Below are 72,089 nucleotides of genomic sequence, written 5' to 3'. Positions count from 1 at the left end.
GAAGTTTTATACGCAATAGGCCTTGTGCGAGCAGGGTACGTATATTTGGGGGGTACGCGGGGAGTGTCACACGCAATAGGCCTTGTACGAACGGGGTACGTGTATTTGGGGGGTGCACGGCAAGTGTCACACGTGATAGGCCTTGTACGAGCGGGGTAAATGTATTTGGGTGGTAGCGGGGAGTGTCACACATGATAGGCCTTGTGCGAGCGGGGTACATGTATTTGGGGGGTGCGCAGGATGTTTCACATGCGATAGGCCTTGTGCGAGCAGGGTACGTGTATTTCGGGGGTGCGCGGGAAGTTTTACACTTGATTTGGCATTGTGGGCCATCCCGGGTGTGCCATTTCCCCCCTCTCCATGCCCTGTAGGCAGCCCACACCACTATTCTACAACCCTCACCATGCCCTGCAGGCAGGCCACATGACACCATGCACTTGGGAGCGCACTTGTGAGCCCCCACTCATGTCCCCCACCCAAACACCCACCCACCATTGATGGGCACCTGCAAGCAGGCCCTGACTCATGTCCCCCTGCACTACCACCCACCCTGCAGTGACGGGCACCTGCCAGCAGGCCCGACTCATGTCCCCCTGCACCCCCACCCACCCTGCAGTGACGGGCACCTGCCAGCAGGCCCCGACTCATGTCCCCCTGCATCCCCACCCACCCAGAAGTGGACATGCACCTGCCAGCAGGCCCCCACTCATGTCCCCCCACCCGGCACATCATCACACTCCAGACCCATGGCCCTTATGGCCACCCAAATCCCACCTCAGGGCACCCCAGTCCAAACACCCCACATTGAATTCACAAAGTCATGATAGAAAATACATAACCAGCATGCCCATGAATACATGTCCCTCAGACCCACACAATGGTGAGACATGACTGTGAAAAACAACATTGTGACATGCACAAAACAAATGATAGAAGACCACACAAGTAAAGCATATAAAAACGTGTATTGAAGAATCAATGAAATGAATAAAACAAAATCACACAATAATGAAAAGAAATAATCCATGTCCAGAACTCCAACAATGATTTTAAAAAAAATGCTTCAACCAATAAAATCCAAAGTAAAATGGCTCCTATGGGTCTGTCCATGTCATGATGCCTACCCCCGGGGACCCAGACCAAGTCCAGCAACCCCGGAAGCAGGCATCAAGTTATCCTAAGCAAGCCCAACAACCCCTGCTAGGGGCTATTTGGGTCCAGTCCTGGCGCCTATGGCGCCAGGCTCATATGCAGAGTCAGTCCTGGCGCCATAGGCGCCAGGCTCATAGATTAAAATTTACCTGATGCAGACCATGCTGCAAACTTACCTGATGCAGACCATGCTGCAAGAGCTCCAAGCCAAAAGAGGCTTGGAAGGGACTACTTTACTTAGGGACTATTTTTTACTCGGGCGGGGCTGGGGAGGAATACTTACCTGGGACTACTTTGGAGGGCTATTTAAACCACGCCCGAAGAGCAGCACACGCTTCGCGTTATTCTGCATCCAGCAGCGTAACGCTCACCGTGCCTGCAAGTCTGCATCCAGCCTTCTGCCACGTCCGCCTCGAGTTTGGAACTCCTAGAAAAAGGGAGAAAGAAGGAGAAAAGGTTAGAACAAGAGAAATACCTTTGATCCTTACCTGAATTCCCGATCCATCGCGCCTGCGAGCTGGAAGAAAGAAGTTATTTTATAGGCGTCGCCTCGCCTGCTGCAGCGCCGCGCTGAACTCACTGGCCTTCGCAGCATCTTCACATTCCACCGCATCCTCCTGCATGTTCCTGCCGCACTCCGGCACCTAAGGAGAAGACAAGAAGAGCAAGGTGAGCCAAGGGAATACACAGAGGAATATTAGTTACCCCCATAGACTTACTTGATTTTACCACCGGGGGTACTATTCCTCTTCACGGGTCGGCGCAGCTTCCACTGCATCTTCGCCGAACCCCGGCCCCTGAGGGGAAACAAAAGGACAGCAAGGTGAAACAAAGGGACTAACAAGGGGAATCCTCCTCACCACAATAGACTTACCTGATTTTACTGCCGGAGGTATTATTCCCCAAGACTTCATACTTTCTCTCAGCGCCTGAATAAAGGAGAAGGCAACAGGTTACATATTGACATTATTTTATCGAACTGTGTTGGAAAATACAAATCCTTACCAGAATACTACCGGTTGCCGTGAGGAACTTTTCATTAGGGTCAAGCTGCAACCTGCAAGGAATCGGACAAGAGTGAAAGTCAGGCATTTGAACTCTTACGAACTTTATACTTACGGCGTCTTGCCGGCCGGGAATCTCGGAGTCAATATTGTTCTGGAACTCACCAATTCCTTCGAGCCAGTGAAGCAACTGGTTATCAACGCGCCCCTGCGCTCAATGCAGGATGGAGAGCTCATCTTTTCAAACCATCAGGTGAAACTATAAGAGGGGACATCAAAGGGGATCTGTGGGGAGAACAGCGGGGGTGGGGGGATTTACGCTCAACTCCACGGGTGGTTAATGCCCTTTCTCCATTTGCAGAAGAATATTCCTACGGGCCAAGCAAACGAAGCTAGGTGGGCCAGTCCAGACCGTCATCTCGGCCCTACGCGTCACATTGGTGGAGACCGCAGCTGTCCAGTTCCAATCGACGCCTCTGTGGGAGCCAGATGAGTGTTACAGAACGCGAATCCTACCCACAAATTCCCACCCGGGCATTATGGATACCTCAGAGACTGACCAATTGGCCCAATACTAGGGGAACTGAGGGCTTAAGTGCATTCCACCCGTCAAGAAACCAATGCTCTTAGGAGAGAACTGATTTTGTCAAAGGAGCGAACTGATGCCCTTGCTTGGCAACTATTGCAAACCCAGGCTGGACAAGCACCCCTACCTGGTTCCGGGGGAAATCCAGCTCCTGTGTTATCGAGTAACCCTTTGCAAATAAACCTACCAGGAAATATTCCATTAGCTCCACCCGAACGCTTTGCCGGAGATCCCAAAAGGTTCGCCGTGTTTATGAACCAATGCCGTTTGCACTTTTTATGCAGACCTGGAGTCTTCCCAAACGATCAAGCCAAGGTAGCCTTTGTATTGTCATATCTCAGCGGCAGTGCAGCTGATTGGTCAATTCCACTAGTTACTCAGGATGACCCAATTCTTCGGGATTTTCAGGGCTTTCAAACGAGCATGGAAAGACTATTTGCCCGACACTCCCAAGGACAGGCCCTGGATAACGTACTTTTGTCCCTACGACAGGGTAACCAGGACATTCTATCCTACATCGCAACCTTTAATAGGTTGGTAGTGGAAACTGGATGGCCTGAGGTAAAACGAATCACATTATTTCATCGAGGGCTTCGAGGAGAACTCAAGGACGTCTTGGCTCAAGTCGTGAACCCACCTCAAGACTGCGCTGAATATATAGACTTAGTGGTCCAGTTAGATCACAGACTTCAGAACAGAAAGGCTGATCGAGCCAAGTTTGAGAATCGGGTGTTGGTCAAAACCCACGCTAACCCCAAAGGAGCAGATGCTTCAGAACCCATGCAAATCAGAGGGGTTAAAGGATCCTTAACCCAGAAGGAAAGAGAAAGGAGACAGCAAATGCAATTGTGTTTATATTGTGGAACTTCTGGGCATTTTCTACAGGAGTGCCCTGTAAAACCACCCAAGAAGGTGGTAGGAGCTGCTGATAAAAGCCATATGGAGTCAGACTCGGGAAACGACCAGACCCGACAAGCGTAGAGGTCCGCTTGCCAAGCTTGAAGAAGGATACTCACCTCGCATTTCATCATACCAATGGTCCTCGTAGATCCAGGGCAGCCATCGCGTATGCATGCAGTAAGGGCATACATTGATAGCGGGGCCATAGGAAACTATGTGGACTATGAATTGGCTTCCAGGATGAATCTACCTCTCTGCCGAAAAACCACCTCAGATGTCATCACCACAGTCAATGGAACTGAAATTGCCTCTGGCCTGTAACTCATTCCACCGCAGAGATGAAACTATTGGGTCAGGATGGGCATCGAGAGACTATTGTGTTTGATCTAATTAAAGCCCCACAGTTCCAAATAATACTGGGGATACCTTAGTTAGAAACACATAATCCTTGTATTGATTGGCGAGAGAAGAGAATAACCTTCCGGGATTTTGCACAAACCTGTTACCCAAAGGAAAGTCAGAACGCAGGCCTGGCCACAGTAACCACAGCAGTCATGCAACTACCTCCAGAATACCAAGAATTCCAGGATGTCTTCCAAAAAGAACAGGCAAACACCTTACCTCCTCACAGATCGTACGATTGTCAAATCGATCTCATACCCGGTACACAACCCCCTTGTAGCAGGATCTATGCCCTTACGGAACCTGAGAACCTTCACCTACGACAATACTTAGACCAGTACCTTGCCAATGGCTTTATTCGCCCATCCAAGTCCCCTGCATCTTCAGCTTTATTCTTTGTGCCCAAAAAGGAAGGTGACCTCAGAACGTGCATAGACTACCGCGCATTGAACCAGATAACTGTTAAGAACCGATACCCATTGCCTCTGATCCCTGAACTACTGAAGAATATTCCTACGGGCCAAGCAAACGAAGCTAGGTGGGCCAGTCCAGTCCGTCATCTCGGCCCTACGCGTCACATTGGTGGATACCGCAGCTGTCCAGTTCCGATCGATGCCTCTGTGGGAGCCAGGTGAGCGTAACAGTCCATAAAAAAACCTCAGAGTTAAAAAAAAGCAAAGTATTCTACCATGGGTCCAAGAAAATGAAATCCACATCGAAAACTATTTACAAAAGAACATCCAAGGGTCCATGAGCCCAACAATCCAAAGGAAACCTACAAAAAACTCTACCTAATAAATAACTATATACAAAAAGGTGGGGCATAGTCCATGTGGCCCAAATGAATAAAAATAGAAAGGAAACTTACACTAATGAACTATATACAATGGTGGCGGGCAAGTCCAACGGCTCACTTGTTGATGTCCCGGGCCAGGGCATCTTCGAACTCCACTTCAACGTCCTGGAGGAGGGCCTCTCTCTGGCCCCGAGGTCTCACAGGGATAAAGCCATGTTCATCTCCAACTCCCTGTAAATTTCCTCGAGGCACTCAGCCTGCCTCAACGCCCTGCGCATGGAGTTCTCCACCCTGACCATAGTGAGCCGTGCCTCTTCTGCCCGCCACCGCTCCGCATCTATTTGCCGGCCCAACCGCTGCCACAGGAAGACACTCCCAATCCAGGGTCCTCCTGCCCTCTGGCCGATGCCTGCCTCTGTGATGTTGATGGCCCCAAGCCAACATCGCTCCCACCTTGAGCCTGCTGCTGCTGTGCACGTGCCCTGCCTGTCGATGCCTGCACGTCCTCCTCCTGCTATGGTCCAGTTATTGTGGTGGCCACCCCTGCTGGACCTCCGACTCCCGACTGTGGCAGGGATGTGTCCTCCACCAGCCTGGCCGCTGGGTCAGAGGCAGGTCCTCAGGGTGGCCAGGTGATACGTGGGCAGGAAGATGGCACGGAGGATGACTGGCGCATAGGGGGGTTCAGTTGAGGAGGGGGTCGGCATAAAGTCCAGCACACAGAGGAACCCAGCACCGGTGATCCCTCCTAGCCAGTCGACGCGGTCAACGAGGCATCTGAAATAACGAGCAGCGTCCTCACGAGAACCCTGCACGTTATCCCGGATGCCAAGTTGATGCAACGCCACCCCAGCCAGGACAGGCTCAACACAGTCCCGGATTGCCACATCCGCAGGGAGAGCAAGGCCAGTTGTTGTTAGCGGATCCCCTCCCTGAAAACGCGTCTGGACAAAGGCATCCCTGCTGGTGCGGCAGGATGCAGTCACAGGATCGGGGACAGGATTACACACAGGCGCCTCTGCGGCCACCTGTGATGCCTCCTGTCCCTGGACTGCACCACTAGCAAGTGGAATCCCCCCTCCAGACCCTGTGTGTGGCCCTTCCACGGCCTCCTCCTGAACCAAACCCTCCACCAACCTGGATGACTCCGTGCCATCTTCCTCCATAGGCTCCTGTGGGGTCTCAGCTTCCCTTCTGCTGCCTAGGAGTCTACCTCTGACCTCCGCCTCTTGGACCTACCCTCGGCAGCTGTGGCCGCGGCACCAGACCACTCACTCCCTGACGAATTGATAACATGGGAGGGATCTGGGCCTTGCGTCTCCGGCTGGCGGTAGGATCCCTGCTGCTGTGCTCCACAGTACTGTCTCTGCCCTCTTCATCAGTTGACGCTGCAGACAGGGAGAGACAGAACACAGGCATCAGGGCACTGTACAATGGTCTGATACACACATGACAGTTGCTCATGAGTGGCAGTGTCAAACTTCACACATGTCATCACAATCCCCAACACACCTAACATTTGAATCCACACACATGCGCAAATTAACAGGAATGTTGCAGCAGGGAGCACCATCCATACACACACAGCAGCATGAGCATCCGAAGGTTAGCCTGACATCACATGCAACATGGGGAGTGCCAAACACATGGACACAGGCCACCAGACATACATGCATCTGTACATCTCCAACACCTGTCGCAGTTAAATCATCGGCATCCATGTCACATCTGCCAATCAGCCTGCTACATGTCGGTATCACATACATCCATGGTGTATCACAGTGGCACACATGTCAAATACACACACACGCGCATGTACATTGTGCACATACATGAAGGTGGAACCAGCATCCATGTGTCACACCACAACCATTCCACAGTACATGCACATAATTATACACATGTGTGCACCGACACATGCATTTGGGAACCATTCATTTCAACATATACACCATTGATGTGCCTCACACATGACTGGACTGGCATGCGGCAGGCTCATGTCCCTGTACATACACATCCATACATGGCCCTTCCAAGACATATGTGCAACCTGCACACTCCTGCCACACCTCAACATGCACAGCATCCAATCAGTACACATGGACACTTACCGCTCGACTCTGGACGGGTCTGCCTCTGAAGGATCTGGAGGTGGAGCGCTGGGTGTATGCATTCCAGGACCCTCATCTGGATGTTGGTAAGGTGGACCCGGCACCTCTCTGCATGCTTTGCCTTCAAGAGGCGCTGGGCATTGATGAGGGTCGTGGACCTGAAGTCCTCCCAGCGCTTCCGGACGTATTGCATGTCGTGGGCTGCCACCCACTCCACGTTGATGGCAGCCACGATGTCCTTCCAGATCCTCTTCCGTCCTTCATTGTTGGCGCGTGAACTTCCAAAGAGGGCATCATAATGCCCCAGGACTTGCTCCACCAGGATGCCAACTTCATTGGCAGTGAAGCTGGCAGCCCTCTGCCTCCCTGCTGGGGGGTTGCCACTGGTGCCAGATGGTGTTGTGTTGGACATGGCAATCCCTGAGGCAGGTGTGGGTGGGCACCTGGGTCCTGGTGCTGGGCTGTGGAGCGATGGAATGCCAGTCGGAAGTCTTTTGTTCCAGCAGGAGTGGTCACAGCAACTGGACTCCTGCAGATGGCTGATGTGCAGGCACCAAACAGCAGGGCACGTGGCCAGCAGGCAGGCAGGTAGTAGCAGATGCCAGGTGGGAGTGGGTTCGAGGCTCTGGGGGGAGGAAAACGGCCTTCTGGGCAGGAGTGTGGTCTTCTGTGTGTTGTTGCGTGCCCAGCTTGATACGGAGTGATTTGGCACATGAAAAACTGCCCGTCAGCATGTCATTCGAGGAAAGGCCCTTAGTTCATAAGCGCGTCTGTGAAGTAACACGCACGGGTGTTTCTCTCAACACGGGTGCATGTTGATTGTACACATGCAAAAACTGCACGTCCGGGTGTCACTGCGTGTAATTGGAGGAAGGGCCCTTAGCGCGTACGCGTGTAAGTGACATTGCACGTGTGGGCTGGGTTAAAAGGTACGGATAGGACACCATTTTCTTGTACGTGCTTTTTGTGGAGAACGAGCGGGTGATTCTTGTACTTCTTGTCAGTTCACATGCGATTACTTCACAACGGTTCCAGTTTGTACTCCTTGTATATTCAGATAGCGTTCAATTCTTCTTTTGGCGGGGGTGTTTCCAATGCGCACACGCATGTCTTTTTCACGTTCTTTTTCCAGGCAGATGGTGAGTCGCGCGCGTATTTTTCAACTGTGGTTGCCCCCGTGTGTCGCGTACCCATTCAGAGGTCATTGTAGCCTGCGTGTACCACCCGTACGCTACTTTTTGTGTTTCTGGGTTCCACAGCATAGTGCAGGTTCTTTATTCCACGCACGTGGGCTACCAGGGGTCGCGTGCATGTTAAAATTTGTTTTCAGGGTGCCTGAGCATTGCGTGACCCGTCAACTTCCCCCAGGGGTCACAGACAGCCTTGCTAGAGCACTAGGGTATGTATTCCATCTAGCACCCTGCCCCTTTCACCCCAATTGCCCAGGACAATTGTTTACTGCACCTCCCATTCGCACAGTAACATCAGTGGCATGGTTGGGAGGCAACCAAGCGGTAAGGAAGGCAAAGGTGGCCGTCCTCCAAGAGGTGGGTGCAGTAGGGGACGTGGCCAGGATGTGCAGGGTGGCCCAAGAGGCTAGTCTGTGGAGGACCAATCAGGGAGACCTATGCCCTCCACCAATGGGTCGGGAGATGCAGCTGACACCATCTCAACTCAGTAATACAAAGAAACTAGTACTGCTACTGGGAAAGGTTCATCTTGATTGTTTGTCATTGAGTAAAGCATGACCAATTTGTGAAATCAAGGAACCTTCACTGGTTTTACTAATAGAATGTATCTTGAAAGAAATTTTAAGCCAAAAGAACAAGTCCAGAAGGAAAACCCACATACACACGAGGGGTTGTGAAAATAGATAACTTGTATTGAACACACACACTTACGATATTGTGCAAAACATTTAACATTGATTACAAATAAAACCAAACCATAATGTTTTCAAATAAGACAATAATACAACTTGAACATAGTGTTGTAAAGAAAAATTCTAAAATTAGACATAGAGCAGAAAAATCGATACTGATCAACAACTTGTACTCTTCATGAGTGTTTGTGTTGAAACAAATTCCTGAGTTATTCCATTAGTCTTAGAGCTATCTATCTGGGTAAGTTCAGTCTAATTCCCAATGGTTAGATGTCTATGCTGGAAAGTTCTATTGGGACAAAGTGATCCCAACTGGTTATGTGCCAGAAGATTCCAACTGGTTGTATGCCAACTGGTTATATGCCATCCCAGCTCAGGCCTTGTTAACCCGGCCGATGTTGTCAACCGAACCGGCACAGGATGACTCCCAGGCTGACTTCCGTGTCACCAAGTCGAAGCCACGTGTGGTGGTGAAAGTTGCTGTCACCAGGCCACGTGGATCTGGAGCAGCAATGTCATCTACTGCCCCAAGGAGCCAGTGTTAGGAGGCTGCAGGGGCAGCTGCAGCTCAATCCAGCCCAGCTCTGAGTCTCCCAGCCGGGACAGTGTTGGTCCAAGTCCATCACACCGAGGGTGGTCCTGCCAACATCACCCAGCAGCCAATGCCTGCAGTGAGACCTTTGGTCATCGTGGTTTTGGCTACTTACAGTGCCCAGTCCACCTGCGCTTCAGCCCCTACCAACCAGAGCGGCGTAAGCCACTCAGGGTCTGCACCACCTCCCAAGAGGAAGAAGGGTGCTCTTGCGGTACAGGCTGGGACCCCAGATACGGCTCCCCCCTCCGGCACATCAAGGAGACGTAGTTTCAATGATGCAGAATTAGACGCACTTGTGGGCTACATGTCGGCCCATGGCTGAAAAATGCTGGTTACTGCAGGGTGCAAGACTACGACTGCTCAACATAGGGCCCACTGGCAGTGGATCGCGGACCAAATTAGTGCCCTTGGATTTGTCAAGCGCACAGCTGATGACTGATCTAAGCGGTGAAATGACCTCAAACACAGAGCAATGAACAAGCTGGCTTCCAATCATGCATCTACTCTGGTGACTGGCAGTGGGTCTCCACCAGAGGAGGAAGTACTCACAGAACATGAGTCTATCGCTGGAGGCTTCATCACAGAGGATCAGATCCAAGGCGTGGGAGACCTACCATATTTTGAGGCAAAGTCCGGTGAGTGGCCATGCATGTGTGTGCAAACCATGTCTATGTTGCTTGGGTGATGTGTTCTGATTGAGTGCCAGGTGAGGCTGTGTAATCATGACTGCTATGGATCACCCATGTGGTGCCTCAAAACCATACCCCAGCCTTGGGTTGGGGTTTTCAAGTATCCCTTCTGACCGCAGTTGACAATTTGCACCTGATTACTGCACTTGCCCTTCAACTGCCATCTTGCCACTACATTGTTCACACTGTTTTCCTGTTCATTCTGCCTGATTGATGAAATCCTTTGCATGTTTACCACACATTTGTGTGCCGTTCTGCACCTAATGTAACATACTTCAGACATAGATTACACCCAATAATGGTCCAAATATATTTCCTTACTATTGGAATGATTTCATCAATCAGGCTGGGTAACACTCCACTATATTTGCTCCTGTTCCTGGGCCAGCAGATCAAAGGAGGAATGCAGTGCTGCAGCCTCAGGCAGTGCCAGCACAGGAAGGTGCACATCACCTTGGCCCAAACAGGTGTGGAGCCCGCCAACGTGGTGGCCATGTGCCACCAGGCAATACTCTGTGGGAGAACTCCATATATACTATTGCAGCACAACAGGGAGCATCATGTGAGATGATGGCTCAGGCTATGGATAGGGTGGCCACTTCCATTCTCCCCCCTCAAAGGCAGGTGGACCTCCAGCAGCAGGCAACAGAGTCCATGTGCCCCTCACCAGGGAGGACATGTTGGCGTCCAACAGGGATTGACGGGCTGGACTGGAAAATCTGTGCACAGCCATATCTGCAGAGTCACAGGCCCAAAGGGATGCCCTGAGGTTAGAACACAGGTCCCTCAGAGATACTCTGGGTGCACTTGAGGTGTCCCAGAGTACAAGTTCAGAACAGCAGCTGGAGCAGCTGACACGCACACTCTCAGCTGAGCTCCAGGCAACCCGCGAGGAGATCCGGGCACCACGCGAGGCCTTGCAGGCAGAAATGTGTGCTACCCATGAGGTGCTGCATGGGGATCTCCGTAACATCATCCTGCAGAACCAAACCTTTCAACCCGCATACATGCTGCCATGGAGGAGCATGCCAGGGCTTTGCGTGGTCTGCCTCCCATACCACGCAACCTTCTAATGTACCACCGGAGGGTGATGACAGTGACTGCAGTTCTCCCACTGTAGGGTAGCCGTGCAGGCCATGAGCCCATGGAGGTTTTTTTTTTGTTTTCTCAACATCCACTCATGTGGGTGTTGGCGTGCACCCTGTACCTCCTCCCTCCTGGGTGGCCTCCCCCTCCCCCGGTCGACACATGGCCATTTCTGTTTTTTTTATTTTGCTTTTTTCAAATTTCATTCCAAATTGCAAAATAAAATTAGTATTTAAATCATTTATTATATTTTAAACTCTTTTTTCTATTTATTATTTTAATTTTGTTTTCTTTTGTAATTTGTTATTTTAATTTTCATGATTTTTCTTTGTTGATTTGTATTATGATTTTTCATTTATTCTTTTATTTATTTGCTTTACTTTACATTTTCTTTTCCTTTATTTAATTTGCTTTAACTTTTTAGTTCATAACCATTTTCTTTCAGATTGTGAATTAATGTTACAGTGTGTTGCTTTGTGTGGCTCCCGTAGGCATCCACTGTGTATTCCAGCTGGGCACATGCAGGCTTGTCCTGTCTTTGGGTTAGAAACTTGGGTTCCTGATACACACACCCCTCCTGCTTCCCCTTTCCATGGGCTTGCAAAGGGTGTGACCAAGTGACAGTAACTTACAAAGAGGCAGTGGGCTCCCATAAATTGTGTGGGCAGTCTGTAGTCCAAACTGTGTATACATCCATAGTGGGGATTGGTGTTCATTTCTCAACTGCATGGTGGATTTTTATATGGTTTTACATACAGGACTTTTTGCATATATACATGTGACTTCTTCGTATCTTAACAAGCCCGTCTCCATTGCAGATGCAGTTCATGTTGTATGCAGTACACTGGCACATTTGGCTACCAGCAACACACTGTCGTTGGAAGGGGTCAATGTGCTGCCTTTGTCAGGTTGTGATACTTGCACTACTTTTATTTTTTACTGTCATATGTTGGCACTGTTGGATCCTGTACTGATGCTTTGTCTTGCTGGTAAGTATTTGTTCATGTGTGTTGTTCCCTTTCACCTCCCATGCGCAGCGGCCGTGCATGTGGTTGGGGATGTGGGGGCACCACCATGTCCACCGGCACACCCCGCCGGGTTGCGACGTTGTGCAGGTCACATGCTGCCACTATGATCCTGCGCACTACTGGGGGCGCATATAGCAGCTGCCCACCAGAGCGGTCAAGGGAGCGAAAGCGTGACTTCAGCACTCTGAATGTGCGCTCCACTATGCCTTGGGTTGCAATATGGGCTGTGTTGTATCTTACCTCGGGTGGTGTGGTGGGGTTCCGTATTGGCGACATCATGTAGGTACTCAGAGGGTAGGCACTGTCCCCTGGGGAGGTGATAATGGTTGTCATTAGTTGGGTTTTCCCATTTCTCAGTGTCTGTCATGCATGTATGTGCAGAGGCATTTGTACTCACCAATTAGCATTGTGTCGCCATGTCTCCCAGCTTCCAGGTCCCAGTTTAGGGGTGACATTCGGAATTTGAAACTATCATGGCTGGACCTCGGATAGTTGGCATATACTGAGGTGATGATTCCCTTGGCATCACATACAACCTGCATGTTGATGGAATGCTAGTGCTTGCGGTTTCGATAGATGTGCTCAGTGGCCCTGGGAGGACGTAGAGCCACATTGGTGCAATCAATGGCACCGAGCACTTTGGGGAAGTGTGCCACCCCGTAAAAGTCCTGGACGACAGCCTGCCTTTCTGCAGGTGTTCTGGGCATGTATATGTGCCTGCGGACTGAGGGGCGTGCAGTCATGATCGCCAACACCTGGTGTAGGCAGCGTGACTGCGTGGCCTGTGAGATACCCCCAACTACGGGACTCTGAAATGACCCAGTAGCCAAGATGTGCAGTACCTTGAGCACCTTTTCCAAGGGGCTCAGTGCTTGGGAGCACAGGGTGGGTGATGTGAGGTCATCCTCCCACTCCCTGACCAGTTCTAGGATTATTAGTGGTGGAAACCTGTACCTCCCATACACCTGGTCATCAGGCATCCCAAAAAGGCTGTTCCTCGGTACAAAAAATGCAGGGCCTGGCTATCCTCCTCCTCCTGCGGTGTGCCACAACCACTGCTGCGAGGAACGGTATATTCATCATAGCGTATGAGCTTGTTTGTTGTTTGCATACACTTTTATGCTGCGCGCGGCTGCTTACGCCTGCTTCCTTCTGGCGTACATGTTTCCGGATTAGCGCGTCTTTTTTGGCACACGGGTTTCCCCTGTTTGATTCCATGAAAACGTGTTGTTAACGCGCATGTGGGCGTTGCGAGCATTTACCTCCCGTACTTTCCATGTAATGCACACATTTTCACGTATTGTTCCCCATTCCGCGTGTTACGCCCTGTGTTCTGCCCACTTTTCTTGTGTGCGCTACATGATATGCACTTTCCCTGTGCACGTCGCGCACAGCGTTTAGTGACATGGGCGCCTGCGTGCGCCACTTTCACGGTTTTTGCGCACATTCCAGGTTTTACACGTGCAGTGCATTCCATGAATCGACAAACGGCTGCGTGCATGGCTTTAGCACGCGTGCGCTGCGATTTTCACGCTTGCACTCCCCTTTTCGGCGCACATTAATTCCATGAATTACCCTGACAAAGTTAACTATTAACATCCAAACTGGAAAAATATTTTTGACAATTGTCATTTAAATCTAAATAGTTTAACCATTTCATGACACCATTAATTTAAAATGAAAATTAAAAAGAAAAAAAAGGGAACATTCTTACCTATAGATTTTTCAAGATTTTTACAAATTATTATATCCCATGGTTTAAAATTAACTTGTTACAATTCAGAAATGTCATCTTTAAGATTAAGTGACAGTAGAAATTGATAACAGCAATTCTTTCTTTGTTCATGTCGATATTATAAACCATTATCCAAACGTTTTTAGCTGTGAACAATTTATAAGCTTCAAAATGACGCTTAAAATGAACTATCCTAGAATGAAGAAGTGCAGGACAAGCAGCTATTAGATGAGGCAGGGTTTCAGGCACTTCAGGGTGTTTACAAAAGCGACAAATATTCTCAGAACTAGGCATTCATTTCCAATTAGTGAGAACATCCTTGATGTGCCACACGTGGAATCTAAACCTATTGAAAAGATCCCTGTATTTAAAATCAGGGAATAACATTACATAAGATTCTGGAACCCTTAGTTGTTTGGTTACAGTATGAAACATTTTTGAATGTTTGCGTTCTAAACATTGTGAGCGTGCATTGATCCAATCCCACAACATGATTTTGTTTTTCGCTTTGTTTGGATTGGCTATCAATAGGTCATTGGGAACTTCGGCCTCTAAAAGAAACTCTTCAACTTTTATGCACCAAATTGAGATGACATGAGTGGTTACATTTTTGTATTTGGATAATACATTTAAAATTGTATTCTCTTTGGAGGTCATGATACACTTTCGATATAAACTGCACAAATTCCACATGTACATTGTATAAAGAGAGGTTAATACCAATTCATATCTCAATAGACATATCGAGATAGTTTTTGGTATTCTCAATAGAGATTTCCAAAAGGAACCTTCAATAATTGACCAAAAGGATTCATCTCGCCATGTCCTAGTCTCTGCACCATAAAACACCATTGGCACCTCTTTCTGGCAATAGTATATCAATAAAGGTTTCAAAGAAAAGGAGCTATACTTGTGGTGTAATATAGAGGCCTGCATAGAAGCAGTCTTCATTTTTGCTTTAATTTCATTACAGTAAGGAGCATCAGATATCATGGTATTAACGTTTAGTCCCAGATATTTATATTCCTCTACAACTTCAAGAGGACGCTGTCGGAGGGACCAGACTTGATGAATCCTTTTGTTTTTGCATGTGGGGGCACAACCATCATGATCTTAGATTTATTCGTATTGACTATTAAATTGTTCTTGTCCACATAGTCAGCCAAAGTGTCCAGCAGGGACTGCAGCCCCCTGGGAGTTTTCGCCAGCAACACTAGGTCATCTGCGTAAAACAGACAGGGGATTGCACAGTCCCCCAGAGGAGGAGAGTCAGATATAACCACTGCAAAACTATGCACTATGTCGGATATAAAATAGTTGAATATGGACGATGCCAACAGGCAGCCCTGCTTCAGACCTTTGTATGTATTAATACAGCGTGAAAGGCTGCCATCCATAGATAGTCTGATCTGAATAGATATGTTGGTATGAAATTCCCATATCCAATGCTGTAAATATATTGGACAAGAACTAGTGGCTAATTTAGAGAAAAGGAGATGCCTAGAAAAAGAGTCGAAAGCAGTAGCAAAATCAATAAATGCCAAAAACAAAGGTTGCTTAATTTCTATCTCATGTTCTTTGATGGCATGAAGAGCATTCAAATTAATAGATGTACCTAGGCCCGGTATGAAGCCAGTTTGAAACGGGTCATTGATGTTAAGTGAGTTGGACCATTTATTAAAATCATCCAGGACTAAGTGTGAAAATAGCTTGCCAGGGGCGTCCAATAAGGCTATAGGCCTATAATTCTGCGGACTCACTCGGTCTCCCTTCTTATATATAGGCACAAGAATCGATTTCTGCCATGAATGAGGAATTCTTTGTGAGCAGATGGTCTCAGGGAATATAACTCTTAGAATGCTGGCCCAGGCTTCAGGATGGGTCTTCAACATAATGTTTGAAAGCCCATCCGGTCCCGGGGCTCTCGAATCACTTAGTTTTTTTATATTATCCAAAATATCGATTTCATTAATAGTCAGCAGGGGGTTCATTTCTAAAGGTGGCAAAGGAACATAATTAGCCCAGTGCGTGTCTGCACATAGTGAGGAGTAGTATTGTGACCACACTACTTCCGAGATTGCATTAATCTGATTTCACATATACCGTTTTTATCAGACCCCACACCATGGCAGATCTCTCGTAAGCTATTGAGCGTAACATGGCCCTGGCAACATTGAGATGCATAGCAGCTTTGCGTTGTTTGACCTAGCTGTTATACTTATTTCTAAGACTATTACTTTGTTTAATTTTTTCCGTAAGGGAAGTAAAAGTTAAATTCCGAATTTCTCTTTTCAAATTCGCCTTGTGAGTTCTGATCTCTTCATCATACACATGCCTGTGATTTTGCTTAGTTGTTCATTGTGGGGTACTCTTTACTCTGAATAACTGAAGGGCTGCCATGTAAGACCCCTCTTAATAAACAATATAAGGACCTATGATGTCTTTAGGATATGTTACAGCCAAAAGGAGATCATCCAAGATCGATGATGAACACCTAAAATGGTTGCCCTTGGAGGACAGCATAAAATCAACAGCATAGTGCTGGGACAAGTCTTGGGTGGTGTTATCTGGCCATTCCCATGTCATTTCCAAAATATTATGATCACTCAGTGTCTGTTCGATGACTTTAAAATACTTTAACAAAGTAAGCAGATTACTGTCAACGTATATATAGTCAATCAAAGAGGTATAATTACCACATCGCCATGTGTAGTTAGGCGGAACATCGTCCTTCATGGAATCATTCACCATAATTAACCCTCTTTCCTTCATGAGGAGAGTACATCGTTTAGAGGACTCACTGAACTTGCCTTCTTTCCCTTTGAAGCAGTTCATGTTAAGATCCCCCGCTATGATCGTATAGGTTATGGATGGATCTTTGGCAATGAGATCAAAACAAATGTCTCCACCCTCAAAAAAACAATTGTCTTTGATCGCCTGATGGTTCCAATACAGGTTAAGGCAAGCAAGACACTTGTGGTTGTGAGTAATCTTGACTAATTGCATGTAGCTGTTGGGGGAAGCCCAAGACTCTATACAGAAGTTAGCAGAGGACTTAATAGCAATAAGTAAGCCCGCCATAGGTCAATCTCTCTCAATTGATGTGAGGCTGGAATTAGCACAAGTTGATGATTTTCCCACATGGGAAGGCTCGTGAGCCACACTTCCTGCAATAGGATCATGTCGTAATGGGCTAAAAGGCTCACTGAGGATGATTTTAAATGCTTGTGACCTCGCGTATTCCACGAGGCAAGTTTAAAGGTATGATTTTGAACGTTTGCGGGTTGTTATTGAAGGTTGTCTTGTGCATGAGCACGAGCAAAAGCCCCAGACCGTGAATGATTGTTCTCCCCAGCAGAATAAGAGATGGTCATGGGAGTAGTCAACCAAGGTTGCACATGGGCAGCTCTCGTATTCTGCAATTGGGATTTATTTCCAAAAGTCTCCTCAGTTAAGTTCAATAATATAAATCCCATCTGATAAATTTCCTGTCTGGCTTGCCAAAAGGAATTTCGAACCAGAGCTGACAACATCCATATTTTGACCACTGACGTCGTATTCATGGATAAACTCTATTTGAGCAATAGCGGCAGATAACACATCTTAAAGGGAAGGAACATTGTTTAAATTACTCAAGACTGCTGACCTAATAAGGTCGAAAAAGCCATGCTCGCCACCACGACATTGTAAAATGAGACTAAAATGTGTGCTGTCATTGCAATTATTGTGTCTACCTTTAGGGCGATTATTGGCTTCAGGGTTTTTCTTACCAAGCAATCCATCAGTATTTAGGCAAGATTGCAGATGGTTTGGGCCCATGATTTTAGTGGTGGGGTGAAATGTCATTGTCTGAGCCAGCTTGCTAGGCACTGCTTGGCAAGACATATCAGCTAAGGCTTGTGTTTGCTGGCGAAAAGTACAAGAGCGACGTGACATAAATAACCCTATAGATTTCTGGATTTCTTCGCACCTACTCTGTAGGGTAGTTGCGGGCGAAGCCTCAGTTAGGTGCACCACGTCAGTATGAAAATGGTTGTTCAATGATTTCAGTTGCAAAGCAGGTGCATTTTTCGGGATTTTAGGGGCAACACTTGCTTTGGAAATTGCATCAACCAGATCATCCAAGAGGGCATACTGCAAGACATGAGGCAAAGGTTCATCACTATTTTGGGGTAGCTGGATTGATTGTTCTGGGGTACTCTTGCGCTTAGAAAGAGCAGTATACTTCGTAACAATGGCAGCACCTCTTTCTTTGATGCTAACAGCTTCACAAATTGCCGAGTATTTCTAGTTTTTTGCAATTTGGAAATTTTGTCATTCTTAGTTTTTTTCACAGGGGCAATTTTTGAAGTCATGGTAGATTTTTTTAGTTTGCCATTATTTTGAGCAGCAAAGATGCCGAATGCTGGAGGGCCCAGCTTTATGCATGTTGCTATAGCAGAGTCCAGTACCAAGTGTTCAGCTGAAGGAATTCTATTATCGGCTGTAATCACTTCCTCTTCTTTCCCCTGCTGTATGATGCATCCATTGGTTTTGGTATTTGCAATTGAGTGGTTTATTGGACGCATACCTAAGTACATAGGATTGGAATCAACATCTAAAGACTTGGGGAGAGCAATCAGTTCGCCTGAATGGATCGTTTCGTTGACAATGACGCAATCCAACGTGTTATTAGAAGATACGAGTGCGTCATTGTCAATTCTGCAACCTTTGCAACCGGCATGTACCTAGTTTCTAGCAGTTCTTTCAATAAAAAATGTTGCTCTATCAGGTGTGAGTCGAGAGTCTCGTACAATTTTGCCAGTGAAAACAAAGCTGTATTCATAGCTTGCCGTGTTGTTTCTGCAGATAGAACCATTGGGTGTGTCACTATAACATTATTGGGAGAAGGGACATGGCTAGCTCGTCCCGCAGTAGGCTGCGTGTAAGAAACTGATGATATTGAAGATGCATGTTGAGATTCCGTAAACATTACCGGTGGTTGTGACAAATGTTCAAAATCAGGTGGATTATCACATTAATTCGTGTTCGGCGATAGATTACCATTATTACCCGGTGTTACTGGGAGAAGCACTGATTGCTCTTCAATGGAATCATGAGAACCATGTTTCCCTTCCAGACATGGAGATGATAAGAAGGGGGCCCCTTCTGGAAGTACTTGCACCTTAGTTACGAGTTGATTTTGGGATGGCAACGCAAAATCCCCCAAAAGATTTGCCCCTGAGAACGCCACCAATAGAGAATCAGATGGCGTACATAGATCGATAGGCGGCGCCTGAATTTGAGCAGTTGTAACAATCATAGGTGGAGGCAATAGTGTTTGCTCATGGATTTCCATTGGATCACTCGGGAGTAGTAAGTTATAAGAGACTTTGTCCGCATAGCATTTTCGAATGTCAGTTGTTAAATACATCGACCTATTGCGCACTGGTTGTTTATTCTGACGAGTTATAGTAATATTCTGAGGAGCACGCCTTGGCGTGGTGTGACTTGCAAACAGAGTTTCCGTAAAAGCCTTTGGAGGGGGCATGTCAGTCAACAAAGCTTACAATTTGGCCATGTGGCTAAAGAAACATAAAATAGTACCGAAAGTAAAAATTCAACACAATCAACAATTAACTGAACAATGGACTTGGATAAGCTTTACCTCTGCACCCTCCCGCCCTATATCAGCTGTTGAAAACGTAACAACAAACCAACAACAGCAGTTAATAGGGTGCGAAGTTAGGGATAAGGAGAAAAGGCTGCACACTTACTACTTAGCCCAAGACTACAATGAGTTTGCCGCAGTCCTTCGCAGCCCTAACAGCCACAACAGCCCTTCTCCAATGCACTTTCCCGAATGCGCACGTGTGAATGCGCGACCGCCGTAAGTATGTTGAATGCTGGGAAGGGCAGGAGAAGCAACACACGGACTGCAGGGTTCAGCGTGAAAATGCCGTGAAAAAGTAGGAGCAGCACTGATATGAGCAGCACAACCAGCACAGTACAATCTCCAAATACACAGAAAACAAAGTTCAGGAGAAGGGATCCAGCCAGCCACAACAGCCCTTCTCCAATGCTCTTTCCCGAATTTGCCACAAGTATGCTATTGCGAGCGAGCATAGCGAGGGGCCCCAAACTAACGAAAACAGGTTTGGAGGTGTCAGGGGATTCTTCTCCCTACTATGAGAACATGGTTTGAAAAATGGGTTAAAGTTGTGCATTGCACAGCACACTTTCTGTGAAAAGGTGGGAAAAAGGCCAGTTTACAATCAGTTGTGTAGTGTATAAGGTGTCTCATGAAACAAGTAAAATAGATGCAAGTCACCAAAAGTGCACAAACACATTTCTCAATGCATTGTCATGCCGGTCCCTTCTCTATATGCCAGTATAGAAATAATTTTCATGCTGGCCGTGCTGATACATTTCCCTTCTGGCTCCACCAAGATATGCTATTATTCCCATACAAGAAGATACTCATGTTCGCTTTGAGATTTTTTTTTATGTATCATTATTACTGGCACTGGGTACAAAGCTGGCTCTGACAATATATGCCAGTACTCCTATGTCAGAAAATACTCCATTTGGTTTGGCCATAAAAAGTGACATGCCACAATAAGAACACATGCCCAAACTGGTTCCAATGTAAGCCAGTCCAGACCCATAAGAGCATTTCTCATCCTTGCTTCATCATAGATGCTAATTTAATAAGAAGTCATGCTAGAGTAAGACATATACACGCCGCTACACCAAAACATCAGTCAAGCAAGGTAATACTACTTATCATGCTTGCTTTATCAAAGATGCTATGTAATAAAGGTCATGCCACAGTAAGCAATGGCTAGCCAGCTAATGAAACACATGTACTTGGCTTTGCCCGAAAATGGCAGCAAAACATGCAAAGTCAATAAAGGATGTGGAAAAAATGGCTCTTGTGATCCCCAGTCTCCCATGGCCATATACACAACACACACACGCAGGCACCACCTTTCACCCACTCATACATCTCCTCTCACAATAATTCACACTGCATTCATCACACAGCCATGCACCCACCCACCCAGAACATTCACACACACAATCACATTCATACCCATTCACCCACCAGTCACTCACCCATATACCTTCTCTCACTTACACTCTCACTGGCAAGCACCCATGCAGAACATTTACACACACACACACACACTTACTCGCATTCCTACGCACCCACCATTCACCCATACACATCTCACATCCATTGGCACTGCATTCTTCACACAGGAAGACACCCACCCTCCCAGAACATTCAAATACACACTATCACATTCCTACTCATGCACCCACTGCTCACTGACCCATACACATTTTCTCACGTCCACTCACACCGCATTCTCCACAAAGATGCATACCCATCTGGAACATTGAAACACACTATGGGGTTGTAGCTGCGACCAATGATAAACCCCAAATGACGTCTCTGGATGTTGAAACATTATGGGTCACAGCTCACAAGAGATTGTTTGACAAAACATACATTTGGTAGGCTTACAAGCTTGACAATTATTCTATAGAACATCATTTTCAAGGATAGGACTTCTGTGGGATCATGAGAAATATCCATCACCAGGGAATTGTTTCTAGTAGAATTGGATGCCGCTTGAAGGTCCAAAAGAACCCAAAATTGTAATGAACTCCTCTTCAGATATCCTTGTAAAACTTTCACAAAAAAGATCAAATCAGTTAAATCTCTCTTCCTCGATAGGTTAGAGGGACCACATCCTAATTATTAAAACAGAAACCTTATACTTTACTGGAAACCAAATAGCTATTTAAAGATGCCATGAAAACGATATAACACATATAAACTCGTCATGGTCCGCTCACCATTCCTATTGGTCAGATCCAGGGTTCTCAGGAAGTCGCCCATGCATAGCACATAGATGGCCACACAATGAACTTCAGTAGGATCAAAGGACACTAGCGCTTATTCTAGGATTTGTGAATCCCCTTGTATCAAAAGATGTGAGGGGTAAAAAAAATATATATATATATATATATATTCAGTAAAAAAAACGTTGTTAAAGGGATGTTATGGTTAAGTTGCGCTACTAAAAACCTATGAAATTCAGTGAAAAAACTTTGTTAAAGGGACGTTATGGTTCAAAGTAAAACCGAAAAACCCCTGAAATTCGGCAGTTATGGTAAGATAAGCAACCATAACTCGCGCCGCCACCGTTCACTGCTAACACTAACACCCAGGACATCAAAGATGACATCACAAATGTCATTGATGACATCACTGATGACATTACGTGGCTGGCTCTCCCTTTTTTTCCTTTCCTGACATATCTAGGCCACATTATTTTCTTCAGTAACAGTCAGGAACTAAAAATTGTAAATTACTATATTCGTAGACTTATCCTTCAAGTATGTTCTTAGAATAATTCCCTTATGGTCCAGTCATATCATATGAAACATATACATAGGAGAAGTCACAACCTTGAAAGACAGCAATCGTTTTTGTGCATTAAAATTATCAGTAGATTTATCAGCACTTTCTGATACTTTTGATGTTTTTTTATTACTGTACTTTCCCTGTATATGCTCATATTTTTATATGTAGTACTCACACTATTTTCCTTAGGGTCCAGACACATCATGTGATATATATAGATAGGGTAAGTAACAGCTTTGAAACAGAGCAATCATTTCTCTCCATAAAGGTAATCAGTTAGGTTATGAACACTTTCTGCTACTATTGCTGTTTCTTTTTCCTACTTCAATTCCCTTGTATATATTCATATTTGTATGTGGTGTTGTCTCTTTGTGATTTGTGTATATTAATGCAATTATGTAGTTAGTGAGTTTTATTACCTACTTATCACAAGTTTCACTGTACGCAAAACTCTAATATGAAAACAGTTATCATTTCAATATTCAACATGGCAAGCTTATGAATATTGCACCTCCATCATGTATGCTGCACACAATGCCTATGTTTCTACATGAGTACCTTAGTATACTGGATTGAAGTTAATAATAGAATGCTATTTATATCAATGCACAGCTTAATGCACTGATTAGCACTTGATATTTATTCCAATAATCTTTGACACTTTTTTTATAAACATTACACTAAGAATCCCTTGTACAGACTTTTCATGAAAGGTAAATGCACATGTGATGTCATCAGTGATGTCATCAATGACATTTGTGATGTCATCTTTGATGTCCTGGGTGTTAGTGTTAGCAGTGCACGATGGCGGCGCGAGTTATGGTTGCTTATCTTACCATAACTGCCGAATTTCAGGGGGTTTTCGGTTTTACTTTGAACCATAACGTCCCTTTAACAAAGTTTTTTCACTGAATTTCATAGGTTTTTAGTAGCGCAACTTAACCGTAATGTCCCTTTAACAAAGTTTTTTTTTTACTGAATTTCATAGGTTTTTAGTAGCGCAACTTAACCATAACGTCCCTTTAACAAAGTTTTTTCACTGAATTTCATAGGTTTTTAGTAGCACAACTTAACCATAATATCCCTGACTTCATATACATGTAACATAGAACATACTAACCCCCTCGTAGTAATTTTCATGTCCGCAGACTACCGCCATGTCCGCAGACATATCGAAAATCTGAGCGTGGTGAATGTAAATTTAAATATTGTGCCCCATTTCCCCTTTGAAGTTGGCTCTGAAAAGAGCCGTTTTATTTTTTATTTTTACAGATGCTTGACAGACACCTGTTATTTTGTATTTTTTTTCTTGTTTTTTTTTCTTAGTTTACTCCTAAAATCTTTACATAACCTTCTCCAAAGCAACCCTTGCATTCCAAAATAGAAAGGCATTTCCCGTAAAAGATAAAGAAATGCCATCTTCTTTAAAATTAACAGCATTACTGGCATCAATATTCTCATTGTTACAGAAGACCATACCAGCTCTAAGCATGAAGGCACACATGCCTCGGTTGATGACACACCTAGCAATGTTTTGCTGAGGACAAAAAACTGAACTATTGTCCCATATTGCCCTAGTTATTAATCCAGAAAAAATTACTTTCGCATTTGGAAGGATCTTCATTACGGCTTGAACCAAGCGTTCCAAATCAGCCAACAAAGTAGGGGCACTGACGTTGCCCAAATGGAAAGCACCATAGTGCAAAACTACCACATGCGGACTGTTCATCGTGGCCATATCCTCACAAACTTGTACAATTCCCTGTACATTACAATCAGGCACAGTGCTCCACACCACCTCCACTCCTTTCACATCAAACTTCTTTGCAACATGCCTGCATTCAGCGTACTGCTGTAAACCATGCAAAAACATATCTCCGAGCACCAACACCCTGACTTTCTCCACTTCTGCCATCTTCACCACACACAGTCTCTTTCAACACAAATCCACAACCTCGACATCTGATTGGCTGATCCGTACAGTCTTCTTTCCATGTTGGATTTCCTGGAAAAACCCAGATGTAGCACGCCCTGTCCACGAACAGCCGCGGTGTTCGCGGACGGCGTCCACTTTACTCTCTGTGCCATTCCCTCATTACATACAGCTAAGCAATCACGCAATACGAATAACGTCCTCAGAACACCCCCATTTTGTGAATTTTCGAACATTTCAGGACAATTATCATTTCATTACTCAACATATTAACATTACAAATATTATACTTTCATCTTGTACTCTGCACACAATGCTAAGTTTCTCCATTAGTAGCTCAGTATACTAGATAGAATCCCATAATACAATGCTATTTATATCAATTCATCGTTCAAAGCACTAATAACGGTATGATATTTATTGCAATATCCTTGACACTTTTTTCGCAACATTATAATAAAAATCCCTAGTACACAAATTCCATGAAAAGTACATACACATGTGATGTCATCAGTGATTTCATCAATGACATTTGCAATGTCATCTTTGATGTCCTGGGTGTTAGTCTTAGCAGTGCACAGTGATGGCGCGAGTTATTTTTCATAGTTTACCATAACTTCAGGGGTCTTTCGGCTGTACATAAAACCATAACGTCCTTTAAACAAACTTTTTTAATATCACGCAAAAAACATACAAACATGGTGTGCAAAAACCAACTTCTAAAGATGACTTTACACAGAATGTTGCAAAGTAAGAATTTATGCTCGTTCACAGTGAAGGTCAGGTGCTTCCATTTTTTTCTCGGGCCCCGGAGAGGCTCACGAAGCGGACTATAAAGTTGTATTGTGTTTTGACCTTGACAGACAGATATTGTGATGAAAGACTTCTCTTGAAGGAGTGTTGCTAAAACGTAAGAGAAGATAAGGATGAAATTTATTAAACGAAACCACTTTTATATATTATATCACTATGTGAAAGATCGTTGGCACACGCGAAGTCGTATTTTGGGACTGCACCACTCGTAGACAATGGAAATTGCAATTGTACTGTAAGTAACCCTTTAGAATATTTTATACCAAATATAATTACAATAGCGTAGTATTAAAGACCGCTCAAGTTGAACTTGTTAGTTGAAAGTGGCATAATGTTCTCTACCGCGCACTATCACCGCCGAATTGATACCGTGTTGTTTAGAGGGCTCTGAAAAAGGCAGACGACACAGGGTGGGTTAATAGAAATAATTTAACCGGTCTATAGGTGGTCAAGCGCTCTACTCACTGTGCCACTTCACTGTAGCCTGTCAAATGACACAGCGAGTACAATGCTCGCTTTGACATCCGTGCACAGCTTGCTAACGCAAGTTCGAATCCCGGCAAGGCCAAACTCAGCCTTTCATCCTTCCGTGGTCGATAAATGAGCACCACACACCGTGGTTAATAATAAGCACCGCTTAGATACCTCACGGTTCTTAGCGCTATATGAATGGGAAAATATTATTATTTTATTATTAACATACTCCGTTGCACTATCTTCGATAGCAAATAGTTTCACGCCCTAATAAATAAAATGATGATTTTTAATGAAGATCGGCTGGTGAGACTAATTTATGTTTTTTAAAACAGGTATGTGGCCCCATTTTGCCTATGTCACGATTTACAGATTCCAGCGGATGGGGTCTTCAACTGCCAGGTGCAGGTCCAAATATGCAACTTCATGACCCTCACCATTTTATGGAACAATCGCCAAGGACCAATATCCCCTTACGGAGTACTAGCGGCTACAAACAACATACCAACCAATAGGGTGGTCTAATGGCTCGTTTTTGGAGCAACCTTCCGATTATCAGAGCAACCATTTACTGCTTTTATCATAAACCAACAGCCTATCTACCGCAAAGGAACAACTCGTGGCTCCAAATAAACTTTTGCTGATCGACAGCAGAGACAATGGCAAATCGCGGAATATTCACTAAACATTTCATGTGAAATAAATGTACTTTACGAATGTACAATCCTGCTGTTTACTTTTAAACCACAGTTTCACATTCCGAATTGTGGCGCACTGAGCTGTAAGCTGATCTAACACCCTCTGTACCGCAAAGGAACATCGCGTGCCTCAACATGAACTTTTGCGGATCGACAACAAAGACAAATGCAAATTGCTGAAAATTCTCTAAACATTTTATGTCAAATAAATGTACTTTACAAAATGTACAATCTTGCTGTTTGCTTTTAAATCACTGTTTCATATTCCGAATTGTGGCGCGCTGTGTTGTGACATAATATGTGCTGTCTTCCGGGTTCTGTGTAAAGTCACTTAGGACTGGAGAGGACTGGGCGCGTTTGATGACGCACCCTGTAACGTCACAGAGAGAGGCGGGGAATATGAATGCTTTGATAATATCAGGCTTAGGGGCGGGAGATATGATTTAGTGTCGCAAAAGCAAGTCAGCCAGGTCAATAGCGCCAGTCATAGGATTATCACATAATGTCAGCGCACACCAGCCGAATTTATTGTTTCTTTAGTGGACAAAAAGTCAGTTGACGCCCATAGGAAATTGTACTATTAGCGGACAAAAGGAGTGGTCTTAAAACACTTTCACCCTGACAATGAACAATACAAACAACGTTCTCAGAACACCCCCATTTTGTGTAATTGCAACCATTTCGGGACACCGCGAGTGTTCTTAGAACACATTCAACTAGACAGATTACAATACGGACAGCGTCCTGAGGACACTCCCAGTTTGTGTATTTACGAACAATTAAGTACACCGCGAGTGTTCATAGGTCATTTTTACCTTCCTTGTGAACAAAATTGACACATACTCCGTCCTCTAAACACCCCACCCTTTAGTTTATTTACAAAATGTCAGAACAGCCGTGTTCTCCATGGACAAATCGAACGCAACAAAAACGTCTAGCACATAAAAAACAAAACATTGAACCTATCTCATACTCCCCCACCCTCCCCAAACACTCTTACACACCAACACAGGGCACTAAATACAATTTTTTCTCCACGTTTCACTGTGCTGTACGCGGTCGACGGCGCATACAAGATGGCGGGCGCCACAGAAAATCTGACGCGCTCCACGCCCCTCGCCGTCCAATCAGCGAACACGTCACATGTCCGCGGACATGACGCAAGGCCATGGGCCAATCGAGGTGCTGTCCGCGGAGCGAACAGGGAAGTCTGTCCGCGAAGCGAACACTGATATCACTAATTTTTTTGCCTTACATTTTGGTAATTTTTATTAAAAACTACTGGACGGATTTACACCAAATTTGCAAAAGCACGCTTTCGGGACCAGGCCGCCGCTCCTGCTGCAAATTTGGTGTAAATCCGTCCAGCGGTTTGGGCTGTAGCCGTGCGCAAAGTTTTTTCCCATTCAGTCTATGGGAAAAAAAAAAGTTTTGGGATCCCCCCTATAACTTTACCCCCTCCTCCCCCCCCCCGAACAAATCCTCACCAAACTTTTTTTTGCAAAGTTTGGTGAGGATTCGTCCAGGGGGAGTTACACCAACTTAACCATAACTACATGGCCACTACCGTGGCCATGTAATATGGATGTACATCACCAAAAGTCACTAAACAGAAGTGCCATCACAATTAGAGGTACTGATTGGCCTCATTAAAGTTCTGATACAAGAAAGTGCCATGAGTAAGCTAACAGAAAAATAACATTGTGATGTTCAGTATACGAGTGGTCACTCTTATTATTGTTATTATTATACGGCCCAAAACTATATTTTATTTCTTTTGTTTTATTTTATTTGGTGGTTCATAATGTTTGACATGTGTATGAGATACTTCATAGTACAGTCTACTAAAATAGGAGTGAGGCTTTTTATTTTTTGATAGAATACACTGCAAACAGAATGATGCTTCTAGACCAATTAAGCCAGATACATGACAGTCAGATGAAATGATTTACCAAGGAACACTTACTTTTGGGAAATTTGCATGCCGTCATTTGGATCCAGTCTAAAGTTCAGGCACCTTTCTCAAGTCTAGTTGGTATATATTTGTGTTAATGTTTGGCTTAAATTAAAGAAATTTAAAAAAAAATGATTTTTTCCTAGAGATGCCTTGCAAAGTAAACAAATCACATAATACCTACCATGACCAATATATAAAGACTTAAAAAAGATGTTATGCAAAGAGAGTGTGACTGTACATTTTTTACCCCATCCAGAATGAAAGAACATAAGTAACATACTGCAAAGCAATGTGAATTGAAACAAATGACCACTCAGTTTTGCCAGTGTATTTTGAGGAATTAAGGATTAACAACATCTGATCGATGAGGTCAGCTACTTGTAGTCACTGTAGTAATTTGTTTTCAATTTGTTAGAAAGGTTTTGCAACTCTGATATGTAACTAACAGCTGGATATTAACTGCACAACAAATTGCAAGCCATCACACATCTCAGACACTCACTATACTCAACAACTCTATTACCCACCATCCTCACCTCGCCAAACACCTACATAACACAGGAAACAGTTAACAGGCTACTGCTTACTGTATACCAACACCCAGTCAATCTCTTAATACATATGACACACTGTGACAGTGTCTTTTGGTCTGACCCAGTCAAAGGGAGCCAAGGAACACTCTCAATCTAGGATAGGTGGCCTGTCAGGGCAACACCAGAGCTAGACCAGCCCCAGAGATGGTGTTGTGGATGGTGAAGGGGCCCTTTGTCCTTGGTTCCCTGGTATGTGTGGAACCGTGCATGTACATTGGTGCCTCTGTCTCTGACTAAATGGCTATCAGCCTCTGTCCTGGACAGTCTCTTTCTTTAATTTAGGTGATTCCCAGCATCATGGGGTACAGTGCAGTCTGATATACCAGCGCAAGAACCACAGACTACAGTGGCCAGCATGCACCAGACTCTTCAGAGGCCTCAGAAAGATCATGGATGCAGGAAGCAGTGCAACTTAAAAAGATCAACTGGGACTACAATTACAACAATGCACCTTGATCCAACAGTTAAGACCTAGCCCTCAACACCAGGAGATAATGTGTTGATGAAAGGGAAATGGACTAGATTTTCTCATTCAGGAGCAGAATGAAAAACCCAGCACCCATCACAGGGTCCACAGAATCACTACAAGGGAACAGGGAAACAGTGGCAATGGAGCTGAAGCCAGTCAGGAAATGCACAGTATGAGGGATGAATAGGAACACCCCAAAGCCCCATTTTGACAGAGGCCTACTTGATCCAGGATGGTAATGGAGAACAAATGATGTAGGAGAGGAGTCAAAGTGGACTTACATGAAAGTTGAAATAGGGAATTGCCAAAAGCCCTTATGATGACTTTGGGTAGAGGTTATGGACCTCAAGGTGATAGCTTACAAAGAGATTGGCACATGGAAGCAGCTGACTCAGGTAACCAATGGGAGCTCAGGAAAGCAGGTAGGCTGCAAGGTGAGGGCTATTCAAAGCCAATTGTCAGTGAGATGTCTTTGGGTGAGGTCAGAGGAGCTAGAGCAAGACTTAGATAGCAGAAAGGAAGATGTAGAAGGTGGAGAAGGATCTGGAACAGAATGTGGCATGTTTGGAGACAGTGAATCTAAGGTGTTGGGAGTGAGTGATTGCTACCAATTGGTTGTGAGTTGTTTTGGAGAAAGAGCAGGGGGGTTGAGAATAAGAGAGGGAGATAGAGAAATAAGTAAGAGGCACAAGGCTTGAAGATAGTTGAGGCAATAATTGGAGGGCATTGTTAGGAAAGAGGGTGGAGGAGAGAAGAGACAGTGGCAGTGTGGGGAAGAGTGAGATCGGGAGGGTAGTGGGTAGACCAGGAGATGGTGTGCAGAGAGGAGAAAGATTGAGCGGGAGCTGGAGAGTAGAGTCAGGAGAAAGGAGAAAAACAATAAGGGCTGGAGACAGAGTATAGAAAGACAGGGAAAGGGTGAGAGGCAAAAGGAAGATAGAGTTAGGAGATATAGAATTGTGGGGACAGACATAGTGAGAGAAGATTGAGGTTAACGTTTGAAGGACAGCCATTATGGTAATAGACATGCCAGCTAGATATAAAAGCCCCTGTCTAGGACACTTAGAAAGTCCAGGAGGGTGATAGAAAGATAAGGTTATGGTTATGGTCTTTAGGCCCTCCATTGGGCACAGACAGAATAGACAGTAGGGGTTACCTGGTTGGAGGGAGCCTACATTTCTTAAATACCTTTTGAGAGTATGGAAGTACAGGTTAGGGAGGTGGCATCCCACCTTAAGGTATAGTAAAAGTGTATGTGGACCGCCCAGAGATTTTGAGCCTCAATTGCTGTTTAATTGTATGGTATCTTTTTTAATGAAAATCAGAAAGCATATTAGATTTGTCTTAGGTTTCATTGAAGACATAGTCACAACACAAATCACACAGCCAACCTCAAATAGCATTATCTAATAGCAACAACTTCCACAAAAACAGAAGAAGATATGTTTTGTGTGGAAAACAAACAGACATCATGGAAATCAAACTGTTTATCCACTTTAACAGAGATAACAAACACTGATTAAAAAGGGGAGTTTATTTTGCGACTCAGATTGTCTTGGGCTAACTGCACATGTTGGTAAGTTAATTAGTGCTGTTCTGGGTGCTATTGGATGCCAATCCTCCTATCACAGATGTTAACACATAACATTCACACTGAACGAGTGTATGACATGGGGGTGTCTTGCAACAGACAATGATCACTTTATTGATGCATTAACCACTCAATGCTGTCTGCTGCGAACCACCACTAACAAAGAGCACCCAATGTATGTGCACCGCTGACGACAAATGGACATGTTTAAAGAGTAGTTGACAAACCCCACTGTGTGACTGGGCTTGGAGGAGGCTGTGAGGGGCGTTGTATTGCAGCTGCATCCTCCTAATGAAACCCCTCATGGTGCTAAGGAGCGAGGGCTGGAAGGTGATCATGAGATATTATGCTGCCGCACAAGTAGGCGATGACTAACATTGGACCTTCAGGGCACTTCTGCACATGCTCTGTATGACAATTCCTGTTTGGTTTTGGTGCTTTTTGGTGGCATAAGCTACCACATTTCGCCAAAACATAGCTGCAAGAAAAAAGGGGCTCCAAGAAGCTTTCTTAGTGGTTGGCGTGACAACTGGAAATTCTGTGCAACACAATCCCCAACATGCCATGTGTTAATTTGTGTTGCACTGCTCTGATGTAAGCAAAAAACAAGGGGGAGTCCTGGGATACCTTCTTGAGAGACTTACCCAGAGTCTTTAGCTCACTATCTTTCACAGAGGAGAAATATCTAAAACATATCAGTCTTTGTCCTGCCCTGGGTCAGTCCAGCACCGAAATGCTAAGCAATTCTCCTCTGAACAAGCGTACCAATAGCCACCCCAGACAAACTCTTGTTCAGAAGAGAATTGCTTAGCATTTCGGTGCTGGACTGCCCAGGGCAGGACAAAGACTGATATGCTTTGGATATTTCTCCTCTGTGAAAGATAGTGAGCTAAATAATCTGGGTAACGCCCTTGTAACCAGGACTAATGTCTGGCAGAGGGACTCCCAGGACCCCCTTTGTTTTTTTCTACTCTCATGTAATACAATAGTGGCTTGGTTAACATATTACTGTCACATGGCATGTGTCTGTGTGACTTTCAACCCACAGAGTGATCTACACTGAGGCAGTCCTCCCTTCTTTGACTGGGCAAGGTCAGCCATCTTGTATATTTTACAAACACGGAAACAGAAGGTGGAAAGCAGATGTTTAATAGCTGATAATATGTCTAAACCGTCCAACGCCCACTGATTCCACATGAGGCTTCTCCCCGCACAGTGAGAACAGAAGCAGGGAGTGTGTGTCCCAGCTCACCATGGCCGGCATGGATAGAGAGAGGTTCTCGGTGAGTGCTGCAGTCCAGACCTGGCTACTGTACCAGAGGGTGCAACACCTTCATTGCTGCCATGAAGGCTGCAGAGGAGGAGGAGGAGGATGTGTCATATCACTCCAGAGCTCCCTATTCTGCAGCTGACTGAGATAGAGCTGGATACGGTGGTTAGAGACACATAGTTGCAATGTGTGTGTTTGGGTCGCTGACTTTTGTTGTTTCGGGTTGCACTGCAGAAGGGCCTTGGACGTTCGAGGAACCGACTGTCGAGGGCAGCGAGCTTTGCCAGATAGCCACTGAAATGCAGTCTTTTGTTCAAATAAAACAATCGAGAGCTCTTTTTGCAAGCCTTGTTTTAATATATTTCTTCGTTCATCTCATATGTGCCCAGTGTGGCTTATGTATTGCCCTGTTGCCTTATTCATGTAAACATGCATTCCCAGAAGACAGGTCCTTGGCTGTTTTGCCCTCGTGTGCATTGGCCAGAAAGATAAAGTGACAGGGCTCCTCTTCCTTTAAAATCCGTGCTGCAAGTTGCCAAGTTGCTTCCACGTTACATAGAGCGAAGTGTTGAGAGGCCAAGGCGCCGCCGCACAAATCACATCGCACAGCTTTATAATGAACATTTTCGTTTCAAGTGTCACATACCATGACACGATATTTTACAGATTTGTAAGCAGTCTATTCAAGATACGAGATCCCGAAATATTGACATGCATGTGCGTCTACTCAGTGAAAATGGCAACCTTTTTGAAATTGGTTATGTATAACGAGCTTAATACTCAGATGCTTCTAAGCGCGGACCCGGGTTTCCAAGGAGAGTGCGCTGCCCCTGAGCTATCCTCCCGAGACTACCTTGCTCTGCTTCCTGCCGTAGCATAACTTTATTTAAAAGCCACCGTTCTGATTAAAGTGTTAATCCAGCCTGAACCTCTCAGTGCGTGTGACCGGAGCAGAATCCGCCTTAACTTGCCACTTTCTATTGTTTGTCAAGTGTTGTTGTGCGATCGCAGACGCTCCTGCCACACTGCATGACGGCACACACTGTCAAATTGGTTTCTCCACTGGTTTGTAGCTGGTCGGTTCCTATGTGAATGAAATGCCACCTTGTCACCATTTTAAGGTTGAAAACAACATTTACATGTGAACAGGGTTTACATAATGTAACTCGCATTGCCCGTGTTTAACCCGAGAAAAGCGAGGTCAGAGCGGTCGGTTTATTTCCCTGCGTGCTCTTCGATTCTTTCATGATTAATTTCCGGTGCTGCCACTCCTACTCTCACCATTGTGTGCCAGGACGCCACTGAAATGACAGAAGTCGCACTGCATAAGACTAGCGGTTTGTATGTTATATTGCTTGGCACTTCCACATTATTTTGACACATTATACGTTTAAAAAGGCAGCGTTGTGGTTTCACGTAAGTGGTAACGTAGAGCTGGATTGATCCACTGCTGTGCGACGCGGTGCAGCCAATGGCAGTAGTGCCAGGGGTGGGCTACGCTAATTTGTCAGGACTGGGGGCTAACTAGCCTTTTTGGTTTTAACCCCTGAGCTTCTATCCCGGGCTATAACCAAAAGACCTGTGTCTATACCTCCCTGATCCCCCCTAGAAACGCCTCTGAGTGGTGCAGCAGCGGTACAGCTGAGCGTTGCGGAACAGCAGCGGTGCAGCTGAGCTCTGCTAAGATGCACCAGTGCAGCAGACGTTAGAGCCTCAGCCAATGACGGACTTTTCACAAGAAGTTCAAATGAAGAAATTTACAGAGCTAGTTATTAATTTATAAAGTAGTGTTTAAAAATACAAGCGGTAATTTATTGAGGGGGCTATCTTTCAATTGTGTTCCTGCTGTGGTAGTAGGCGTGTGCTGCCCTTATGTGCCATGTAATGATAATGGAAGTCTTCACTTATATGTGTAGGCTGCACACTTATGCAGCAGACAAATCACGTTCAAACTCGTCATTCTAAGCAAAGGACATGCTAAAAATCATGGCTTCCACTAAAACAAATGTTTTGTAAGATGGGCTTCAGATAGATAACCAGCATTGGCAAGGCCAAGAGTTGTAGCTTTTGTGTAGGCATTCAATATGCATTTACCAAGCACTGACCTAATGGTACGACCTACCCCCACTCTCTATCCTCAGCCACCCTACACCCATTTCCTCTACCCACAGCCACCCAACCCTAACTCTCTACACCTCCACCCGCCCTACCCTAACACTTTCTACCCCACCAACCCAGCCCCCTCTCCAAATCCCTATTCATCCAACCCCCTCTTTCTCTCATCAACCCAATCACCTCTCTTTAAACTAACCGCCCATCCTAACTTCTCTTACCCCCCTACCTATCCTCTCCCATCCTTCCTCTCACACTTTCCCTTTGTTTCTTACCCTCTCACTCATACCCTTTCTCCTTGCTCATCATCAATGGCACCCTCGATCAATGGCTTCCTCCCTTGCCCCATTCCTCTTCTCATTCTATTGCACACCTGCACCCCTTATCACATCCACCTTTCAAACTTTGCACTCTCCTTGCACCTGGGTGCCTATAAATACAAAATGCAAAGAACAACAGTAAACGCCAAAACTATTGGCATAGCCAATGCTTGTTTTCTGACAGTATTGGTCCCTCTGCATATGAACTCACTCAGACTCTTTCATTTCAAGCTCTAGAATTAGCCCACAGACATCGGTGCAAAGTCCCAGTTGGGTGCAGGGCTGCGGATTGAGGCAAAGGACCGGATGCTGTTCTAAATATACAATAATAAGAGCGATTTGCTGCCCAAGCTACCCAGGGAATCGTCGTGCACGTCTTCCACCGGCGTCAGGTTCCTTCTAAGCCTTGACGCCTTCGTCAGATGCATCTATTAGCCCCATTTTCTTCCCACACTGGGATATTAAACCCAGACAATGGCACGAAGAAAGGATACCTGTCGGAAACTTCTCCATCTCTAACGCTCCCACAACCCCTGCTATTGGCAGCAAAAGTGCTCGGAAGCGCACAGTAGATGTATTAATAGCGGCAAAAGATGGGCGACTGAATATATTAGCTATAACTTAATCTCTCCCAGCACTCTCTGTTTGCCTCACAAAGCAGTTGTGCATCCTTCCAAATACTGGCAACTCACAAAAACTGAAAAGGTGCAGTACTGAGGTAGGGTCATGTGGGCAGGGGTAAAGTGTGTGACACACCTGATATTAACATCACATATCTAATAACATTTTAAAAACACATTTGGTCAAGATGAAAGAGCATGAACACAGCACCAATCCCTAAAACTCTCTTTACAGGTAATGTGTTTGATTGTGGTAGTTAGAGCTACATGCACGGTAAGTAGTCCTAGGGCCCGATGTACACAAATGTTTTAACATGAGAAAGTCCCATTGATTTTTAAAATTTTTTAAAATAAGGTCCTTAATGTCATAGAAAGTTGCTAAGTGTGAAAATTGTACTCAACAATATACACAAGCCTGGTCCCATCTTAAGTTAATGGTGCTCAAAGAAAATGCAATGTCCTGTCCAAATATTATATGCTGGCATTGTAATTATTCTATGCTGCTTGTGTCCAAAGATCATCTTGTGGATTTCCACAACAATATATTCCACTCCAAAGCATTTTCATGCTGCTGGGGGTTTGAGCTATAAAGAGGGGATTGGGAGTCAGTGAATGATTGCACGTGCTATATTTGCTGCAACTGGCGAAACAACAGGTTGGACCCAATAGATTACCCTTACTCCTGCGCATGGCTCTTTCATTCAAGATGTTAAAGCTCCCAAAGGTAGGTATATGCAGTTAAATGGGAGCATAGCAGCCAAGTTGCCCCCATGTCCTGCAAGACACTTTCACACAGTCTTGGTTTTGCACATTACGTACTGGGATTTGCATTATTAGAGAATTGTTACTTAAACACAGCTGACTCTGGGAGACATGTTAGTTGTATGATAATTGGCAAATCATAGTTATCTATTGTTCCTCTGTGGTCACCTATTATTTACCACAATTAGTATGTGTTATGCACCGTCATTTTCTGGAAACAGCACAATTCAAAACTAGAACACACATGTTGGTGATTTCAGTATTGGAGTTTTTAATTGAAACAAAATGTGAACACTCTTTATACTCACCAAATAGTTTGGTAAACTAAACTCTAATTGAGAAACAAAAGAATGTAGAATGAAACGAAAGTAAAGGGGTTGGTAAACTAAACTCTAATGGAGAAACAAAAGAATGTAGAATAAAACGAAAGTAAAGGGGAGAATGTATGTCTTCCAAGCTAATACTGCTATTCTTACTCTTGATTCAGGAGAATATTTCTAAGGGAACAATGTGGTTTGCAAATTGAGTGTTTTATGACACAGATTTTACCTTCAGTGTTAGTGTCAGCTGGTGATTTATTCAATTGAAGGGGTGTAAATATTTCCCAGAAATATGCCAGTGTGACCAAGCATAATGAGGGAGCCCGAATCAACCAAGAGGGTTATGGTGTGTGGGGCTTCTCCCCTCGGGAAAATGTTTGAATAAGAGGTTAAAATGGTGCATTATACAGTATACGTTTTGTGAAAGATTGGGGGAAAACAGAAAGCTTGTAATCAGTATCATAGGTAGCTCATGAAAAAATCAAATAGATGCAGGCCTCCAACAGTGCATATGAGTATTTTCCAAAGCATTTTCAAGATTCCTTTGCCCACAGTATTAAACAATTTTCAACCTGGCTGTTCCCATACATTTGGGTAAGTCTCTCGTAACCAGGACTAATGTCTGGCAGAGGGACTCCCAGGACCCCCCTTGTTAAATCTGCATATTTAAGTAACTTTGGGTCTCACCCTAAGTTACTAGGGGAATCCAGACGTGGACCCCTTGCTCACTATTCTTAGAGAGGCACAGATCCACCCTACTGATGAGGTCCAACCAGACTAAAACACGTGTCTGGGGTTTCTGTTGGTACTCTTGTTCAGAGGAGAATTGCCTCGGTGCTGGACTGCCCCAGGGCAGGACAAAGACTGATATGTTTGGGATATTTCTTCTCTGTGAAAGATAGTGAGCTAAAGACTCTGGGTAAGTCTCTCGTAACCAGGACTAATGTCTGGCAGAGGGACTCCCAGGACCCCCCTTGTTAAATCTGCATATTTAAGTAACTTTGGGTCTCACCCTAAGTTACTAGGGGAATCCAGACGTGGACCCCTTGCTCACTATTCTTAGAGAGGCACAGATCCACCCTACTGATGAGGTCCAACCAGACAGAAACATGTGTCTGGGGTTTCTGTTGGTACTCTTGTTCAGAGGAGAATTGCCTCGCATTTCGGTGCTGGACTGCCCCAGGGCAGGACAAAGACTGATATGTTTGGGATATTTCTTCTCTGTGAAAGATAGTGAGCTAAAGACTCTGGGTAAGTCTCTCATAACCAGGACTAATGTCTGGCAGAGGGACTCCCAGGACCCCCCTTGTTAAATCTGCATATTTAAGTAACTTTGGGTCTCACCCTAAGTTACTAGGGGAATCCAGACGTGGACCCCTTGCTCACTATTCTTAGAGAGGCACAGATCCACCCTACTGATGAGGTCCAACCAGACCGAAACACGTGTCTGGGGTTTCTGTTGGTACTCTTGTTCAGAGGAGAATTGCCTCGGTGCTGGACTGCCCCAGGGCAGGACAAAGACTGATATGTTTGGGATATTTCTTCTCTGTGAAAGATAGTGAGCTAAAGACTCTGGGTAAGTCTCTCGTAACCAGGACTAATGTCTGGCAGAGGGACTCCCAGGACCCCCCTTGTTAAATCTGCATATTTAAGTAACTTTGGGTCTCACCCTAAGTTACTAGGGGAATCCAGACGTGGACCCCTTGCTCACTATTCTTAGAGAGGCACAGATCCACCCTACTGATGAGGTCCAACCAGACGGAAACATGTGTCTGGGGTTTCTGTTGGTACTCTTGTTCAGAGGAGAATTGCCTCGCATTTCGGTGCTGGACTGCCCCAGGGCAGGACAAAGACTGATATGTTTGGGATATTTCTTCTCTGTGAAAGATAGTGAGCTAAAGACTCTGGGTAAGTCTCTCGTAACCAGGACTAATGTCTGGCAGAGGGACTCCCAGGACCCCCCTTGTTAAATCTGCATATTTAAGTAACTTTGGGTCTCACCCTAAGTTACTAGGGGAATCCAGACGTGGACCCCTTGCTCACTATTCTTAGAGAGGCACAGATCCACCCTACTGATGAGGTCCAACCAGACCGAAACACGTGTCTGGGGTTTCTGTTGGTACTCTTGTTCAGAGGAGAATTGCCTCGCATTTCGGTGCTGGACTGCCCCAGGGCAGGACAAAGACTGATATGTTTGGGATATTTCTTCTCTGTGAAAGATAGTGAGCTAAAGACTCTGGGTAAGTCTCTCGTAACCAGGACTAATGTCTGGCAGAGGGACTCCCAGGACCCCCCTTGTTAAATCTGCATATTTAAGTAACTTTGGGTCTCACCCTAAGTTACTAGGGGAATCCAGACGTGGACCGACCCCTTGCTCTCTATTCTTAGAGAGGCACAGATCCACCCTACTGATGAGGTCCAACCAGACCGAAACACGTGTCTGGGGTTTCTGTTGGTACTCTTGTTCAGAGGAGAATTGCCTCGCATTTCGGTGCTGGACTGCCCCAGGGCAGGACAAAGACTGATATGTTTGGGATATTTCTTCTCTGTGAAAGATAGTGAGCTAAAGACTCTGGGTAAGTCTCTCGTAACCAGGACTAATGTCTGGCAGAGGGACTCCCAGGACCCCCCTTGTTAAATCTGCATATTTAAGTAATTTTGGGTCTCACCCTAAGTTACTAGGGGAATCCAGACGTGGACCCCTTGCTCACTATTCTTAGAGAGGCACAGATCCACCCTACTGATGAGGTCCAACCAGACGGAAACATGTGTCTGGGGTTTCTGTTGGTACTCTTGTTCAGAGGAGAATTGCCTCGCATTTCGGTGCTGGACTGCCCCAGGGCAGGACAAAGACTGATATGTTTGGGATATTTCTTCTCTGTGAAAGATAGTGAGCTAAAGACTCTGGGTAAGTCTCTCGTAACCAGGACTAATGTCTGGCAGAGGGACTCCCAGGACCCCCCTTGTTAAATCTGCATATTTAAGTAACTTTGGGTCTCACCCTAAGTTACTAGGGGAATCCAGACGTGGACCCCTTGCTCACTATTCTTAGAGAGGCACAGATCCACCCTACTGATGAGGTCCAACCAGACCGAAACACGTGTCTGGGGTTTCTGTTGGTACTCTTGTTCAGAGGAGAATTGCCTCGGTGCTGGACTGCCCCAGGGCAGGACAAAGACTGATATGTTTGGGATATTTCTTCTCTGTGAAAGATAGTGAGCTAAAGACTCTGGGTAAGTCTCTCGTAACCAGGACTAATGTCTGGCAGAGGGACTCCCAGGACCCCCCTTGTTAAATCTGCATATTTAAGTAACTTTGGGTCTCACCCTAAGTTACTAGGGGAATCCAGACGTGGACCCCTTGCTCACTATTCTTAGAGAGGCACAGATCCACCCTACTGATGAGGTCCAACCAGACGGAAACATGTGTCTGGGGTTTCTGTTGGTACTCTTGTTCAGAGGAGAATTGCCTCGCATTTCGGTGCTGGACTGCCCCAGGGCAGGACAAAGACTGATATGTTTGGGATATTTCTTCTCTGTGAAAGATAGTGAGCTAAAGACTCTGGGTAAGTCTCTCGTAACCAGGACTAATGTCTGGCAGAGGGACTCCCAGGACCCCCCTTGTTAAATCTGCATATTTAAGTAACTTTGGGTCTCACCCTAAGTTACTAGGGGAATCCAGACGTGGACCCCTTGCTCACTATTCTTAGAGAGGCACAGATCCACCCTACTGATGAGGTCCAACCAGACCGAAACACGTGTCTGGGGTTTCTGTTGGTACTCTTGTTCAGAGGAGAATTGCCTCGCATTTCGGTGCTGGACTGCCCCAGGGCAGGACAAAGACTGATATGTTTGGGATATTTCTTCTCTGTGAAAGATAGTGAGCTAAAGACTCTGGGTAAGTCTCTTGTAACCAGGACTAATGTCTGGCAGAGGGACTCCCAGGACCCCCCTTGTTAAATCTGCATATTTAAGTAACTTTGGGTCTCACCCTAAGTTACTAGGGGAATCCAGACGTGGACCCCTTGCTCACTATTCTTAGAGAGGCACAGATCCACCCTACTGATGAGGTCCAACCAGACCGAAACACGTGTCTGGGGTTTCTGTTGGTACTCTTGTTCAGAGGAGAATTGCCTCGCATTTCGGTGCTGGACTGCCCCAGGGCAGGACAAAGACTGATATGTTTGGGATATTTCTTCTCTGTGAAAGATAGTGAGCTAAAGACTCTGGGTAAGTCTCTCGTAACCAGGACTAATGTCTGGCAGAGGGACTCCCAGGACCCCCCTTGTTAAATCTGCATATTTAAGTAACTTTGGGTCTCACCCTAAGTTACTAGGGGAATCCAGACGTGGACCCCTTGCTCACTATTCTTAGAGAGGCACAGATCCACCCTACTGATGAGGTCCAACCAGACCGAAACACGTGTCTGGGGTTTCTGTTGGTACTCTTGTTCAGAGGAGAATTGCCTCGCATTTCGGTGCTGGACTGCCCCAGGGCAGGACAAAGACTGATATGTTTGGGATATTTCTTCTCTGTGAAAGATAGTGAGCTAAAGACTCTGGGTAAGTCTCTCGTAACCAGGACTAATGTCTGGCAGAGGGACTCCCAGGACCCCCCTTGTTAAATCTGCATATTTAAGTAACTTTGGGTCTCACCCTAAGTTACTAGGGGAATCCAGACGTGGACCCCTTGCTCACTATTCTTAGAGAGGCACAGATCCACCCTACTGATGAGGTCCAACCAGACCGAAACACGTGTCTGGGGTTTCTGTTGGTACTCTTGTTCAGAGGAGAATTGCCTCGCATTTCGGTGCTGGACTGCCCCAGGGCAGGACAAAGACTGATATGTTTGGGATATTTCTTCTCTGTGAAAGATAGTGAGCTAAAGACTCTGGGTAAGTCTCTCGTAACCAGGACTAATGTCTGGCAGAGGGACTCCCAGGACCCCCCTTGTTAAATCTGCATATTTAAGTAACTTTGGGTCTCACCCTAAGTTACTAGGGGAATCCAGACGTGGACCCCTTGCTCACTATCCTTAGAGAGGCACAGATCCACCCTACTGATGAGGTCCAACCAGACCGAAACACGTGTCTGGGGTTTCTGTTGGTACTCTTGTTCAGAGGAGAAATGCCTCGCATTTCAGTGCTGGACTGCCCCAGGGCAGGACAAAGACTGATATGTTTGGGATATTTCTTCTCTGTGAAAGATAGTGAGCTAAAGACTCTGGGTAAGTCTCTCGTAACCAGGACTAATGTCTGGCAGAGGGACTCCCAGGACCCCCCTTGTTAAATCTGCATATTTAAGTAACTTTGGGTCTCACCCTAAGTTACTAGGGGAATCCAGACGTGGACCCCTTGCTCACTATTCTTAGAGAGGCACAGATCCACCCTACTGATGAGGTCCAACCAGACGGAAACACGTGTCTGGGGTTTCTGTTGGTACTCTTGTTCAGAGGAGAATTGCCTCGCATTTCGGTGCTGGACTGCCCCAGGGCAGGACAAAGACTGATATGTTTGGGATATTTCTTCTCTGTGAAAGATAGTGAGCTAAAGACTCTGGGTAAGTCTCTCGTAACCAGGACTGATGTCTGGCAGAGGGACTCCCAGGACCCCCCTTGTTAAATTCCCATACATTTCCATGCAGGCTGCACCAATATATTCTAGTATTAGTATTCCCATATACAAACTTACCCATGTTTTCTTTGTGCACAATGCCAGTAATGATCCTATTAGAAAACATGTCCAAGCTGGCTCTGTCAATATATGGCAGTATCCCAATGAAAGAATATACTCCTGTTCGTGTTGCCATTAAAAATGCCATGCCACTATAAGAAATCATGTCAAAACGGGCTGCGCCAATATCTAACGGACTAGACAAATAATAATAGTTATCATGTGTGCTTTACCCTCGATGCCCAGTAAAACACGCCATGCCACAGTTAGACATTATATCTATACTAGCTGTACCAAAATATGCCAGTTTAGGCACAAAATAACACTTATCACTTTTGCTTTATCATACATGGCCAGTAAAAAATGCCATACCACAGTAAGATATTATAGCTGGACTGGCTGGCCCAAAATATGCCACTCTGGACAGTTAATAACACTTATCATGTTTGCTTTATCATAGATGCCCAGTTTAAAAAAAATACCATTCAATTGGAAAATATTGTATGTATACTGGTTGCATAACATGCCAGTCTAGCCATGAAATAGCATTGTATAATGCTTGCTCTATAATAGATGCCACATAAACAGGCCAAGACACAGTGACACTTATAATGTTTGTTCAATTATAAAGGTCCAGTAAAATATACCATGCAACTGGAAGAAATTATAGATAGTCTGGTGGCACCAAAATATGCAAGTCTAGCCATAAAATAGCACTTACCATATTTGCTTTATCATAGATGTTCGGTACAAAATGCCATGGCACAGTAAGAAAAAAATAGCTAGAATGGTGGCACCAAAATATTCCAGTCTAGCCATGTAATAACACTTATCATGCTTTATTTATCATCGATGTCAAGTAAAAAGGAAATATTATGCCATAGTATGGAATAATAGCTAGACTAGCTGCATCAGAACATCCCAGTCTAGCCTGTAAATAAACCTTGTCATGTCTGCTTTATCATAGATGCCCTCAAAAACTGCCATGCCACAGCAAGAGTTTATATTCAGACTGGCTTCAACAAAATATGCCAGTGTAGCCATTTAATAACACATATTATGCTTGCTCTATCATAGATGCTGATTAGAAATGCCATGCAGTATTATTTCTCCCACCCACCAAAATCCATACGCTGGAATGGCAAAAACACAAGCACACATTTACGCAATATGCACTTGCTCATTCACACACACCCTTCACACGCTCATTCACACCCTTACCCATGCATCACATATTCGTTCATTTTCATGCATATCCAGCCACCCATACATCATACACTCATTCATTTATACATGCACACATAACATGCATTAAATACATCTTACCTTCAGCCTCGGTCTGGACTCTGGTTCACACCACAGATGCCTCCCACTAAAGTCCTCTGGTTCCTGCACAGCATGAACAGGAACCCGGGAGCAAAGTGTGCACTACAAACTGAGTACCCCAGGCTTTCTGAATGTGCAGGCAAGTGCATACATGCAACCTACCCATATTCAGAGGTGCAGTTCTGCAACAATCAGCCGAGGGAACACTCAGTGCTTACACTGGGCTGGCGTGGCTCCTCCATAAGTGGCAGCAATATTGGTGGGTAGGCAGTCGATTGCCCATTATGGGCAAGACCCCCTGTCAAAATGCATTCATCCTTTTCCCTTTCCTTACTTAATTATAAGTGGTGATATTCTGCAGAAGTGGAGGCAGCTTTTTGTGCCAGTGGTAACAGAGGATACTAAAGGGGTACTAAAGTGCTACTCTATTATAAGTAATACCAGGTCATTGGAAGTTGTAGATCGTTTTCATTAGTGATACATTCACATTTCTCTAAAATGTGCATAAGTGGCTAAGCACATCGAGAAAGCCTGAGCCAGTGCTGGATGGTTTTGGGTGGGGTGGGGTTATCGTCCTGAATTTATTTTTTACATAATTTATTACTTAGGCATTCAATTTGCATCTAAGCTGTCTGGAGCACCACACATTCTAATACAATCCTCCAGATTTAAGCAAGCTCTTGGGTTGGGGGGTTGCCTGATTTATTAGAATGTCACAAACACAACCAGTTGACTTGATTAAAAAAATGTACTATCCTATCGTAAAGTAGTGCCGGTAGCCAAATATGGGGCCTCATTATGGGAACATGTCACTCCAAAAGATATTCAAGTGTCAGAGAACACATTCTTTAAAACTATGTTAGCTTTGCCATGTTCAGCTGCTAACTTTGGCATGCACATGTAATTGAGCGGCTCATTTCTAGAAGATGACATAATGGCTCAACTAATTCTGCACTGGCTCTGTATTTGGGCCAATCCAAAGTTGGGGTTAACATAATTAATATTAACAGATTTATTATCTAGACATATAGGGCCTCATTACACGGACGGCGGTAAGGGTTAACGGTCACCGTTAATGGCAACGGTGACCGTTAACCCTTACCGCCGTACTACGAGGTCCCTTTGCGGGTTGGTGATTTAACGCCTGCTTTTTGCAGGCGTTAAAAACCAACCCGCTAAGGGACCTCGGAGCTAATTACGGCACCGCAAAATTGCGGTGCCGTAATTAGCGCCTTCCCCATTCCCCTAGAGCCCTATGGGGCAGAAATGGGAATGGGGAAGGGCAATGGCGGAAGGGGGATTTACCGCCCCTCCAACCTTGGAATGGGGCGGTAAATCCCCTTTCCGCCAAGGCGGTGCCGGTATTTTACCGGCATGAGCCATGGCGCTAATAGCGCCATGGCTCACCGCCTTCCGTGTAATGAGGCCCATAGTTTTGAACTTACCATGGCTCCGATATGTTATAACCTACCTTGATAAATTGAAGTCACAACAGCACTTTATTAATCCCTACATGTTGACTTCTCTTGTGGCAAGACCTTGCCACAAGAGAAGTCAACATGTACGGATGAATTCAATTTCAATTGAAATCCCTGAAAAATTGGCACACAATTGAGTGGATGGAAACCCTGGAAATTGTGAAATCAAGCAATCATAAGCTTGCAGAAAAGGCAGAACTTTCTATTAAAAACATCAGGTATGGGCTAATTCCTCTAATGAAAGGAATATTATCTCAAGAGCCAGGTGATGACAATGGGAAACAATTCCTGCTCTGCCAAGCTCAGCTAGAATATATCTTGCATTTTATACTTTTCTGCCCAGTATGGCCTGCAGGTATTGGGGATTGACCAGAGTTTCTCGAGTTAACACCCACGTCGTGCCTGTTTCCCTCGGCAACTGGTCTCCCCTTCATACTTTTACAGTTCATTCACAGTTCCAAACTTGCCACCTTGTGATTCTCTCACTCAACACAGCCTGGCTCTTATCGATTCTCCCCTCAACTCACCGTCTGTGGTGAACCGCTGTGATTTTGGCTTTCCGGGAGCCAAGGACAGTACCATGGGCGCGGGAGCTTCCCTCGCTCCTGCTTATCAGCATAAGCTTGCTCCATGTACCGTTGGCATCTGCTGCAAGACACTCATGCTATTGTTCACGGTTTTAGGCTCTCTTCCACAAAGGTTGAGCAAGTCTGGGACGAAAGGGGCACTTCTCTCCTCGCCACCCTCTCGATTCCTGCCACCTTTCTCCTTTTGCTTGAACTGCTGCGTCGGGTTAGCCATCCCGTCGTGCTGTCGGCCGTGCTCACCTTGCTTATACTGTACTCTCTTGCTTCACCTTTTATCACTGTGGGGAAAAAGAAAGTGTCATCAGGTGTGTGTGAAAATTATAAGCCATCTAAAAAAGTCAATTGCCTGACTTTGCCTGACCCTTGTGTCGGGATATGTCAGGTAAACACGTTTTACATTAGTCAACGGCCTTGGGTGTGAAAAAGTATTTGTGTAGAAAAAGGGGGAGGTTTGAGTGTCAGTGGGAATCGCAGTGTTGTCACGCCACATTGGAGACCGGGGTCCGCCGCGCCCGCTCGTCCCTTCACCTCCTGGCGAGTCTACCCGCGCTTCCGCGCTTGGGGGCTCGCCAGAGGGAGAGCGCTGGGTGTCGGGGCCGGAGGGCTACGGCGCATGCGCGGAAGACCTCTGTCTCGATTCCGCGCATGCGCCGTGGACTGGGCTCGAGCCCTAGGAAGGGCTTGCCTTCCAGGACTCGCTTTGGGTACGCCGGTGCCCGGAGGGGAAGCGGCTTGCGTTCCAAGCCTCACGGGCGCGGGCGACCCATAAAAGGGGTCGCAGTTCGAGGCAAGCCGCGTCTCAATGCGGTTTGCTTCGTTCTGCGAGCTTCCTACCTGGGCCGCCTGCCACTCACCTGAGCCGCTCTGGGCTGCAGCATACCTTACCTGAGTTACTCCCTGGGCCTGCAGCATACCTTACCAGAGTTCCTCCCTGGGTCTGCAGCATACCTTAGCTGAGTTCCTCCCTGGGCCTGCAGCATACCTTACCTGAGTTCTCCCTGGGCCTGCAGCATACCTTACCTGAGTTCCTCCCTGGGCCTGCAGCATACCTTACCTGAGTTCCTCCCTGGGCCTGCAGCATACCTTACCAGAGTTCCTCCCTGGGCCTGCAGCATACCCTACCTGAATTTCTCCCTGGGCCTGCCAGCTTACCTTACCTGAATTTCTCCCTGGGCCTGCCAGCTTACCTTACCTGGGTTCTCCCTGGGCTGCCGGCTTATCTTACCTGGGATCTCCCTGGGCCAGCCAGCTTACCTTACCTGGGTTCTCCCTGGGCCAGCCAGCTTACCTTACCTGGGTTCTCCCTGGGCCAGCCAGCTTACCTTACCTGGGTTCTCCCTGGGCCTGCCAGCTTACCATACTTGGGTTCCCCAGGCTCTGCCAGCAACTTACCAGAATAACTCAGGTTCTTTACCTGGACCTCCCTGGGTCTGCCAGCATACTCTGACCAAGGTCCCCAGCGTCTGCTGCCCTAGAGTATCCTTTCGGGCTCCTTCTGTTAGATCTCCTGCTCAGCCTTGGATCCTTCCTTTCCTGTCCGGCCTTACCTTCTTCATCCGTTCCTGTGGACCAAGAAAATACCTGCCACGCCGGAATCTTAGACCTCCGCTTCAGTTCACGTACTTTGGACTTTATTCCTACGGACTCCATCCCGGCCCGTGATCTGCAACAAGACCGTAGCCTCTCCTGCCTGTGCTTGCACAGTCCCTTCATCACGTTAATCAGGAGAGTGCCTTCCGTGACATTGGGAATCGGCCCATCCTCCACCCAGTATCAGTTTTTGGGTGGCGGAGAGGCTGGTCTCTCGTGCCACAAGCTTGTCTTTCGACTGGATACAGACTGGCGACCCAGGCAAGATCAAAGACCAAGAAACCAGGTACGCAGCCCTCTCGTGCTTCCCAACTTGACAGATTGAGATGCCTGCCTTCAGACATGGAGATGGAGGATTCGCAAGACCTGCGGAACGAGTTACAAGCACTCAGGGCTGAGATGGCCGCCATGCATCAGGAGAATCAGACGCTACGTCAAATGATAACCCAAGGAGCAATAAGTACTTCACAGGCGGAGGGTTCTTTGGCTCATACAACACCAATCAAGTTTGATGGAGACCCTAGACGGGTGTCGGAGTTTTGTAACCACTGCCGAATTCATTTTCTTTTCAGATCGACTCATTTCAACAATGATAAGGCCAAGATCGGGTACATCTTGGGGAACCTAACTGGGAATGCCTTAGTCTGGGTAACTCCTTTTGTGGTTTCAAACAGTCCTATTTTGAATGACTTCGCAGCCTTTGAAAAGGCATTCCTGGAGGTGTTCCAAACGCCAAATCTGGCCTCTGCTGCACAGAATCAACTGATGGATCTCAAACAGGGAAGCGCCGACATCATAACCTATATCAGTCGCTTCCGTCTATTAGCAACCGATTCTCAGTGGCCTGAGATCACGCAGAAGACCCTGTTTCGTCGAGGCTTGAGAGAGGAGTACAAGGACGAGTTACTCCATATCCCTGAACCAGAGAGTCTCCAACATATGATTGATCAAGTGCTCCGCATTGACCAGAGGCTAGCCGAGCGGAAAGCAGAAAGACGCCGGCTCGAAAGAAACAATCCCAGAATGACCAGTTTACCCGCCGGATCATTCGGTCCTACAGAATCAGGATCAGAGCCAATGCAGTTGGGAGCCATGAGAGGTTCATTGTCTGAGGAAGAAAAGAAACGGAGAAGAACATTACGCCTATGTCTTTATTGTGGAGCTGCTGGGCATTATCTGGGTACGTGTCCTTTACGACCACAGAAGAAGAAGGCGGGAAACTAAAAGACCTGTCGTGTAATGGAAGGGCAGCGACAGGTCCTATTCCATCTTCAGACCTTTCCACATTTTGTTCTATACTTCTTCCCATGCAACCTGCGGTATTACAGACCTTGAAAATCCGAATTAAGTTGCCTGATAAGAATCTGGAAGTGTTTGGACTGTTGGACAGCGGAGCTTCTGGTAATTACATTGACAAGGCTTTTGCTTCCAGTCACAAGATTCCGCTCTTGTCTAGACTCACCGCCCTACCAGTAGAGGTCATTGACGGAACTCCTTTGTCCTCCGGGCCTGTCCGACAGTTTACTGTGGGTCTAATCCTCCAGATCGCTGGTCATTCTGGGGAACTCGCCTTGGATGTTATCAAGTCTCCTACCTATAAGGTGGTCCTGGGGTTACCTTGGCTACAACACCATAACCCGGTTATAGATTGGAGAACACAGACCCTGACCTTTTCCTCCGCAGTTTGCGCCCAGAAGTGCAAATTATCAGCTCCTACCCAGGTTTTCTCAACCACTCTAGAAACATATGGCAGTGGGGTCCGTCTTTGTGCCACTTCTCTGATCCCGCAGGAGTACGCTGACTTCGAACAGGTATTCTCTGAACCAGGCGACATACCTCTTCCGCCACACCGTTCATTTGACTGCTCCATCGAGTTGTTACCGGACTGTGTCATTCCACAGGGGAAGCTGTATGCTTTAACCCGGGATGAAAGACAAGTTCTGCAGGATTACTTGTCAGATTGTTTGCAGAAAGGATACATCGTTCCGTCCAAGTCGCCCGCAGGATTTCCCTTGTTTTTTGTGAAAAAGAAGGAAGGCACCTTGAGACCCTGTGTGGATTACCGGCAACTAAATGACATAACTGCAAAGGACCGTTATCCATTACCATTGATTCGCAGTATCCTAGAAACTTTACACACAGCTCGGATCTTCACCAAACTAGACTTACGCGGGGCCTACCACTTGGTCCGCATTAAGAGTGGAGATGAATGGAAAACGACTTTCAAGACACCTTTTGGGCATTATGAATATAGAGTTATGCCATTCGGCCTATGCAATGCCCCCGCTATCTTCCAACGGTTTATGGATAACATCTTTGATGATCTAATTGGTTTGTCAGTCTGGGTGTATTTGGATGATATCCTGGTTTTCTCCAAATCCTTTGAAGAGCATGTGGAACACGTTCGGGAGGTCCTTCGCCGGTTGTCCTGTAATCATCTATTCGCAAAGGCGGAAAAATGCTGCTTTCATCAGCCTAGTATCGAGTTTTTAGGATTTGTGATTAACCAGGATGGGATAGAGATGGATCCTAAGAAGGTGCAAGCAATACAAGAGTGGAAACCACCCCACGACGTGAAATCTCTTCAACGCTTTCTGGGATTTGCCAATTTCTACAGGCGCTTTATTCCACAGTTTTCACAGATCTCAGTGCCACTTACTAGGTTGACCAGTACTAAAGTGGTTTTCAAGTGGGATTCCTCTGCTTCTCAGGCTTTTGACACCTTGAAGTCAGCTTTTATGGCAGCCCCGATTCTGCGCCATCCACAGGATGATCTACCCTACATTGTGGAGGCCGACGCTTCCAACTTCGCTGTCGGAGCTGTTCTCCTACAGAAAGATCCAGCACCATCAGTAGAACATCCAGTAGCCTATTTCTCTCGCTAATTGAATCCCAGCGAGAGAAACTACGTGGTTATTGAAAAAGAACTGTTGGCTATTAAGATTGCTTTTGAGGAATGGAGACATCATTGACTCGGAGCTCGTTTTTCAGTGGAGGTTCGGACTGATCATCGCAATTTGCAGTACCTACGCTCCTTGCAATGTCGAACGCCTCGTCAAGCCAGGTGGGCCTTCTTTTTCTCTCCGTTTGTGTTTCATGTCACGTACGTTCCGGGAACCTCCAACCTGAAAGCAGATGCTCTCTCCCGATCCCTGGAGAAAGAGGTAGAGATGGCCTGTCCGAATCAACCACTGATTTCCCCTCAGCATTTTTTACTGACTTTGTCACCTCACCTTGAGTCAATCGCTGATGCCACCCGGACGGATCCTGAAAGGTCGGCCCTTCTTAGACGTCGGTCAGTGTACGAACATGATGGGCTCTTGTTTTTCCGGAAACGGCTGTACATTCCTAAGGGAACAATCCGAGAAAGCATATTGCATGGATTCCACGATTCACCTATCGGAGGTCATCGAGGAATGAGAGCTACTCGAGAATTGATATCCCGACAGTTTTGGTGGCCTGGATGGGCTAGCGAAGTTCAGAAATACATCGAAAGCTGTCCTGTTTGTGCCCAGTGCAAGATTCCGAGAAGACGGCCGTTGGGATTGCTGGTACCTACTGAAGTGGCACCCTACCCGTGGCATACCATCGCCACAGACTTCATTGTGGATCTGCCCCCTTCCGAAGGATTTACCTGCATAATGGTTGTTGTGGATGATTTCACCAAATTAGCTCATTTCATTCCATTTAACAAGATTCCTACGGCGACCCAAATGGCTTCAGCATTTCTCCATGACATCTATCGGTTACATGGCCTTCCGGAAAAGATCATTTCAGACCGTGGCTCCCAGTTCATCTCTTCATTTTGGAGTAAGGTGTGTGGCTATCTAGGAATTCATAGAGCTCTAAGCTCGGGCTATCAGCCACAGACCAATGGGCTCACCGAAAGGACTAATCAGACGTTGGAGGAGTACCTCCGCTGTTTTGCTAACGCTACTCAGTCCAACTGGAAGGCCGGGTTAGACCTTGCTGAAGTATCCTATAACAATACTGTTCATGCCTCCATTGGGGTCAGTCCATTCTTCTGCTCAACTTGTTAACATCCCAAAGTGCTGCCCTTCCATCCCGTACCCACCAGTACTGTTCCATCTGCTGATGCCCTGGTCTCAAGCATCCAACAGCAACAGGAGTTGGCACGCAAGATCCTGAGAGAAACCAAGGATCGGATGAAGGCTCAGGCGGACAGGAAGAGGAGTGTAGAACCAGATTTTCAAGTCGGGGACAAGATTTGGTTATCCTCTAGGATCCTGCCGCTTCGCAATTTGCCTGCCAAACTGGCTCCCCTTTATTTTGGTCCATTCGCTATTACCAAGTGGCTGTCCTCAGTAGCGTTCCGTCTTCAGTTACCCCCCTCTTGGCATGTACACCCAGTTTTCCATGTCTCCTTGTTGAAACCTTATGTAGTCGATACCTAGGGCCGCTCCTGCCCTCGCCCAACCTCAGTCATTGTGCACGGCGTCCAAGAGTTTGAGGTTCAAGAGATCTGCGATGCTCGTTATCGCAGGGGGGTGCTCCACTATTTGGTGGATTGGAAAGGGTACCCAGCTTGTGATCGTACTTGGGAACCACATCGGCATGTTCACGCTCCCCGCTTGGTGCGTGAGTTCTATAGACAGTTTCCTTGGAAACCCGGGGCCCCAGGCCTTCCTGGGAGGGGGCATAGTGTCACGCCACATTGGAGACCGGGGTCCGCCGCGCCCGCTCGTCCCTTCACCTCCTGGCGAGTCTACCCGCGCTTCCGCGCTTGGGGGCTCGCCAGAGGGAGAGCGCTGGGTGTCGGGGCCGGAGGGCTACGGCGCATGCGCGGAAGACCTCTGTCTCGGTTCCGCGCATGCGCCGTGGACTGGGCTCGAGCCCTAGGAAGGGCTTGCCTTCCAGGACTCGCTTTGGGTACGCCGGCGCCCGGAAGGGAAGCGGCTTGCGTTCCAAGCCTCACGGGCGCCGGTGACCCATAAAAAGGGTCGCAGTTCGAGGCAAGCCGCGTCTCAACGCGGTTTGCTTCGTTCTGCGAGCTTCCTACCTGGGCCGCCTGCCACTCACCTGAACCGCTCTGGGCTGCAGCATACCTTACCTGAGTTACTCCCTGGGCCTGCAGCATACCTTACCAGAGTTCCTCCCTGGGTCTGCAGCATACCTTACCAGAGTTCCTCCCTGGGCCTGCAGCATACCTTAGCTGAGTTCCTCTCTGGGCCTGCAGCATACCTTACCTGAGTTCTCCCTGGGCCTGCAGCATACCCTACCTGAATTTCTCCCTGGGCCTGCCAGCTTACCTTACCTGGGTTCTCCCTGGGCTGCCGGCTTATCTTACCTGGGATCTCCCTGGGCCAGCCAGCTTACCTTACCTGGGTTCTCCCTGGGCCAGCCAGCTTACCTTACCTGGGTTCTCCCTGGGACAGCCAGCTTACCTTACCTGGGTTCTCCCTGGGCCTGCCAGCTTACCATACTTGGGTTCCCCAGGCTCTGCCAGCAACTTACCAGAATGACTCAGGTTCTGCCGGCATACTTTTACCTGGACCTCCCTGGGTCTGCCAGCATACTCTGACCAAGGTCCCCAGCGTCTGCTGCCCTAGAGTATCCTTTCGGGCTCCTTCTGTTAGATCTCCTGCTCAGCCTTGGTTCCTTCCTTTCCTGTCCGGCCTTACCTTCTTCATCCGTTCCTGTGGACCAAGAAAATACCTGCCACGCCGGAATCTTAGACCTCCGCTTCAGTTCACGTACTTTGGACTTTATTCCTACGGACTCCATCCCGGCCCGTGATCTGCAACAAGACCGTAGCCTCTCCTGCTTGTGCTTGCACTGTCCCTTCGTCACGTTAATCAGGAGAGTGCCTTCCGTGACATTGGGAATCGGCCCATCCTCCACCCAGTATCAGTTTTTGGGTGGCGGAGAGGCTGGTCTCTCGTGCCACAAGCTCGTCTTTCGACTGGATACAGACTGGTGACCCCGGCAAGATCAAAGACCAAGAAACCAGGTATGCAGCCCTCTCGTGCTTCCCAACTTGACAAGTGTTTTGTCTGATCAGGTTGGCAATATGGAAAATAATAATCAGAAGGATGGAGTATTCAAAGGAAGACCGGTGAAACAAAGATTCTGGGAGTTATGCTTTTTGGGTGTAACAGGGTTTGGGACCTTAGAGGATTGATTATGCACAAAGGGGTTGTTGGATCTGGGCCGGTGGGATGTAATGAGAAGATGGGGGGCAGATGTGGCACAGCCATAAAGGTCTCAGGCATCTTACTCTCCTCATCTACTCCTCTGGTGACATACAGCGTCTCACCTGGGGAAGTCGCCTGAGCATAACCCACGGTGCCCCTATCCAGGTTATCCTCCGTCGCTCGTCCACCCACAGGGTTGGGATCTGAGAGCGCCAGCCCTCCCCAGGCTACCTGAATAAGGGTTTTCTGAGGTCTAGTTGGGAGAACACCTTCAGGTTTCTCAAAGTACACTCTTAGACTTTAGAGAAATAAAACAAAAGACATATTTCTAAAAACATGCTTTCATGTCCTTGCTAATGCTCATTGCACATGTTTGTTGTAATCTAGTCTACCACTTCAGGCTGTAACTGCAAGCAGAATATTTTTCCCCATTCAAACCTACTGTTTTGGCCATGCTGCATGCCCCAATAAGCAAATTACAGTACACATTTCTCCTTGATGATTGCCAGGCCCATTGCCCAGACACGTTATATCACTGTGTTGTGTACTTACATTTTCACACTTTCAACAAAATGAAAACACAGGTTGCAAAACAATGCTTTGAAGTTCATACTGACCCTCCTCGTGCATATTTGCTGCAATCCCATCCAGCACTTCAAACTATACCCACAAGCTGAATAATTTTCCCATTCAAACCTATCCCAATTTCGAAAAACTTGACCACATCATCAGCCCCTGGTGCCCATGCCCACTTTAACCCCATTGCTGGTCCCTCATGGTAATGGCCAGTAGCCAGATTGTCATGGCCACTGCCCATGGCTACAGGCTATATCTCAGTCACCAAAGGTATATCACAATTTTTTGATCCTACATTATGACACTTTAAAAAAAATAAAACACAGACACGTTTGCAAAACCATTCCTTCAGGTCCTTCGCAATGCTCCTTGCACGAGTTTGCTGTAAACCCACCATTTTTTTTTAAGTGTCAAAATATATGTACATAAAATAGTTATATAACTTAGCCCCCACTTGACAAAATCCATTCAGTCTTTGCAAAAACATTTAAGGTTGGGTCTACAATCTTTGCCCACATTCATCAAACGGTAACAAAATTATAAGCCATCTAAAAATGTTGAGATCCCCCTCTATTTTCGCCTCGTCCCAAATGGGAGCACATTTATAAGCCTTTAAAATATTTTGGGATCCCCTGTAATTTTGTTCCCTCTTCACAAAACTGCACCACACTTTGCAGAACAATTCAGAATCAGGACTAGAATACAATTTAAAACTTTCATGCATTTTCATTGAGTGGTGCCAAAGTTATAAGCCATCCAAAAACTGCTTTTCACCAACCCTGTAATTCAGAAATAGGCATATATGTCCCCGAGCATCTCAGATGTTCATGATCATCGCAGGAGTGCCCTGGATATCCAGATTGTTTGTGGACATAAGAGTTGAAAAACAGCACATTTTTTGGCTTCTTATGGTCATATCCCATCCAATGTTCATCAACCCTCACCTCTCCAGAGATTATTTCATTAATTTGACAAGTACAATATTGTGTTTTTTAATATGTTTTTACTCTGATGTTCACGGGCACCTGCTGCTGTCTGTGAATCCAACATGACGGCAGTTTCCAAAAATATGACACACCTTACACTTTTCACCATCCAATCAGCATGCCCATCCGATGTCCTTGGACATCACAAAGCCCTCTCAGCCAATCGGATGCCTGTCCATGGACTGAACAGGGAAGTGACTCCGTCAACCGAACCCAGATATCCCACATTTTTTGGTTACTACTTTTTGGTCATTTTAAAAACGAAAACTGGACTGATTTACACCAAATTTACAAAAGCACACGTTTGGGACCACACCACTGCTCCTGCTGTGAATTTGGTGAATGTTCATCCAGCGGTTTGGGCTGTAGATGTGAACAACATCTTTTTTTCCATTGCGTCTATGGGAAAAAACATACATTTTGGGACCCCCTTATACCTTTGCAGGATCAATCTGACAGGGCCATATACATTTTTTTGCAAAGTTGTTTTGTTATGATTCATCCAAGTGGGCCAAGGTTATAAACTGCCCAAAAAGTGTTCTTCCTATGCATTGAGCAACTAAGCCATAACTACAGGGCCGCTACCGCAGGCCCTGTAATATATATATATATATATATATATATATACATATATCAGTTAAAAAACGTTGTTAACGGGACGTCATGGCTAAATTGCACTAATTAAAACCTATGCAATTCAGTGAAAAAACATTGTTAAAGGGATGCATGGTTACAAGTAAAACTGAATTTATTTCTCTATTATTACCATTCATTATGTAAACATTTCTTTTAAAAAAAAATTACATTTAATTTTAATTTTACCATCAATGGCAAACACACTTGAATGGTTGGAAGATAACTTTCCAACAGAAGAAATGAGTGATGATAACATCTCTAATGGTAAACAATACATATTTTATTGTAAAACAAAAAACTAGTTTCTTTAGACCTCAGTGAAATAATAATTTCTTCTTTTCTTATAGTATATAGTTTACATGAAGAAACTACACACCAGTTTAATTATGGACAATCCCAAGAATCACAAAGAGAATCTCTCTCCCGAACTGTACATAATGAAATCCTGATATTGTCTGCGAAATTGGGTGAACTTAGTAATGACTTCAAGGAACTGTTAAATGTTGTTAGAAATCATGTTATAAAAAAGTTTGAATATCACTGTTCTTCTTGCACCTATTCCCCTTGTCCCCAGCAATCATCACCATCAAATTCCCAAAATATATATGAAAGATGCTTTGATGAAACTTCACTCTCTCCCTTCCCTGATCATCATTGTACAGAATGTCCAAATTCTCCCATGTATGTTTCCAATACATTTATTTTGTATACTTTAAATATCTTCCATATTGATCTGTTTTATTTTTTTAAACCACAATTAATAGTTCGCGGACCATACGGCTGTCAGGGTTGTCTGTTCCAAAAATGGGGGTGTCCGTGGACAGCACACCGTATCTGGGCATGTCCACTCTCGCATGATGCACTTTTAATTAGTCTGCGGACAGTGCGTCTGTTCAACGGACTCTCACATGCATGTGCCCTGATCTTCCACCCGAAGGGTGTTTGTAGATGGCCATCAGTGCCACAGACATAACCATACAGGATCATGTGACCGCAGCACAATGGCGTGACCGTGAATGGTGTCTGTGCTCTGCAGACAGCTTAAAACTGCATTCCCTACCAATCTTGGATGTTTCAAGCTGAAAGTTTACCCTTCCAGAGCTTCTAGACCCATTCTTAGTTGATCTGGCAACTTTTTGAAACTTTCCATGGTCTATCTTTGACTCGATAGTCTGTGGAAAGTCACATGGTCCACGGACAGTTCCTCTGAAGGGACCCAACCATTACTTCCAGTCATTATCAATATGGCTATCTAGGAGAAAGCATCTCACAGCATCTGCTTTGCAGAACTTTCAGAAATAAATCCAATGGCACCTCTAATGGCATCCCACCTAGAGGAGCCACCACCACCACCATCGCCATCTGGAGGGCCTGGAAAGAAAACAGACACGAGGATGTTGAAGAAGATGAGGAGGAAGATGAAGATGAGTTAGAGGAAGTGCCTACCTCCAGCTCCTGGAGTGAGTACTGGGTGTGGTGGTTTTTCACCGCTGTTGTGGGTGTATGAAGGCTCAGGCAGCGATGGTTATATGCACTGAGTGCAACATTGTAATCAGTCATGGAAAACCTTTGCTCTACTCCTAGAGGTCCAGCTCCATGTGACGCCACACCAGATCCAACCACCCGGGTGCTCTGAAAAAGGATAAAACTTTTTCAGGGAGAAGCAGTTGACAGCCTCTACCCCATCTTCATCGACCGCTCCTGCCACCACACAGACTACTCCTGTGGGGCAGAGGATCCCAGCTGCTTCCTTGTAGGCAATACAGAATGCTGTTTACCCTTACCTTTTCAGAGTCACAGTACTATGTTTGTACTAGAATGCACCAATCTGTAGAGAGGAGCAGTTTCATAGTGCTTTTGAGGCTGCGGTCAAGGAGAATGAGAAATACTGACCCTCACCTTAAATATAAGTCCCACCCAACATCTTCATCTGTCCACCTGTCCCTCGTCTCTGTGGTTGGTGCCCCTTCCCTCCCTTCCCTCCCTTACCGTACCTTTCCTCTCCTGAAAAAAACTGAAAAAAGCCCCAAAAAATACAAAATCACAAAACACCACAAAAAACAGTTTGTTTGGAAGCCACATTTCACAGTTAAAAAATAGAACTGAAAAAGAAATTACAGGACCCTTTGCGGGCTACATAGTACATGGACAACGCAGTAGTCTGACCGACATCTGGAAAATTCCAGGTGTCCGGTGGGGAATGAAAATCATTTTAATTGTTTGTCATTTAAAATGGTGGCTCTTAAAAGAACCTTTTTTTTCTTTTTGACTTTTATTTATATATTTTCGATTGTTTTGTTTTATGTACTAAAGCAACAAATATTCTACAGAAATTTCACAAAAAAGTGCTTCTAATTTAGTTTTTCTTTAATGCAACTTCTCTTGAATCCATACTGTATTTGTTCATGGAAACTCCTTCAATGCATTTTTAACATTTTCAAGAAAAATCTGATTTTCCACATCAGATAGATGCACTCCATCTCTTCGAAAAATGTTGATGATATAAAAATGTAATATTTTCACCAAACACCCCGCAAAAAAAGCACATGCCACTGTGAGAGGGCACAAGTTGTTTCACAAGCAGGCTCCCACCAGAACCCAGAGGGCCTTAAAACCACTGCAAAAGGGCTCCTGGAGCCAGTCCTGGCACCTTTGGTACCAGGCTCATATGTAGGAAGGAAGGGCTGTTCAACCTAGGGGAATCAAGATTTGCTGACTTATATTACCACCTTTAATAGACTGGTTGTAGAAGCGGGGTGGCCACAAGATAAAAGAACCACGTTGTTTCATCAGGGCCTACAAGGAGACCTGATGGATGCCCTTCCACAAGTGGTAGACCCACCTAAAGACTGTGCAGAGTTTGTCAACCTGGTAGTTCAGTTGGACCACAGATTACAGGATCGAAGAACAGACCGAAGTAGACTCGAAAATCATGCCATGTACTCACGTTCAAAAGGTAATATTCAATGTCCATTTGAAAATACCACAGAACCCATGCAGATTGGAGGAGTACGACCCCCTTTAACCAAGGGTGAAAGAGACAAGAGGAGACAGCTACAGTTATGCCTATACTGCGGTAAATCGGGTCACTAACTCAAAGAATGCCCAGTGAAACCTCCAAGGAAGGTGGTAAGCGCTACTGAGAAAGAAGATGATGGAAAGGAATCGGGAAACTACCAGGCCTGGCAAGCGTAGAGGGCCGCTTGTCGAGCGAAAAGGATGAGTCACAGACCTCACATTTCACCCTACCAGTAACCTTGATCATTCACCAACGACCATCACGGATGCATGCCATAGAGTCATATATAGACAGCAGAGCAGTTGGTAATTACAAAGATCGCGATCTGGCAACAGAAATGGGACTTTTCTTATGCACAAAACCAACAACTGAAAAGGTAACTACTGTTGACAGTACAGAAATTGCTTCGGGACCAGTAACCCAATGCACAACAGAATTAACTCTTCTGTGTCAGGATGGACATCAAGAAGCAATCAGGTTTGACCTCATCAAAGCTCCTCAGTTCCGGTTGATCTTAGGGATGCCATGGTTAGTAACTCACAATCCCCACATAGACTGGCGTGCAAAGAGACTGACCTTTTCCGACTAATGTGCCCACACTTGCTACCCGAAATCTATACCACAGCCAAACCTGAAATCTGTTCAAGGAATAGCCACGGGGATCGCAGAACCAATGGACACCTTACCAAAAGAATATCAGGATTATCAAGATTTTTTCAGAAGGAACAGGCTAACACATTACCGCCACATAGGCCCTATGACTGTCAGATCGACCTGATACCTGGCACACAGGTTCCTTGTGGTCGAATTTATGCACTTACGGCAAGGGTGTTGCTAGGGGGGGCTAAGGGGGCTATAGCCCCTGATCTTTTGGTTGTAGCCCTGGATAGAATCTCAGGAGCTACAGCCAAAAGACTAGCTAGCCCCCAGTCCCAACCTTTCATACATCAGCGTAGCCCCAGGTCTTTTCCAGACCTAGCAACTCCCCTGACTTACGGAAACCGAAAATCTCCACTTGAAGTCCTATCTGGATCAATACCTGGCTAATGGGTTTATCCGCCCGTCAAAGTCACCGGCAGCCTCTCCCTTATTCTTTGTTCCCAATAAGGAAGGAGATTTGAGGACTTGCATCAATTACCGTGCACTTAATCAAATCACAGTAAAAAACGCTACCCTTTACCCCTTATCCCAGAACTGTTGGACCAAGTCAAGGATGCCCAAATCTACACCAAACTAGACTTCAGATGAGCATACCACCTTGTACATGTTAAGAAAGGGGATGAACGGAAAACCGTGTTTCGCACCAAGTATGGGCTGTACGAATATCAGGTAATGCCTTTCAGGCTGTGCAACAGTCCTGCAGCATTCCAATACTTCTTAAATGATGTATTACGGGAATTAATCAATGTCTGTGCCCTGGTATATATTGACAACATCCTGATATATTCCCCCTCTGACAGAGATCATGTGGAACATGTTTGCTCAGTCCTTGAAAAACTTTGCCAGCACAAACTGTACGCTAAACTCGAGAAATGCTTCTTCCATGTCACCGAAGTTGAGTTCCTCAGTTTTGTTCTCTTGCCAAAGGGAGTCAAGATGGATTTCCACAAAGTTGATGCCATCCTTAATTGGCCGGCACCTTCTTCACTTAAAGGAACCCAAAGCATGCTCGGCTTTGTGAATTTTAATTGCCGATTTATTCCAGATTTCTCACGAAATAGCCCACCCAATCACATCGTTACTGAGAAAAAACAACAAAAAATTCTAATGGACTGAAGAGGCGGAACAGGCCTTTCAAGAACTCAAGAAAAGATTCACCTCTGCGCCAATTTTACGACATCCTCACCCTGATCTCCCCTATGTAGTGGAAAGTGATGCTTCCAGCGTAGCTATGGGAGCAGTTCTCTCTCAAAGAGATCCAGAGACAGACCAATTACACCCCGTGGCCTTTTGGTCACGTAAATTCTCACCACCAGAACTTAACTATGCAATTACAGACAAAGAATTGTTGGCAATAAAACCGGCCTTCAAAGCCTGGCAGCAGTATCTATTAGGTGCCAGACGTACCATCACAGTAATCACAGATCACCAAAACCTTCAATACCTAAAGTCAGCAAAAGCCCAATCGTCACGACAGTTGCGGTGGGCTCTATTCTTTGCAGAATACGATTACGTAATAACATACCGACCAGGAGTTTGGAAGGCCGATGCCCTGTCTCGTATGGGTGTTAAAGAGAAAACAAACAGTACCGTGGACCCTGTTGCCATCATCCCAAGTGATAAACTACTGGGACTCACCACCATATTGACTCTGAGGGAACTTCAAGATAAGATTCGAACCTTTATGAACCCCGAGATCTTGCAAAAATGGAATTCCCAAAATGAACATCACACGGTTCTGGATGTATTACCCTATATCATGGAACAACTATATCTACCATGTAAAGATCTGCAAGAATTGGTCATGTCTGGTTATCACGATTCCCTCATCGAAGGATATCCTGGAATTGCTAAGACTCTAGCCAAGGTTAAACGGAATTATTGGTGGCCAACCTGGCATAAGGACATTGCTCGATTTGTTCTATCCTGTGGGATATGAGCACAGAATAAATCACAAAAACAGAAACCAGCTGGCCTCCTACAACCACTGGATATTGCACTGGCTGCCTGGCATACTCTTTCTCTTGATTTTATAACGGACTTACCTCCCTGTCAAGGTTTTAATACCATTCTGGTGGTTGTAGACCTGTTCTCTAAAATGGCACATGTCATTCCATTCAAAGGACTTCCCAACGCTACCGGTCTGGCAAAAGCATTTCTTGAACAGATTATAAAACTGCATGGTTTCCCCTCAGTCCTAATCTCAGATCGTGGAAACCAATTTGTATCCAACTTCTGGAGGAAATGTTGTACCATGGCACAAATCGATGTTCGATTATCCACTAGCCATCACCCCCAAATGGATGGACAAACAGAAAGAACAAACCAGACATTAGAACAGTATCTACATTGCATGCTGCATCAAGTGGAAGAGAATTGGAAAGACTTGTTATGGATAGCGGAATACGCATACAATAACTCCATACACATGAGCACGGGACAAAGCCTGTTCTACACAATATATGGAAGACATCCACATACCTCTGAACTAGACTCCCCTATGACCTTGGAAATGAAAGCGGTAAAGACTCTACACACAAGCATAACCCAAGCCTTCAAAAGAGCAAATTAACATTTACTGAAAGCCAAAGACAGACCAAACAAATTCTCATACTGGCATCAAAAGAAAGATCCCAATGACCAATTTGGAGACAAAGTCTGGTTGGCATCAAAACATGTACCCATAAAAGGTACCCGGACCTTTCATCCAAGATATCTTGGACCCTATACCATGAAATCGGTGATAAATCCGGTGGCCGTCAAGTTAGCCTTACCTCCAAGCATGCAACTTCATCCGGTGTTCCATGTGTCACTTGTAAAACCTGTACAACCAGGAACACGACCTTGACACCAACAAAACCTGTGCTAGTTGATGGAGAGCCTGAATTCGAAGTAAAAAATATTGTGGATTCGAAACGTACCAGATCTAAGCTATACTATTCAGTGGACTGGAAAGGGTACAGGCCTCAAGACAGAACTTGGGAACCAAGTGAACATATTCACGCACCACGTCTGATTAAGAGGTTTCACCTGGATATCCCCGCCAAACCCAGACCGGACAGGAAGGATACCATGAGAGAGGCCTTTGGGGGGAGTGTTGTCATGACCACTGTGAGGGGGCACAAGTTGTGCCACAAGCAGGCTCTCTGAGGGCCTTAAAACCACTGCAAAAGGGCTCCTGGAGCCAGTCCTGGCGCCTTTGGCACCAGGTCCATATGTAGGAAGGAAGGGCTGTTCAACCTAGGTCTCATTTATGTACATGGGCCTTTAAATCCAACATGGAAGCACCCACACAGTCTAATTCTAAGAACCAAGCCATGCGGTCTAGTGTTTTGGGTATGGCAGGCCTGGAACTACTTTCCCTGGTACTACTTTACCTGGGCTATATAAACCCCACCCTGACTGCAGAACACGCTTCGAGTTATTCTGCGACCCGCAGCGTGACTCTCACAGTGTCCAGCTCCTGGTCTTCAGCATCTTCCTGTAATCCTGCAAGAACAAGAACAAGATTATTCTGTTTTACCTGAGAAAACACCCTCCAGCACTCAGCATCTCAACTGGGCTGCAATCTGTGGAAACAGAGAGAAGAAGAAACATCACTGTCCTGTGAGTACTAGTTTAAGGACTTCCGGCAAACCGCTACCACAGCTGCTGTTTGAACATTGTGACCTGCAATAATGAGAAAGCGAAAAACAATATTAGAATGCGCGCTTCCAAAACACCTAATTCCATCATGCTTACCTGAATTCCATCGCGCTATGCCACACTTCCGTCCGGAGAACCACAGCAACATCTGCAAAGGAAAAGAGAAATATTCTGGTTTGCTTTCAATATTAAACAACTGCACAGTGCTGTACTTAGCTTAAAGCATTCCGGGGGCCTGTTTTTCAATGCGCTCTCATCCACTCGCAGCACCACAGCAGCCTGTGAGGAGAAGAAGAAGAAAACACAGGTTAGCTTTAAAAGACAATAAAGGCGCCGCGCTTCACGCTTTCTCTTACCTAGAAAACTTGCCTCTCCATCCGGCACACCAGCATTAAGACCTTCGCACCTGAAAAGAAGGAGATAAAGACATTAACAAATTCCCACCATAAACAGAACAAGGATTTACAATTAACAAACCTACCTGCCTACCAGCAGATTCGGGGTCACTGCAGGCCTGGGCCCAAGGAAGGCATACTGCACCAGTGAAGCAACTCAGACAGCTCACCAACAAACGTCAAGCGCCCCTGCACAAGAAACGCAGGACGGATATCTCACCCTACAAATAACTAAGATTCATTATTCAGCACTGGGCAACTACGCATCCAGGGTTCTAGATCTCAGAGCCTTCCAGACGCCCCTGGGGATATCAGGTGAGCGTAACAGCAACTTTATCCACATTCTGCCTTTCTTTCTCAATCTGTGGATAAAATAAATTCAAATGCATCCACATTGTCTCTGAGCTATCCATGAACAAATAATGTTTGAATGTGGAAACAGTTCTATCAACTTTCCAAATGTATTAGTCATTGCAAATTGTAATGAAATTTCGGTAACATAGCCCAAACTGTTGCCTCCACAGTGAATCACAATGATGTCCTGATGCTTCAAGTTAACCATATTCTCACAAAATGGGAGGAATTCTGCCACTTCATTTTTCGAACTCCATACCATAAAACTTGAAATTCATCAAATCCAAGATTGTCAGACAATCCACAGTGCTCTGAATACACCTTCAGCCAATGGATCCAAGAGTCTACCAGAATCCATACACTCTGCTTCCTCAAAGATTTAGCCATAGCCATCTTCAGAGCACTCACCAAATAAAAATCCTGCTACACTCTCTTCCTGCGTACCACACATACGAAACCTGAATGGCTGACCCCCTGACACCTGCAGAGATCCACGATTGCCTGCTGTCTCTGCAGTCCCCTTTCCTTGCAAGGCATACTTAAAAGACCCTGGTGGCACATGTGGTGTCCACGGACTGCTGAGGTGACTGCAGACACTGTAGCACAGAGCAGCCCTTTTACCCTTTCCAGTTTCATGTTTGTAACACTCCGTCATTTGCTGCGTTCAATCAGTTAGACATCCATCCACATCATCACATCCAAATACTCTACACCTAACATTGCCATCTCGGTTCCGTACTTCAGATGTACACTTTAACTTTGAGAGTACATATCTCATGTTAATCACATCCACCTGCATCAAAAACTACTGTAAAACTTTTCAAGATTTCTATTTGCAGACACTGTAGCACAGAGCAGCCCTTTTACCCTTTCCAGTTTCATGTTTGTAACACTCCGTCATTTGCTGCGTTCAATCAGTTAGACATCCATCCACATCATCACATCCAAATACTCTACACCTAACATTGTCATCTCGGTTCCGTACTTCAGATGTACACTTTAACTTTGAGAGTACATATCTCATGTTAATCACATCCACCTGCATCAAAAACTACTGTAAAACTTTTCAAGATTTCTATTTGCAGATTGAAGAACATCTGCATCTAACAAAAAGTAGTACATTCATGCTTATATTTTTAAAGTATTTCTTTCAACTCTTTCACAAATGAATATTTACAGGGTTCCTGCCACTTACCCTGTAATAAGCTTCTCAATAAGCATGTTCTTGTTTTTAACTACTCTAGCAAATGACATGTATTGCAGCCTTCAGCACCTGTTCACATCAGGTGACAGTTACTTACAATGCTTTGTGTTTAAAAATGTTTCTTTTTAGCAGCATGTTCACTAAATTTGATAAATACATATGTACATTAACAGCAGCACTGTGTGCACATTTTTTTTTATAAAAGAAAGGAAAAGCAGATAGAAAAGGTTTGTCGACCATTTTTAAATGGCTTTTGTGTACCAGTTTAAAATGTTGGCAGTATGTGCATACTTGTCAACATGCCCCTTTTCAAACTATAGCTGCTTATCAAGTCTTGGTTTCTTTCTTTGCATTCTGTGACTTGTAATACCACTTCTCCCTTTACACAAGTCGGACTAAAAGTCCCAGAAAGACCCAAAAAATGAACCCGGCCTGCACCGCAAGATTCAAAATGGTCACATTTATATTGAATGGAAAATGCTTTGCATTTACAAATATTTCTTTTTATAAGCATTTTTTCGAAAGTTAATAAATGCATATATAAATTTACAGCAGGACTGTCTGTAAATTCTTTGTAAAACAAAGAAAATGCAGATGCAAAACATGTGTACAACATTTTTAAGTGCCACTTATTGTGTGAAGTTTAATATCTTCACAGTACATGCATAATTGCTGACATAACCCATTCCAATCTCTAGGTGCTTATTCAGTCCTACTTTCTTCTATGCATTCTGGGACTTGTAGTCCACACTTCACCTTACATTTAAAATACTCTTCTTTCCTTCTTTCTGAACCTCTCACATCAAACACTAATGCAACAACAATCCACCATTGCATTACCACTAGGCCACCGTTTTATAACCTTTAAAAACACGTGAACATATTACAAAAGTAAATTACACCTCAAACACAGCACTTCTATTAAAATCAGCAGCACAAAAGTAACCTGGATATGCATCTTTTTTCACACCCATTTTTGCCCTGTTCCTTCTAACGTGCCAAACAGCACTACTCATACTCCAATTTTATTAACAACATAAAACACTTTCATACACAACCCATAACACAACTTTATTAACTCTTTTTTCTCAATGACACCTCCTACCTTTATAAATAACAACCTTGCTTACTAAAAGTACTGCACCATTACCACATATACCAACTAACTTTCTTTTACAATTACAGGAAAGAAGAAGATTGCCAAATTCAGCAACCAAAAAAAGAACATTCTTCACTTCCTACAAAGTAAGTACATCAATATAGCAGGTATATTTTTCTAATTGTAACAATGTACTTTCACTTTGTATTACCCAAGAGTATTCTTTTCAAATCAACAATATTTATTTCCCTCTTACCCATCTAAACACCACCATCACAACAACCATTGTTTTCCTCAAAACATCATATTGTCCCTACTTATTCAATCACACCTGTACACACCCTTACTCTTCCCAACTACACACATCATCCCACTACACAAACACACAGAATTCTCTTCATTTGTACAATCACACCCACATACACATCCACAATACATGCACATACATTCCACAACTTTCAAACACATATTTTCTTTTTTCTCAACAAACAGAACAGAATGCCTACTAAAAAGCAAATCTGTAGAAAACAAAGAAAACATGGAGCATATAAGAAGAAAAACAAGCCATATAGTCATCCACTACTAAAACAATGTATAGAAAACATGAAAACAAAACAGCTAGTAACTTCACTCATCAAAACTAAACCAGCGACCACTAAAAAAATATGACCCATCTTCTAAAAACTAAAAGTAAAAAAAGATGTTCAAACAATAGCAGACCTACTAATTAACCTAACACTATATCTACCAATGTTAACATAGCCACAATTAAGCATACCAAAAAATGTGTTTACCAAAAATTGTTCGACCGTAGAGTTCTTCACAATCTTATAAAGACAGCTGAAAAGTCATGATCTACCCTTAAAAACTCCAGAAGACTAATCCTCGAAGCACTAATACACAGCACATTTCTACTAAAGAGAAAGTTGTTCATTTTGATTTTAAACAAAATGAAACCACTAATGAAATGAATCAATACATTACAAAAGGTACTTTTAAACATGTGCAATGTCAATATAGATAACTTTCTAAACTTCTGTGAAGATGAATCGGTTCACACAATCAGCACAGAACCGTATATCAATGAAGAGGCTTATAAACAAGAACAAAACAACACAATTGCCATAGACAGTAACAACAGAGGGTATGAGATGGTAGGAGATAACATTGCGGCAAAATAAAAAAACTCACATAGCCAATTTGTCATAATAATAATTCTAAAGTGCAATGAAGATGGTTTTAAAAATAACTGTAAGCTCACTAGCTTTACCCATGGCCAAGTATCACTTGGCAAGAAAACCTTCCCAACAGTAGGTATCATATACCACACTGGTGCCACAACTACTTCAGGCCACTATGCTGCATATGTAAAAAAAAAAGAAGTGGTTGGTTTGAATGTAACAACACCTCTGTTACTCCAAAACATAGGTTACCAGCAAACCTATGCAATGCCTACTTAATATTCCTTCAACCCAAATGTACTCACTAAACTGTAGCACAATTAGCAGTTAGAATATGCAACAGGTATCTAACTACATCCATAATACTACAATAGTAATTTTAAAAGTCTATACATTTACAATACACCAAAAGGTATCTAACTACTTCAAAGATACCCTCCATTGCAATACCCTACAAATATGCCATCACAGTTCTTGTTAATGTGAAACATCTTGTAAAGACTAACAAAGTTAGAATATGCCAACAGATAACCAACAACTTTAAGCATTCCCTTAATTACAACACTTTTCAAACAAACATACTTACGCTCACATAATTGTAAACAGGTTTTTAAAATCCTCTATGTATTTCTTTTTCCAAATGATCCATTGATTACTTCATGTCAATACAACAACGGTGTAGCGCACACTAATGTTGTTCCAAACATAGTAGATAGAATGTACTGTTTATGCCGGTCAAAAAAAGTAAATGTATATGTAAAATTGAATGCAATTACAGCTTTTAAACTATCCTGCTTAACAAATTATACTGTTTTATTTCACAGAAAAAGAACCAGAGATTCCAGCTTTATTACTGTATCCAACTAAATAACCATACCAAGTATAAACAAATATATATCCCATAAGCACTATTCCTAATTGTACTGCAATCATAAATACCATATACACTTCAATTATATCATTCCACCATATTACAAATACTGTATACTCCCCTTACATTACCTATAATTACTATACACATATAACTATAGTGTGGGTGGCCAGTGCAAAAATGCCCTCAAGATTCTGTCCACTGGCCACAAACACCACAATAGAATTTAACCATATAACAAGTAAGTACAATACACCTTCACATAACAAAACATGCCCTCAACCCCCTGCAATTGAAATGATATCAGCGGACACCAACATTTACCACAGACTTGGCAGCATCTACAAACCCTTTAACAGCTCCATATCATCGTTATTCTGTTCCCCTACCCTTTCCACACCCTCTTTCAGCCATCAAACATCCCCAAATGTGTATTGCAGAGTGTTTGTTCTCAGTGCTGTCTGCGAACAACCGCAGTGTCCAAGGACTGGGCGGCACCTGCAAACTCTTTTTTCACCAAGAAAAGCACCTCCCCATTAACTGTTTTCCACTCCCAAACCCTTTGCAGTTCCTCTTCAGTTCACAAAGTAACCCCAAATGTCCGCAGATCCAACATGGCGATGATTTTAAAAAATACCACGCTTTTCATCCATCTGGTCAGTGGGTGCATCCGATGTCCGCAGACAACACACCGGATGCTGATTGGGCCACGGGGCATCTGCGTACCCGAAAAGGGAAATGAGTCCGCAGACCAGACCCAGACATCACTAATTTTGTTGACCTACATTTTGGCTGTTTTTAAACTAACTACTGGACTTATTTGCACCAAATTTTAAAAAGCACACGTTTGGGACCAACTCGCCATGCCCGACAAAAAATTTGGCAAAAATCCGTCCAGCGCTTTGGGCTGTAGTCATGAGCAATGCTTTTTTTATTGCATCCATGAGGATTTCCACACATTTTGGGACCACTCTATAACTTTGACCCCACTTGACAAGGCCACACGAAACTTCGAAGACCCATTCCATGGGGGCCACATACTTTCTTTGCAAAGTTTGGTCATGATTCGTTCAGGGTGGCGAAGTTATAACCCGCCCAAAAAGTGCACTTTCTATGAGTTGAGAAACGTATCCCCATAATTACAGGTCAACCTATATATATATATATATAACGCAGCCACAGTAGTGGCTGTGTAGTTGTGGTTACGTTGCTGTTTCCATAGGAAGAGCCCTTTTTGGGCGGTTTATAACTCCACTCTACCTGGACGAATCCTCACCAAACTTTGCAAAAAAAAAGTTCGGTGAGTATTCGTCCAGGGGGGGGGAAACTTATAGGGGGGGTCCCAAAACTTTTTTTTCCCCATAGACTGAATGGGAAAAAACTTTGCGCACTGCTACAGCCCGAACCGCTGGACGGATTTACACCAAATTTGCAGCAGGAGCGGCAGCCTGGTCCCGAAAGCGTGCTTTTGCAAATTTGGTGAAAATTCGTCCAGTAGTTTCTTTTTAAAAATGACCAAAAAGTAGGTCACAAAAAATGTGTGATATCTATGTTCGGTCCGCGGACACACTTCCCTGTTCGCTCCGCGGACAGTGTCCTGATTGGCCATTCGGCTTGCCAAACGGCTTGCATCATGTCTGCGGACATGAAACGTGTTAGGTGATTGGACGGTGAAGAGCGTGAAGTGCGTCAGATTTTTGGAAATGCCCGCCATCTTGGATTCGTGGACGTCTGCGGACAGCGCAGTGAAACAGGTGGAAAAATACTATTTAGTAAAGTGTTTTGGTGTGTTGACTAAATAAACGAAATGGGGGTGTCCTGAGGATGCTATACCTGTCCGTACTGTTCGTAGGCAAGTTGAAACTGTTCTAAGAACACATCAACTGTTCTGGGATGTTCGTCTATAAACAAAATGGGTGTGTCCTGAGGACACTATGCCTGTCCGTACTGTTCGCAGGCAATTTGAAATTGTTCTAAGAACACATCAAGTGTCCTGGGGTGTTCGTAAATAAACAAAATGGGGTGTTCTGAGGACGCTAGATCTGTCCAAATTGTTCGCAAGCTAGCTGAAACTGTCCTAAGAACACACGCGGTGTCCTGAAATGTTCGTAAATTAACGAAATGGGTATGTCCTGAGGATGCTATGACTGTCTGTATTGTTCACAGGCAAGTTGAAACTGTTCTAAGAATACAGACGATGTCCTGAAATGTTCGTAAATAAATGAAATGGGGGTGTCCTGAGGACGCTGTCCGTATTGTTGGTAGGCAAGTTGAAATTGTTCTAAGAATATGTGTCCTGGGATGTTCGTAAATAAACAAAATGGGGGTGTCCTGAGTATGCTATACCTGTCTGTACTGTTCGTAGGCACGTTGAAATTGTTCTAAGAACACATCAAGTGTCCTGGGATGTTCGTAAACAAAATGGGGGTGTTCTGAGGACGCTAGACCTGTCCGAATCGTTCGCAAGCAAGCTGAAGCTGTCCTAAGAACACACGCAGTGTCCTGAAATGTTCGTAAATAAACGAAATGGGTGTGTCCTGAGGATGGTATGCCAGTCCGTTTTGTTCGCAGGCAAGTTGAAACTGTTCTAAGAACACACGCGGTGTCCTGAAATGTTTGTAAATAAACTAAATGGGGTTGTCCTGAGGACGCTGTCCGTATTGTCCATAGGCAAGTTGACATTTTTCTAAGAACACTTTATGTGTCCTGGGATGTTCGTAAATAAACAAAATGGGGGTGTCCTGAGGATGCTATGCCTGTCCGTACTGTTCGCAGGCAAGTGGAAACTGTTCTAAGAACACGTGCAGGGTTCTGAAATGTTCGTAAGTAAACAAAATGGGGGTGTCCTGAGGACGCTATACCTGTCCGTACTGTTCGTGGGCAAGTTGAAACTGTTCTAAGAACACTTGTCATGTTCGCAGACATTAAAAGTGGGGCATAGTTAAAATGTTTGACTCTATGGGTGTGATATGCTGTGGTGGTTGTGGCCAGGGCATAGAGTCTTGGGACCATGCCCGTATGGCCATGCACCCAAGACTCTATGCCCTGGCCACAACCACCGCAGCATATCACACCCATAGTGGCTTATCCAGTCTTGGGTGCATGGACAAGACCAAATTTATAAACACTGAAGTTATAAGTCACTATGGGTGTGATTTGCGGCGATGGTTATACTTATTATAATATACTTACTGTTTGGTTTAGTAACGGGAGTACATGTATTCCTTGTTAATTTCTGTGATAAAAGAAAAGATTATGTTAGTATTGGTATTTTGTAACCGCTTATAACATTGAATAATAAACATTTTTTTTTTTTACCCTCATATTTAGTAGATTACAAACCAGTGTACTGTGCAATTTGCTCAGTTTCTGTGTTTGTTGCTAAAATGATTGGGTCTGTGGGAAAAAAAAATCCATGTTGGATTTAAAAAAAAAACTTTTTTTGTTGAAACTGAGACAAACACAGGAGAATTGGGGGTTTTAAGAGGATTCATATGAGGTGAAGAAGGGATGGAAGTCTCATCTAAACGTTTTTGTTCATGGAGAGGGTTTGGGGATAATTGACTGGGATATGGTGAGGGGGGACAGGTACATGTGGGACAATGGTATCTAGTTTTTTGTTTCAAGTGATCCTCCACAAAGTTTTTTAAATTGTTGAAATTTTCCATGAGTAGTACCATTTTTTCTTCCATGTGCTGGGGAGTCTTATCCAATATTTCTTTTTGTTTACTATTTTCAATGTTTGTATGGTATGTACAAAAGAAAAATGCATATGTTAAATGTATATAAAATAATATTTATTAATTGGTTTATATAGAAAAATGTCTACCATTAGGTTCACTATCTTCAGACATTTCCTCACGTGGGAAATGCTCCTCAAGCCACTCCAGAGTACTACACATTTCTGTGAGAAAAAAAAAAAAACTTTTTTTGTATCTAATACAGAAATGTTAGAAATATATGAGTAAAATGAAGTACACTTCCTAGCTTCTGCTAAGGTGTGTTCTTACTGGTCTGTAGATCTGCTGTTGCTCTTAATTGTGGAGTTTCTGTGAAGTAATCATGTGGAAGCCTATTTTTCTTCTTTTGGTATATTCCATTTTAGAACATATTGTATTTAAATGAATGGTTGATGTGTTATATATATGGGTTACACTTCCTATTTATTACTACATATAATGTGTATGTGTGCTGGTTTGTGAATTTGTGCAGTGTTCATATGTTATGATATAACAATTAAAGATACCCCCCAGACTTTTTGGGTAGTGCTGCTGTTGTCCGCACATGTCCGCGGACATTAGAAGAGTTTGCGGACATCAAATTCAGTAGAGGGGTTAAGT

Source organism: Ambystoma mexicanum, chromosome 3p (assembly GCF_040938575.1).
Source record: "Ambystoma mexicanum isolate Mex_15411 chromosome 3p, UKY_AmexF1_1, whole genome shotgun sequence".
Lineage (NCBI taxonomy): Eukaryota > Metazoa > Chordata > Amphibia > Caudata > Ambystomatidae > Ambystoma > Ambystoma mexicanum.
The sequence above is the reverse complement of the archived record's forward strand: the minus strand, read 5'-3'. Positions refer to the sequence as shown.